Source organism: Mustela nivalis (assembly GCF_964662115.1).
Source record: "Mustela nivalis genome assembly, chromosome: X".
Lineage (NCBI taxonomy): Eukaryota > Metazoa > Chordata > Mammalia > Carnivora > Mustelidae > Mustela > Mustela nivalis.
Window position 1 is genome coordinate 56,340,633 of NC_139040.1, and position 65,183 is coordinate 56,405,815.

General features: G+C 35.7%; 1 protein-coding gene across 4 annotated transcripts; it reads right to left on the reverse strand.

Annotated features, from left to right (window-relative positions):
- Positions 1-4,552: 4,552 nt before the first annotated feature.
- Positions 4,553-35,341, reverse strand: LOC309855578 (uncharacterized protein). 4 transcript variants are annotated; one of them, XM_082715980.1, is made up of 5 exons: positions 34,211-35,341; positions 23,429-23,518; positions 10,965-13,482; positions 8,060-8,157; positions 4,553-5,161 (listed from the first exon to the last, which is right to left on the reverse strand). In XM_082715980.1, exons 1-4 carry the CDS (start codon positions 35,331-35,333, stop codon positions 8,085-8,087), a joined length of 3,804 nt encoding a protein of 1,267 aa, XP_082572106.1. In that variant the 5' UTR covers positions 35,334-35,341; the 3' UTR covers positions 4,553-5,161; positions 8,060-8,084. The 4 variants fall into 4 exon arrangements, with proteins under 4 accessions (XP_082572106.1, XP_082572107.1, XP_082572108.1 ...); XM_082715981.1 differs by having other exon boundaries at positions 4,553-8,157; positions 10,965-13,479; XM_082715982.1 differs by lacking the exon at positions 8,060-8,157.
- Between the last annotated feature and the right edge of the window lie 29,842 nt (positions 35,342-65,183).

Sequence of the window (65,183 nt, forward strand, 5' to 3'; positions counted from 1 at the left end):
TGTCCAAGTGAGATTTATTCATGGAATTCAAGGATATCACAGCATATGAAAATTGATCAGTAAATTATATCACATTAACAGAATGATGAGGAAAATCACATGATCATCTCATTTAATGTAGAAAAAAAGACAAAATTCAACATTCTTTTATGATAAAAACACATAATACACTAGGGATAGCAGGAAACTACCTTAATAGAAGTTATGCATGAGCAACCCACAGTGAATATCATACTCAGGGGTCAAAGAATTCTTTCAAGATCAGAAATAAAGAAAGGATGCCCTCTCTCATCACTTCTATTCAGGACAGTGGTGGAAGTTATAGCCAGAGCAATTAAGAGAAAAAGAAATAAAATGCATCCAAATTGAAAGAGGTAAAATTACCTCTGTTTGCAGATAGGATCTTACATACAGAAAACTCTAATGATTACACTCTCTCTCTCTCTCTCACACACACACACACACACACACACACACACACAGAGTTGGAGATAATAAATGAATTCAACAGTGTAGCAGGATACAAAGTCAACACACAAAAATCAGTTGCATTTATAAGCATTAAGAATAAACAATTTAGAAAGAATCTCATACTTTTTTTACATTATTGTTTGAGGTGAATAAATATATATATATATACATATTTTTAGATTTTATTTATTTATTTAATAGAGTGAGATCACAAGTAGGCAGAGAGGCAGGGAGAGAGAGAGAAGAGGAAGCAGGCTCCCAGCTGAGCAGAGAGCCTGGTGCAGGGCTCAATCCCCGGACCCTGAGACCATGACCCAAGCCGAAGGCAGAGGCTTAACCCACTGAGCCACCCAGGCGCCCCATAAATATATTTTGAAATAAAAATAATAACAAAATGATTTAAAAAGTTCCATTTACAATACCTTGAAAAAGGCAATTAACTTGACCGAAGAAGTTAACACTTGTACAGTGAAAACTACAAAAATTACTAAAAAAAAAAAAAAAAGACATAAATAAATGGAAATGCATCTCATGTTTAACACTATTAAGATGTCAACACTACCCAGAGTGATATATAGATTCAATGAAATCTCTATCAAAATCCCATGATGTTACTTGCTGAAATAGAAAAACCATCCAAAATGTATTTGGAACCTCAAGGGACCCAAAATAGCTAAAATAGTCTTGAAAAAAGGACAAAGATGGAGGACTTGTGATTCATGATTTCAAAACTTATTGAAAAGATATAGGACTCAAAACCATGCAGTACTGGCATAAAGACGGACATATAGACCAATGAAAAAAATAGCCCAGCAATAAATTCTTACATGCATGGTTAAATCATTTTTGATAAGGCTCCCAATTCCATTCATTGATGATGTCTTTTCAAGAAATGGTGTTGGGAAAATTGGATATTTACATGCAAAAGAATGAAGTTGGACCTTTACCTAACACTATATTCAATACTTAATTTAAATGGATCAAAAAGCTAAATGTATGACCTAAAACTATAAAATTCTTAGAAGAAAACAAGGTGAAATCTTCATGACATTGGATATGGCAGTGATTTCTTCAGTATAAGCCTAGGCAAAAAAAGCATAGGCAGAAAGCACAGGCAAAAAAAGAAAAAAACAACAACAGACAAATGAGATTTCACGAAGTATTTTTAAAATGTTCATCAAAAGACAACATCAACACAGTAAAACGACAACCAACAGACTGGGAGAAAATATTTGCAAATCATGTATCTGGCAAGAGGTTAATATTCAGAATATATAGAGATCTTCTAACATTCCACAATAAAAAGAATTAAATAATAACTCAAAAATGGGCAAAAGAGTTATATAGACATTTATCCAAGGAGTATGTAAAAATGGCCAATAAGTCCATGAAAAGATGCTTGACATCACTCATCGTTAAGGGACTGCAAATCAAAACATCATTGAGATGCCATCTCATACTTATTAGGATGGGACCTATATAAAAACAAAACAAAACAAACCCCACAAAATAACAAAAAGGAAGATAACAAATACTGCCCAGGATGTGGGGAAATTGAAACTGTTGTGCAGTATTGGTGGGAATATAAAATAGTATAGCTGCTGTAGAATGCAATATAGCAGTTCCACCAAAAACAAAAAAAGAAGGGATTACCATATGATGAAGAAATTACACTACTGTGTATGCTCAAATGAATTGAAAGCAAAGTCTTGAAGAGACATTAGTGCACCCATGTTCATAAACAGCATTATTTTATTAAAGCTAAAACATGGAAGCAACACGAGTATCCATTGTTGGATGAAAGATAAGCAAAATGTGGTATAAATATTCAATGAAAAATTATTTAGCCTTAGAAAGGAAGAAAATTGTGACATATGGCTTGACATGGATGAACCTTGAGGACATTATGCTAAGTGAAAGAGACAGTCACAAAAAGACAAATACTGTATGATTCCACTATATGACATACTTAGAATAGTCAAAATCACAGATACAGAGAGTAGAATGGTGGTTTCCATGGGCTGGGGATTGGATTGTGAGTTCTTATTTAATGGATATAGAGTTTCAATTTTACAAGATAAAAAGAGTTATGGGGTAGATGGTGGCGATGTTTGGACAATATTATGAGTATATTTATTTATTTAATATTTTATTTATTTTAGAGAGAGAGTACACAAGTGGGGAGAGGGAGAGTGACAAGCAGACTCTGCGCTCAGTGTGGAGTCCAACACAGGGATCAATCCCAAGACACTGCAATCATGACCTGAGCTGAAATCAAGAGTCAGATGCTTAACTAAATCACCCAGGTGCCCCATAAATATATTTAATACCATTAAACTGTACACTGAAAATTAGCTAAGATGGGTAAATTTTATGTTAACTATATTTTACCAAATTAAAAAAAATAGGGGAAAAAGGAAATTTATTTTTTAGGTTATTTATAACTACAGAAAGCACAGAAATCTACAAAAATTAGTTATATTTATAGTAGTTGTTTTATGTAAACATGTAATTTGTTACTTTCTTCTTGAAGTATTTCATGTTTAATTTAACATAAAACAACACGATGTTGATTCTGGAAGTCAGAGAATTTGTTACAAGCATTTTTTTTCCTGAGCCACAGGTTACTTTGGAACCCATCACTGCCATTCAAGTTTTCCAATTCCAAGTTCTTTTAATTGTATCTGCAGCATTGAACAACATATTTTGTCTTTTTTTAGGCTTTGTTTCCTTATTTTTTATGTACAATAAAGCTACTATTGCATATGATGATGACTCTAAAGGGTAATATTAAGATCAAATATTCTGATAATGCTTTATACAACTGCTAACCTTACATATGAGTACAATATCGATAAACACTATGGTTTTTTTCTTCTACATCTAGGGTATGTTGAATGTCAGGGCTTATCTTAGATGAATTTTGGACAACAGCACCTAAATGTTACTCAAGAATCTCCATCTTCATTTGTCACAAACTGGTATCATTATCACCACCTCTTCTCCATTCTCCTCTATATGGCAACTTGGTTAATGGCACCACCATCTCTCCACATCAGAAAGCATGGAGTTAAACTGAACTTTTCCACTTTCTTTCCTCCTACATCAAATAATCCAGTAATTACAGTCATTTCTGTCTTAATAGCTCTCAATTGTGTTCTCGCCTCTCCATTCTTACTTCTTACTGCTTTATTTCAAGCTCTTTTGAATTGAGTCTGGACTACCACAACAGGAGTCCTTCTATTCTCTTTTCCTCTATGTCTTCTCCTTAAATCCAAAGGTTACCTGTTACCTCTGGGATGAGGTATAAACTTTCTAAAGGCAAACAAGGTCCCTGATTGCTTTTCCAATCTCACTTCTCATCAACCCCAGTCATACCATGTACCTATTATGCACATGCCAAACTATGGGTAGTTCCCCAAATGTACTATGATCTTTCTCAGCTAACTTTAAGAACAGAAACTTGAAAATGGAAGGAGCAATATTGTTTATTGAAGTCAGAGACTTCTTGAATGAGAAAAGTCTTAGTTAAGAGAAGATGCCAAAAAGAATATGGTGCCCATATATATAAGCAAGACAATGTAGGGAAAAGTAGGAAGACTAACCTAGGTGGGCAGAGGGCTGGATTTAAGTAATATAAATAAGCATACAGAGAGTGGTGACAAATAGTGGAAATCTTATAAAAAGGCTTGGTAGGTCATTGTGGTTTGATTGCCCATGTGTGTGTCCTATAGTCTACAAAGTGTATCTGGTAATTATTAGGCAAAAAGATGTTTTTTTTTTAAGTACACCTGGCAACCCAGTCCCTGTTTGTAACTGCAAAAGAAAGAAATACAATTTTTAAAAATTATTTCACTATTTTTTTCAGTTCTTTTGCCAGGAGCTATAAAAACTCTATGCCAGTTTTTGAGTTACTTTATGGCAGCTCCAAAGATAGCTTTATTGTTTCCAATTCATTCATCTCTAAAACTTCTTGGTAAATGACATATGCTATAAATTTTTCTAGGTTAGTAAGGTTGATCGGGATAAATAGCAAGTTAAGCAAACACTGCACAGTACTGATGAATCTTAACTACTTTAATCATGTGTACCACATTCATAAAACAATAACAATAATAAACAACATTAACAATAAAATAACAATTTATTATTGTTGATATTAAACCTAGAGTGGCTATCACAATTTTAAAAACATCTGTCAGATTTTTTAAGTGACTATTACAATATTAAAATCATGTCATAAAATTTCTTCAAAGTTAAGACAATCTTCTTCTGGAGACAGAGACTTACACAAAAGAAAGAGAGAACTTCTAGCTGGAAAATCTGACTGCACTTTTTAGTCATTAACAACGCAAAATATTTTTTTATGATGGCTAGAAAGGACCACAATGTGTCCTTTCCCTAACTTCAGAGTCTGCCAGAAGCAAATAAGATGAACGGGGCAGTTGTAACATGGCATTTTGAAACAACATTCTTGGTCTCATGGACAATAAAGACAAGGTCATGTAATGAGGAAGGAATAAGAGAATAAACATATAATAAACATTTCTCAGGGATCTCTGCAAGTTTTGAAGTTATTTGCTCATATCCTCAAAACCTTCTTGGTTGTGCCTTTGTCTTTTCCATCTCAAGGTATTCTTTTCACTAATCAAGGGTCAAGGTTTTGTCTGCTACCTGTCTGGAGGTTGAGCTGCAACAACAGGATAAAAAGAAACTTGGGAGTTAAAAGCTGTAATGTAAAGAAAATAATATTTTTCTCCATAGACTATTTTAAATAGATTATGTAATATAAAGCATAGATATCATTATCCTTCAAAGCTTCAAACCCATGTTCAAAAAACTACTGTGATCACCTTATAATCACAAGTATAATAATGTCTCTTAAAATACTAAGATGAAACTATAGTAGTGTTTATTTTGTAACCTAGGAGTCTGCTAACATTAGGTTAGCACAATATTTATTATACTTGACACCTTTAATTATATGTTATTTTCAATATATAAAATTGACTTAAAATTTTTCATTATAGGCTCTGAATTTTTTTCTCACTTGGTAGCTGTGTGATCACAAAAAGGTTACTTGACTATATAACATAGTCCTCACCTATAAAATAGGGTAACAGGGAAAATTATGTAACTTCATAGACTTGTTGAGAGGTTTAAATGAACTACTACACGTAAAACTCAAGAATGCATGTCAAATAGTAAGTGCTACTAAATCTTGGTTATGCAATGGCTGCCAGGATATTTACACTGAAGTTTATTTTTATGTGTTTTCTAATTCCAACATTGCTCTATTACTAATCTTTTGTTATGTCATATCATATTCCATTTGTAAACTATATTCAAGAGTAGTACAAAGCCATGAAAACAATCATACTGAGAACTGAATTTTCTGGACCTTTTGCTTAAAACTCTCACAGTTAGCAATCTTATTCTGATTTAGAGCCTTTTGCAACTATCTAGAAATTGTCTTTTCAGGGCCTAGAATAAAGTTTTGTTTGCCTCATTATCTATTACTGTGTAGTCAGGTAAGATGAACTATGCTCCTTGGCTGTGGTCACTGTCCATTTGTGGTATAATATTTATGTGATGAAATAAGGTAGTGCTGGTGCTTGTTTCTTCTATTATTTCTACTTCACTTACTACTTGATTGGTCATCTTTTTATTCAGGAAGTACCAAGACAGTAAGTATGAACAACCAGATTGTTCCTAACTTCTTATAAAACAATCAGTTATTTAAAAAAAACCCAAATCAGTTATTTGTAATAAAAACGATCTTATTATTAAAATTTCCATGAAAACTCAGATGGCTATGGTCCTCAAAGTAACCCCAAAGCATAAAAAGTTATCAACTGTGTGTGTGCATGTGTATGTGTCCACACACACGAGTGTTGGTATAGGTTCTCTGTGAAAGGGTAAAAATGAAGTGGTAGCAGATACATTAGCAGATAAACTTTTAAAAGTCAGCAATCAGGAAGCACACTTAGCTGGGCAGCTTGAAAGCTTGGTTACTTCCTAAATGGGGTTAATATGTTAGGGTGTTTGAATGACCTCAGAATGGGAAAATCAGAAGCTGGTGGTGAATAAGTGAAAATTTGTTAATATAGGGTGCTTATATTCTTGTTAGAAACTTTGAAGTCTGCAGTTGTGTGTGTATGTGTGTGTGTGTGTGTGTGTGTGTGTGTGAGATGAGATAAGGGTAGGTTAGGAAGTACAAAGGATGGCATAGAAGAAATATTTTTCTTTTACAAATGGACTTGGACAAGCCAGAACATATGGGGATTCAATGATATGCTGAAAGAGTAAAGATTACTGCAATCATATTTATTATTCCACAATATCCCTCCTTCTCCATATAACATTATTTCCTTTGTCTTCACCTCCAATATAATCATCTCTTGCTACTACCTTCTTATCCACATTCTTCATTTTATTGAGGGACTCTATTACACTGAATCAACAGTTTCTATCCCATAAACATTCTACTTAATGAATCCAAGTATCTATAGAAGTGGATTGGTTGACATGCCTCATGAGAGACAAAACCTGAAATTTCATACCTTGCTTATTTAATCATTTTGCATTTATTGTCTTTGATACTCAATACATCCAAACTGAGACTTAAATATTTTGGAAAATGTAGTTTAATAATTGTCCCTCAAGTAGAAGATGAAATAAATTCAGACACAGCTGCTTCAGTTTTTTTCAAGCCTGGATCACAGCAGACTGCACAGATCCTATAGCTGTTAAATGCACATCTACCCTGGTGTCATTGTAGCAAACATTTCTGAGATTTGAAAATCCATTGAAATCTCCTTTTTGAGAATAAAATGTCTCTTTAGTCAATTATTTAAGATTTATGATGTTGAGTGATAGTCTTAAAGTTCTCCTAAGTTAGTCTCTACCAATTTTTGGACTCAAGTTGATTTTGTCTGTTTTATTCTATCTGTCCAGATAAAATGCATCATTGATCCTTACATTTGAGGGGGCAGGGCCAAAGGCCCTTGAGGCATAAGGGAAAATACATAATTTTGAAATTCCTTCAGAAAGAAGGTCATTTGCACAGATTTTCTGCAGTAGGGGCAGTAATAAGGTGCAATTTACTTTGAGCTTGGAGTAACTGGTTTTCCTTTGGATTGCTCACCGAGGTCATTATAAGTTTGTGGTTGGCTCAGAAAACTATACATGGTGTCCATAAAGAAAGAAGGCTGAATTCAATCTGAGACTTTGATCTTGTAGCAAATCACCAATTGTTTTTTTCCCCAAACTATTCAAAGAACAATGGGCAGTTCACATGGTTAGCAGGAAGAACTTTTGTATTTACTCAATATTATTTATTTAGTTACATTGAGTTTGAGATCTTTTACTAATTAACTTCAAAGGAGGTTCCAACTCAGTTCACGGTATTTTAATTAAACACTTTCAGGACCCTATCTTATCTAACAACAAATCCAGCAATAGGATATCATGGAAGCAGCTCAGTATTAAAAAGAAATATGAACAAATTGATATATAAAGGAGTGACTTTATTGGAAAGGTTTGGTGCACAGATGACCTCAGTAAAGCAGTTGAATAATTAACAGACCTTGACCAAGTTGATAGGAGATGGTTTACTGTATCTTAGATTGAAAATCCCCAGAAAACATGTCTCCCACTGACAAAACACAGCATATCCCTAAAAAGCTAGAAAGAGAAAAACTGTTTATTTGTATGTAAACATATTTAATTAAGAAACTACAAGGCAGGACATTGCTTTGATTATCTGGATTATGTGAGTACTATATACCTAAATATGCCTAAAGGTTAGGTTTATCTAAGATTTATTTCAATGAATATTAAGAAGAGTTAAACCTGTTCATGTATTTTAATGGCTCTATGATCAGGATGAAAGTGATATATTGGGAGCCCCTGGGTGGCTCAGTGGGTTAAGCCTCTGCCTTCGGCCTAAGTCATGATTGCAGAGTCTTGGGATCGAGCCCCGCATTGGGCTATCTGCTCAGCAGGGAGCCTGCTTCTCTCTCTCTCTCTCTCTCTGCCTGCCTCTCTGCCTACTTGTCAAATAAATAAATAAATAAAATCTTTTTTTTTTTAAAGTGATACATTGGGTCAATCATTTTGAAATGAAAATATGAAAACTTCTGGCCACTCCAGTTAATCCACTCTGATGATATTATGCTACAAATTTAGCCTCTTCTGAACCAAGGATTATCTGTAGGCTTCCTCAAAGATACAAGAATTTATAAACAAAAGCATTTTTGTTGGTCAATTTAGGAGCAATTAACAAAGATACTAATTTAAGAGAACTTTGGTGCAAAAAGCATGACACATTTGATTGGTATGTTCAGACATCTGTCACACTAAGAAGACCTATATAATTCTATTTATAAAACTGGTTATAATAGACTATCCTATATGAAAATTTCCTTCAATATCACTACTGAATAATCTTTGTTTTTTAAAAAATTCTACCATAAATCACAAAATGACACCTTCTTTGAATGGCCTTAATGCAATTTTTCTTAAGTACACTGCAATCTGTCAAGTACTTGAACTAATTATATCCTTGAGTAAAATTTTTATCAATAAAAACAATTTTCAAAGTTTGAGAAAGATAAGGTATTACTTTTATCTGTTCTATATGGAATCATATTGTTTTTCAGAATTATAAATAACCTCTAGGTAACTTATTAAATGATACCAGGGTCTTAGTAATATAGTTCTAAAACCACAATCCATGGAAGTGAATGTTAACCTTCACAAAAAGGAAGATAATTTCAGGAGTTAAGATCTTGTTGGGTTATTTCTGAAAAGTGCAACACAGTGTAATAATTAATACACCCATATTTCCAACTACTCTAATACATTGGTGACCTGTGATCTGAACAACCAAAATGTTTTCTAACCTTTCTAGAAACTCAGTGAGATTCCATTTTATTTGTTTTCATATAGCTTCTATCCTCAAATAGGCATTTGTTTTCCTATTAAGTGGGCTAAAAGCACCTTAGAGGGCACTTTCTCATTTTGCACATTTTTGAAGACCTCTACACTGTTTAATTATTAAATGCCTATTGAAATAATGAATGAAGATGATACAAATGGCTTGACTAAATGTTCTGATGTTAATTAAGTTGGTTGTTGGGTTCATTTGTGGTTAGTAGAAAAATTTTAAAGGGAGCTTCTCTTCTTAAATTGTTTTAATGGGGAAAGTACCTGTGTTTCCCTATTGTAGTTGTTTATGATGGAAATATGGACAAGGATGTAATAAACCAGGAAAAATGTGGAAGCTCTGAAGGAAGGAAATCACCCATTCTTCTAGAAGAATGCTTTGTTTGTGTATCCTCCATTAAAAAAAAAAATGTTTTTTGGGGAAGGAGAGAAATGCCCTACTTTGCAGGTAGTTTTCATCTAAAATTAACATGATACGTTTTACATACCCAAACTTAGGAAATATAGTTGTTATATACTAGGATTCTAACAGCAAAATATTCCTTAACTAGTAAACTAAAACTTATGATAACCATATTTTCATTCATCCCAAAACACCAAATCCATAAAATAAACATATTTTTAAAGTTTTCATACTACTGCAAAAGTTCATTTTGTATAAAACAACTGGGAGAAATTTCTCTTTTTTCTAATGTTGTGGTTTGTATTTTAGCAATATTATTTTTATTACTTATAATGACATTACCTTAAAACTTACATAAGGTGGAGCTATAAAACTATACTAGGTATTTACAACTGTCTCCAGAGAGATGGTTCTTTTGGGAAAATCATGAAATTGTTCTTTATTAAAGTAAAAGCTTTGGAGAGATGCCTATTTTGTACTTTAATTTTGGCTATATATGACATATATATACATATATATATATGTATATATATGTACATATATATATATACACATTCAATTACACATTGAATATATATATATTCAATTACACATTCTGGTAGAAAACAAAGTAATTTTTTAAGTTGCACATTTATCCACACAAACACTAAAATCTAAATGTATTTGTTTACCATGTCTAATGAAGAATAACAAAAATAAAATTCAATGTGTACCAACTTGACTATGTCTCAATGACAGTATGGTGGTAAAATTTCATCAAAAAGAGTATTAGTTTCAAATGTCTTTATTTATGGTATTTAAAGTTCATTCAACTTTGCTCTCTCTGCAAATAGAGGGAAGAAACAAATGCTTGGCCATTGTACCCTTGATGGAGGTAGTGAATGAGCCAGCCACTGCACAATCAAGGCCATTTTTCTATTTACAAGCTGTATAGCAGATGGATCTTTCAAATAGAAAACTGTGCTGCTGGCTACCAGGGTCAATAAAGAAGTAATACCGGACATCTTATCTCCTCTCTTCCATGGATTGCATACTCAAATAAATTTTAAAAAGGAAGTTTTTTAGTCATGTTCAATTACCTAACACTTTGAATTATAATAAATGGAGAAGAAATGTAAAGTCTACATTTATATAAACTTACCTTAAAAAATGATTCACAGCACCTGATGATACAGCAAACTTCACAACATTTGGTGGTTCAGCTTCTACTATAATGTCAAAACCAAGGAATGGAATATGTGAATTGGAGTGAAAGTTTAAATTGGTAGGATCCTTGATAACAATGTAATTCTGGACCTTTGAGAAATCTTTTAAAAAGCCAGATTCCTTGGCATCAAGGACATCCTTGGACTCAGTAGTATACTTAAGGCTAACAGAATCCATGGAGCCAGTAGTGTCTTTGAGGCAGGCACCAAATTTGTGGTTATCAAAAATTGTATAATTTGTACTAAGCTTAGATGGATCAGAAAATTCAAAGGTGGTCAAATTTCCAGCTGTGGAAATATAGTTTGTGCTGGCAGCAAAAGTGAGGTAGTTAAAATTAACAATATTGGGAATGGAGAAACTGGCACTGATATCAAATTCAGGCTCAGAGAGATTATTAATATTGCTAGTATTGGTAAAATTATGAACATTATGGATATTTATGGCATCATCATTTGTGTTGGTGACAAGATTGGATCCAAAGACATGAGTTAATCTAAGGTCATGGTTAGTGCCTGAGGCACAGGTGGTGCCAGGAGTATAGCTAGGGTTAATAGCACCACTACAACTGGTTGTATTGCTAGTGTCAATGGCATTGACAGTGGTAGCTGTAGAGCTAGGTTTGGCAGCATAACTGTTTCTAGCAATACAGTTGACACTGGGTAGAAGGCTAGCATCTACTGCATGGATGAATCCTGAGACACAGTCAAGATCTGAGTCACAGTTTGGGACGGCTGTATAGTTGTGGTCAGTAGCAATGGTGGGTTTTGTATCATACCTGAAATTAGCATACTTGTTAGACCTAATTGCACTACTTTGACTTGTAGTATTACTAGGCCTGACATTAGAGTTAGAGCCAGGGTCTATTTTAAAGTCCGGGTCATTGTTATTGGGGCCAGGACAACTGATGTTGGGGCCAGAGTCATTGTTAATGGACTCAGGGCAGTTGGGGCCTGATCGGATATTTTGAGGGTCAGAGGCATTGTTTTGGGAGCCAGATCTATTGATTTTAGAGCCAGGTCTATTGTTGAGGCCAGCACCATTAATGGAATCAGAAGTGTAGTCCAGGCCAGTTCCATTTTGGAACCCAGAACTATAGTTTGTATTAAGACCATTGTTGCTATTAGCAGTACATTCTGGATCAACACCACTGTTTAGGCCAGAGGTACTGTCTGAATTATTGGTGTGTTTTTTCCCATCAGAATCAGTGCTATTGTTAGTGGAATTATCAAGGTTAGAGTCATGTTCACTGTTAGAATCAGTTCCATTGTTAGAATCACCATCACTGTTGGAATCAGCTCCACTTGTAGGGTCAACATCACCACTGGGATCAGATCCATTGTCTGTGTCTGCATCTTTTTCAGCATTGCTATCTTTGGGATCACTGTCATCAGGGTCAGACTTATCTTTGGGATCTTTCTTATCTTTGGTGTTGTCATCCTCAGAATCTACTTCATCTTCAGGATCTCTTTCATTTTCAGAGTCTGTCTCTTCTTCATGGTCTGTCTCATCTTTGAAAAGAGGCTTCTCTTTGGCATTGGCCTTATTGTTGAGATTTCCAGCACTCATTAATTTAATTTCATTGTCAGGATTGACCTCATTTTCAAGTTTAATGGTAAGGTTAAACTTGCCCTCATTTTCAAGGCCAGGAACATTGCTGGTGTCAGTAACACTGTCTGAGCCAGGGGTACTATGGTAGCCCAGGGTATTTTGAGGATTCATGGGAAAGGTACTGGTAACAGTAGAGCCTATGAGATTTTGAAGAGCTGAGCAACTTTCACAATGTAAATAAGAAGTTGAACCCAAGGAATATTTAGAATCCTCTCGATGTAAAGGACAGTGGATGCCCACAGGATGTTTAGGATCCAGGGATCGAGATAAAGGGCTATTCCGAGAAGTCTTACGATGTCTAATAGATTTGGGGCTCAGAGAATATTTAGAATCCAAGGGAATTTGGAGATGTAAAGTATAGTCACGATCTGAATCATCATCAGAATTTACAAGACATTTATGAAAAGAATTATTGATTTCCACGAAACATTTGGAACATATAGGAGCTCCAGTGTCCAAAGAATATGTGTTGTTTCTGTGAGTCTTGGGGCATACATCAGGCCAAGAACTCATGGACACAGGATGGCAGAGAGATGCTAAGTCTTCAGAGGTATAATCTTCAACATTTAAAGGAGGAATAGGATTCATTTGAGACTGGGAACTCTGAAAACTTTGTGGCAATCTGTAGTCCTTGCAATGAATTTTACATACTGAAGTTTTGTGCCTGACATTTCTGTGATGCTTGGTATCCATGACTATGTTTGGGATTGGAGAAAGGCTGTGTCTGTGCTTTTGCTTTAACTTTTTCTGTGATTTTTGGTTGTCACTGAACTTTGGAGATACCTCTTTAGATCTCACACTCTTGTCACCACTCAGATATTTTACAAGTTGAATTCTGGATACTGCTAGAAAGAGAAGAATAAAACATGAGCAAGAATAACAAAAAATATAATAAAGTTTTACTTTGGCATTCACAATAGAACACAAGTATGTGTTAAGGAAAAAAATACCATTTCTTTTGATAGATTATTACTATTTGATATTTTAGAGGGAGGCCATGATCTTAAATTTTCTTCTGTCCTCTAGAGCTTATTAAGACATAAAAAATGAAAGGTGGTCATTTATCTTATATTTCTATACCAGATTCATAAAGCTTATACTTTAGGAGATAAATCATTTAATAATAATTCATTGGCAGAATGAGGGGCAAGATGGTGGAGAAGTAGGAGACCCTATTTCAACTGGTGTCTACCAGAGCACTCTGAACACCCATGAAATCAGCCTGAGATGTAAGATTATACACTTCTGGATCTCTACAGGGGCAGAGGATCATCAGTGGAGAGGTACAGAGTAGCTGGGAGTGCACAGATTGATATTGGAGGATAAACAGAAGGGTGAGGGAGCCACCAGAAGCAACCCATTGGAAAGTAATAATCCAGTGCAAAAGTGCCTTGTGCTTGGGGACCAGCATTAGCTTGGAGACTGGTGGATGAGAAACAGGAAGGGATTAATAATAGCACTCAAACAGAAGAAAGAGATGTAAGGAACAATTGTTGGGATTGGACGACTCCAGGCATGAACTTAAGCCCACGGTCCCAGGATGGCCATAGTCAATACCCTCCTGCACCTGAGAGAGCCCAGCAGGGGCTGCTGTTAGCGGTCCCTGGGTCCGCGGCCACCACAGCTGTCTCAGTTGCCTCCACTGCCACTGGGGCTGAGTGCACTCAGTATGGACATGGGCTCCAGACAGCAGTGTCAGGAACAGCAGACACCAGGACCAGGCTTGCCCAGACCAGTATCTCTCACAATTTTGGTAGCATGGGGGTACAGAGACAAGTGCAGGCCTTGGGCAACCACTGAGACAGTGGCTGGGGGTGCACATCGCCTGTGGGAGATTGATGGCTCAGTGGAGTTCGCAGAGGGGAAATCTGTGTGTTCTAGACCATCCAGAGAGGAGCAGACTATGGCTTCTTTCTGAGGAGGAGGTCTGGGTGTGGACAGCTTACTTTGCTCTGACCCTCCAAAAAGGCACAAAAAAACATAAAAGGACAAAAACATCCAGAGAACAAAAGCCTGAAAAACCAGTTTCCACAGAGCCCAGCTCTGTGATAGGGGGTAGGGCAACTCAGCCCAAGCAAGACTGACTGAAAAACAAGGAGGCAGTCCCCTTCCCTAGAAGACAAGCCAAAAGAACAAGAGGAAAACAATCACAGGGTCCCCATAAAATTTTAAAACCCCAGCATCAGGGGAGAACACTACATTAAGCTCCCAGTATTGCCCCACAACCTGTATATTTCATAGTTACAAATTTTCTCTCTCTTTTTAAAAATTTGCTCTCATGATTCTCATTCTTTTATTTTTGTAACCTACTTAACATTTCAACTGGATGTTTAAAACAACATATTCCATAGCAACTTTTTAACTTGAACTCTTTTCATACAGAGACTTTTGTTTCTTTTTCTTTTTATATATATAGTTATAAGTTCAAGGTAGTCCTTTTCCCCTATTCAATACTACCTGTATCTATCTATCTATCTATCTATCTACACCAGTTTTAATCTCCCTGTATCTCTGGCAAGTTGAGTCCTCTAACAAAGATAACAAGGTGCACCCAAGAAAAACTGAAATAATCTACCTTGCCCACATCGAGGGTTTATAACCACTTTCCCGTCTTACTCTTTTGTCAGTGTTTCTGTGTGTTTGTTTTTGTTTTTGAACCTTATAAATCTTATTCTTGGGATTCATTTGGCTGGGCTTTTCCCTTTTCTTTTACTTTTGTTGGTCTTTTTGTTTGTTCTTCTTTTTTTTTTGTACTTTATAAATCTTATTGTTGGGGCTCATTTTGGCTTTTTTTCTCCCTTTTTCTCTCTCTTTTTTCTTTTTTCCCTCCTTTTGGTGGTGAATTCCAATTGCTCCAAAACTTTCCAGGGTGCATCTTGCCTGGATCGTGCTTGGTATTTTCAGCTACACGTCCTCTCAACCACCTCTCATCAGAATGACTAGGAGGAGGCACACTCAACAGAGGAAAGTTTCAGAGACTGTGACCTCTGCCGAGAACTGTTATATATGGATATAAATTATGGATATAAATAATATGTTGGAAACAAAAACCAGGGTTAACAGTTATCTAGACAATGGCTAGGTCGGAGAAAACCATTAGTGGCAACATAGAATCTCTAAGGGCGGAAGTGAGAGCCAATCTAGCAGAACTTAGAAATGTTATCAATAAAATCCAATCTAATCTAAATACTCTAACAGCTGGGGTAAATGAAGCAGAAGATTGAATTAGTGGTCTAGAAGACAAACTAATAGAAAAGAATGATTGAGAGAAGGCTGGAACAAACAGATTAGGAGTCATGAAAACAGCATTAGAGAAATAAAGGATGCCATGAAACCTTCCAGTGTCAGAATTATTGGGATACCTGATGGGTGGAGAGAGAGAAAGGACTAGAAGACAAAGTTGAGCAAATCTTAGATGAGAATTTTCTTAATCTGGGGAACAGAACAAATGTTCATATCCTAGAGGCAGAGAGGGCACCCCCCAAGATCAATGAGGGTAGAAAGACCTCCAGACATATAATTGTGAAATTCATGAATCATAAATTCAGAGAAAATGTCTTAAGGCAGCTAGGGGGAAGAGATTCCTTACATAGAGAGGGAGGAACATAAGAATAACATCAGACCTGTGTACAGAAACCTGGCAAGCCAGAAAGGGCTGGCAAGAGATATTCAGGGCACTAAATGAGAAGAACACACAGCCAAGAACAGATAGCCTTGCAGTTATCTGGCAAGGCTGACATTCAGAATGGACGGAGAGACATCCTTGTCGTGTTCCTGTCTCAAAGAGAAGGCTGTCAGTTTTTCCCCATTGAGGTTGATATTCACTGTGGATCTTCATAGACAGATTTCATGAAGTTGAGGAATGTTCCCTCTATCCCTACACTCTGAATCATTTTAATCAGGAATGGATGCTATATCCTGTCAAATGCTTTTTCTGCATCAATTGAAAGGACCATGTTCTTTCAAGGTTCTTCTCTCTTCTCTTATTGATTTGTTCTATCATACTGATTGATTTGTGAATGTTGAACCACCCTTGCATCCCATGGATAAATCCTATCTGGTCATGGTGATAAAGAACTTCTAAGGCTGGAAAAGACTAAAAAATTATGTGACTACCCAGCTGGCATTACAAGAAATATTAAAGGGGGGTTCTATAAAAGAAGAAAGAACCCAAGAGTGACATAGAACAGAAATTTACAGAGACAATCAATAGAAACAAGGACTTCACAGGCAACATGTCAATAAAAACTTATCTTTCAATAATCCCTCTCAATGTGAATGACTTAAATGCTCCCATAAAACAGCACAGGGTTGCAGACTGGATAAAAAGATAAAACCCATCCATATGCTGTTTACAAGAAACACATTTTGAACCTAAATATACTATCCAAAGCAATCTATACATTTAATGTAATCCTTATCAAAATACCAACAATATTTTCCACAGAGCAAGAACAAACAATCCTAAAGTTTATATGAAACCAAAGAAGATGCCAAATAGTCAAAGCAATCTTGAAAAAGAAAAGCAAAGCTGGAGGCATCACAATTCCGGACTTTAAGTTATTTTACAAAGCTGTAGTGATCAGAACAGTAAGGTATTGGCACAAAAACTGGCACATAGTTCAATGGAAAAGAAGAGAAAACCCAGAAATGAACCCACATTTATATGGCCAATTAATATTCAAGAAAACAGGAAAGAATATCCAATGGAAAAAAGACAGTCTCTTCAAGAGATGGTGTTGAGAAAACTGGACAGCAACATGCAAAAGATTGAAACCGGAAAACATTTTTACACTATACAAAAAACAAAATCAAAACGGATAAATAAAATACCTAAATGTGAGACAGGAAACTATGAAAATTCTAGAGTGGAACACAGGCAGTAACTTCTTTGACATTACCTGTAGGAACTTTTTTTTCTAGCTATGTCTCCAGAGGCAAGGGAAATAAAAGCAAAAATAAACTATTGGGACATCATCAAAATAAAGAACTCTTGTACAGGAAGGAAACAATCAACTCAATTAAAAGGCAACCTACTGAATAGGAGAAAATATTTACAAATGATAAACTCAATAAAGTGTTAATATCCAAAATATATAAAGAATTTATAAAACTCAACAAACAAAAAAATCAAATAATCCAGTTAATAAATGGGCAGAAGACATGAAGAGATATTTCTCCAAAGATGACATATAGATGGTTAAAAGACACATGAAAAATGCTCAATATCACTCATTATGAGGGAAATACAAGCCAAACCTATAATGAGATATCACTTTACACCTGTCATGATGGCTAAAATTAACAACACAGGAAGCAACAGGTGTTGGAGACAATGTGGATAAAGGGGAACCTTCTTACATTGTGGTAATGCAAACTGGTACAGCCATTCTGGAAAACAGTATGGAGTTTCCTCAAAAAGTTAAACGTAGCACTACCCTATGATCTAGCAATTACACTACTAGAAATTTAACCAAAGGATATGAAAATACTAATTCGAAGGGGCACATTCTCCCTGAGATTTATAGCAGCATTATTGTTATAGCAGCATTATTATAGCAATAGCCAAATTATGGAAATAGCCCAAATGTCCAATGATTGACGAATGAATACAGAAGATGTGGTGTGTGTGTGTGTGTGTGTGTGTGTATGAATATTATTCAGCCATAAAAGAGAATGATATCTTGCCATTTTCAACAATATGGATGGAACTAGAGAGTATAATGTTAACTAAGTCAGTTGAAGAAAGACAAATGCCATATGATTTTACTCACGTATGGAATTTAAGAAACAAAACAGAGGAACTTACTGAAAAAAACAGCAAGCCAGAAGACACTTATACCTAAGGAGAACAAACTAAGCATTACTGGAGAGGAGGCAGATGAGGAGAAGATTAAATGTTTGAGGGGTATTAAGAAAGGCACTTGTGATGAACACTGGGTGTTGTATGTAAGTGATGAGTCACTAAATTTTATATTTGAAAGTAATATTGCACTGTATGTTAACTAACTGGAATTTAAATAAAAAACTTGAAAAAAATCAATTTTATTTCTATATACTTGCAATGAAGAATATTTGAATAAAATTAAAAATTCCATTTATAATAGCATTAAAAATTTCCAACAAATTTAATAAAATATGTTCAAAAACCATACTTTAAAAAGTATAAAACATTATTGAAAGACATTTTTAAAGGATCTAAATTAATGGGAAACATTTCGTGTTTGTGGATCAGAAGACTTAATATTGTTGAATGGTAATACTTTACAAATTAATCTACAGATCAACACAATCTCTATCAGAGTCTCACTTGACTGTGATTGTAATGGACCTAACATAGCCAAAACAGTCCTAAAAAAGAACAAAGTAGGAGTATATATACTTCCAGGTTTCAAAACACATTATAAAGCAAAGGTAAGAATGTGGTAATGGCACAAAGACAGGCCTACAGATCAAGGGACTAAAACTGAGATCCAGAAATAAAACCATGGATTTTTGACAAGGAGCCAGTACAATTCCATGGAGAAAAATAGTCTCTTCAATAAGTGGTATTGAGTCAAATGGACAATCACATGCAAAAGAATTAATTGTTCCCTCACATCACACCATAGAGAAAAACTAACTCAAAATGCATGAAATAACTAAACATAAGAACTAAAATCATAAAATTATTAGAAATTAATATAGCTATAAATCTTCACAATCTTGGATTGGGCAAATGATTCTTAGATATGACACTCAAATTATGAGCAGGAAAAGGAAAACAATAATTTGGTCTACATTAAAGTTTAAAAGTTTTGTATTGCAAAGGACACCATCAAAAACTAAAAAGAAAATCCAAAGAATGGTATAACATATTTGCAAATTATATATATGATAAAAAACATGTATTTAGCATATATAAAGAATTCCTATAACTCAAAAACAAAAAATAATAAAATATAAGATTACAAAGGAGAAACTGAATACACATTTATCCAAGGAAGATGTACACTGGTCAAAAAGCACATAAAAATATGATCAACATTATTAGTCATTAGAAAAATATAAATCAATATAATCAATGAAATAACATTTCATACCAACTGGAATGGCTAAAATTTAAGAAGTCAATATGGCACCTGGGTGGCTCAGTTGGTTAAGTGTCTTATTTCAGTGTGATTTCAGCTTAGGTCATGATTTGAGGGTCATGAGAGCAAGCCCCATATCCGCCTCTGTGCCCAGCACAGAGTCTACTTGAGATGCTCTCTCTGCTTCTTCCTCTGCCTCCCCCCATTCATGTATGTTATAACTAAATAAATATTTTTTTAAAAGTCAGATAGTGAAAAGTGTTTACAAGGATGTGGAGAAATAGGAATCCTCATAAAATGATGGTGGAAGTATAAATTTATATTGTAATTTTGGAAAACAGCTTAGCAATTCTTCAAGCAATTAAACATGTAGTAACCATGTAATTCAGCAATTCCTCTCCTATGCATATATTTAAGAGAAATGAAAACATGCTACTTTATAGATTAACCTTGAAACCATTATACTAATTGATTGAATGCAGTTTCAAAGGGTCATGTTTCATATTACTCCACTCATATAAAAGGTCCAGGATAAGGAAATCTATAGAGACAGAAAGCACATTAGTGGTTCCTTAGGGCTAGGGGGAATGGGAAGGGTAGGCAGATGAGAACTAGAGGGTACAGGGTTATCTTTTATGGTGATAAATTTTTTCCAAAGGGACTGTTGTGATGATTGCACATATCTGTGAGTATACTTAAAAACCACTGAATTAGAGCTACAGTTTTGGGGCGCCTGGGTGGCTCAGTGGGTTAAAGCCTCTGCCTTCGGCTCAGATCATGATCCCAGGGTCCTGGGATCAAGCCACATTGGGATCTCTGCTTAGCAGGGAGCCTGCTTCCCTCTCTTTCTCTGCCTACTTGTGATCTCTGTGTGTCAAATAAATAAATAAAATCTTTTTAAAAATTTAAAAAATTTTAAAAAAGCACTGAATTACATAGTTGAATGGATGAATTATCTCAGGAAAAGATATTTTCCCAAAAAAAAAAAAAAATCCCTGCTCTGGATACTGACAAACTAATGAGTTTCCCTAGCACACATCATCTCATATGTGTTGTTATAACTTGGTGGATAAATTAAATGAATCTTGCATGACTCCACTGGGAAAAGACTCTTGGAACCTTGTACCTAGTTTCTGTTAATTTTCACTCTATGTGCCTTTTCTCATTAATGATTTTATTTTATTGTATGATTTTTTTTAATTTATTTTTTTATTTTCAGCATAACAGTATTCATTATTTTTGAACCACACACAGTGCTCCATGCAATCCGTGCCCTCTATAATACCCACCACCTGGTACCCCGACCTCCCACCCCCCGCCCCTTCAAAACCCTCGGATTGTTTTTCACTGTCCATAGTCTCTCATGGTTCACCTCCCCTTCCAATTTCCCCCAACTCCCTTCCCCTCTCTAACTCCCCATGTCCTCCATGCTACTTTTTATGCTCCACAAATAAGTGAAACCATATGATAATTGACTCTCTCTGCTTGACTGATTTCACTCAGCATAATCTCCTCCAGTTCCGTCCATGTTGCTACAAAAGTTGGGTATTCATCCTTTCTGATGGAGGCATAATACTCCATAGTGTATATGGACCACATCTTCCTTATCCATTCGTCTGTTGAAGGGCATCTTGGTTCTTTCCATAGTTCGGCGACCGTGGCCATTGCTGCTATAAACATTGGGGTACAGATGGCCCTTCTTTTCACTACATCTGTATCTTTGGGGTAAATACCCAGTAGTGCAATGGCAGGGTCACAGGGAAGTTCTATTTTTAATTTCTTGAGGAATCTCCACATTGTCCTCCAAAGAGGCTGAACCAACCTGCATTCCCACCAACAGTGTAAGAGGGTTCCCCTTTCTCCACATCCCCTCCAACACATGTTGTTTCCTGTCTTGTTAATTTTGGCCATTCTAACTGGTGTAAGGTGATATCTCAAAGTGGTTTTAATTTGAATCTCCCTGAGGGCTAGTGATGAACATTTTTTTCATGTGTCTGATAGCCATTTGTATGTCTTCATTGGAGAAGCCTCTGTTCATATCTTCTGCCCATTTTTTTCTATGATTGCCTGTTTTGTGTGTGTTGAGTTTGAGGAGTTCATTATAGATCCTGGATATTAACCTTTTTTAAAATTTTTTCAATTTATTTATTTTCAGAAAAACAGTATTCATTATTTTTTCACCACACCCAGTGCTCCATGCAATCCGTGCCCTCTATAATACCCACCACCTGGTACCCCAACCTCCCACCCCCTGCCACTTCAAACCCCTCAGATTGTTTTTCAGAGTCCATAGTCTCTCGTGATTCACCTCCCTTTCCAATTTACCCCAACTCCCTTCTCCTCTCTAGCACCCCTTGTCCTCCATGATATTTGTTATGCTCCACAAATGAGTGAAACCATATGATAATTGACTCTCTTGGCTTGACTGAATTCACTCAGCATAATCTCTTCCAGTCCCGTCCATGTTGCTACAAAAGTTGGGTATTCATCCTTTCTGATGGAGGCATAATACTCCATAGTGTATATGGACCACATCTTCCTTATCCATTCGTCCATTGAAGATCACCTTGGTTCTTTCCATAGTTTGGCGACCGTGGCCATTGCTGCTATAAACATTGGGGTACAGATGGCCCTTCTTTTCACAACATCTGTATCCTTGGGGTAAATACCCAGTAGCTCAATTGCAGGGTCATAGGGAAGTTCTATTTTTAATTTCTTGAGGATTCTCCACACTGTTCTCCAAAGAGGCTGCACCAACTTGCATTCCCACCAACAGTGGAAGAGGGTTCCCCTTTGTCCACATCCTCTCCAACACATGTTGTTTCCTGTTTTGTTAATTTTGGCCATTCTAACTTTGTAAGGTGATATCTCAATGTGGTTTTAATTTGAATCTCCCTGAGGGCTAATGATGATGAACATTTTTTCATGTGTCTGATAGCCATTTGTATGTCTTGATTGGAGAAGTGTCTGTTCATATCTTCTGCCCCTTTTTTGATATGTTTGCCTGTTTCGTGTGTGTTGAGTTTGAGGAGTTCATTATAGATCCTGGATATCAACCTTTTGTCTGTACTGTCATTTGCAAATATCTTCTCCCATTCCGTGGGTTGCCTCTTTGTTTTTTTGACTGTTTCCTTTGCTGTGCAGAATATACAGTGGAAAAAAGTCAGTCTCTTCAATAAATGGTGCTGGGAAAACTGGACAGCTATATGTAGAAGAGTGAACTCGACCATTCTCTTACACCATACACAAAGATAAACTCAAAATGGATAAAAGACCTCAACGTGAGACAGGAATCCATCAGAATTCTAGAGGAGAACATAGGCAGTAATCTCTTCGATATCCGCCACAGAAACTTCTTTCAAGATATGTCTCCCAAGGCAAAGGAAACAAAAGAGAAAATGAACTTTTGGGACTTCATCAAATTCAAAAGCTTCTGCACAGCAAAGGAAACAGTCAAAAAAACAAAGAGGCAACCCACGGAATGGGGAAGATATTTGCAAATGACAGTACAGACAAAAGGTTGATATTGTATGATCTTTTGCTGTAGAAAATTTTAACCTTGAGTACTACGATATTCCGAGTCCAGTGAATCCTCCTAAAGAATGATTGTGTCTGGATATTTCCTTGGGGATCCCTGATACAATAAATCCTGACTTAAATTTTCCAAATATTGACAGAAAATATATAAAATCCTTAGGCAATTTCCATTGAATATACTCACCTTTGTTATCAATTTGTTGTACAGTATTTTGTTCTTCAGTTTCCTTTCTTTGGCTAAATGGAGGTGACAGGAAAACAGGCCTCCAAAAACCTGTTAACATATTAAAAAGACTCCATTATTTTCCAATTCCTAATAAAATAAGATTGTAGAAAGGAAAAGTTTGTATGATTCTGCAGTGAAAAAAAACATTTCTGATAATACTATTTTTCTTCAAATACTATATCTGTTAGTAATGGGGATCCTCTTCCCAATTTTCATGGAGTTTATTATAGTAATACTGAAAACTAAGTTAAATATATCCTGCCATAGGGGTGCCTAGGTGGCTCAGTGGGTTCAGCCCCTGACTTAATTTCTCCTCAGGTCATGATCCGTGTTGTGGAATCAAGCCCTGCACTGGGCTCTGTGCTCAGCATGGGGGTTTGCTTGAGATTATCTCTCTCCCTTTGTCTCTGCCCCTCCCCCCCCCACACACACTCTCTCTCTCTCTCTCTCTTTCACCCGCCTCACTCTCTCAAAATAAATAAAATCTTTTTAAAAATTCTACCATATACTGGTGATATATTTGCCTCATGTAAAAATTCAGCAGATTCTAAGTTCACCTCCTCTAAAAAGTCTGTAGGCAGTTCTTGTCCTAATAAATGAAATACTGGGTGTAAAATTGCCTAAGAAGCACCCATTAAGATCATTACTATCGAAAACACAAAAAATGAGTGTTTGTGGGGATGTGAAATGGTATAGGTATTGGAACTCTTGTGCACCGTTAGAGTGAATGTAAACAGTACAGCCATTACGAAAACAGAATGGCAAATCCTCCCAAAATAAAAAAATGTAATTATCATATGATTCAACAATTATTCTTTGATTATATATCCCCCAAATGAAAGCAGGATCTCAAAGAGATGTTTACACACTCATATTCATAGTGGTATTGTTCACAAAAGCCGAAAATGGCAGCTACACAACACCAACATCTATCCAGGGACAGATGAATGGATAAACAAATCTGGTATCTCCACATAATAGAATATTATTTATCCTTAAAAAGGAAGGAAATTCTGACATATGCAACAACATGGATGAATTCAAGGACATTATGCTGATTGAAAGAATGGAGGCAAAAATATTGTACATGAAATAAATACTTATATGAGAAGCTTAGTCAAAATCATAGAGAAAGGAAACAAACCAGCACAGGGGAAAAAAAGAGTGGCGAACCAAGAAACAGACTCTTAACTGCAGAGAACAAACTGATAACTATAAGCAGGAAGTGGCTAGGGGGATGGGTTAAATAGGTGATGGGGATTAATAAGTGCACTTGTGATGGGCCCCAGGTGTTGTATGAAGTGTTAAATCACTAAATTGTAATTTAGTGAAATTAATATTACACTGAAACTAATATTATACCATATGTTAGCCAACTGGATCTTAAATAAAAACTTAAAGAAATCATAGAGAAAGGAAGTAGAATGGTGGTTGCTAGGGACTGAGGAAAGAGGGAAATGGGAAGTTACTGTTTAATGGGTATAAAATTTGCTTCACAAGATGAAAAAAGTTCTGGAGACTGGTTGTACAACAATATGAATGTATATGCCATTGAACTGTACACTTTAAAAAAGGTCAAGATGGTAAGTTTTATGTTATGCATAGTTTACCACAATTTTTTTTTTAAAATGAAAAAAACAGCTGGGGCACCTGGGAGGCTCAGTGGGTTAAATCCTCTGCCTTTGGTTCAGGTCATAATCTCAGGGTCCTGAGATGGAGCCCCACATTGGGTTCCCTGCTCTGCAGAGAGCCTGCTCCCCTCCCTGCCCTGCCACCTGCCTCTCTGCCTACTTGTGATCTTTGTCTGTCAAATAAATAAATAAAAATATTTTTAAAAAATGACTAATAATAGGCTATGGCAGGGTGTGGGGGTGAGAAGATATGTAAATATGTTCATATCAAACAATGGAGACTTCAATTCAATAATGCAAAAACGATAGTACTTGGTATAAAAATTTAAAGTATACCAAAAATTCTAAATATAATTATAACATAAGCATAGAAATTGAATATATGTGTTATTATTAATAAGCTTTATACTGTTCTCAGGAAAGGCATTTTATAAAAAAAGATAAAATAAAAATGTGTTTTGTGGGATGCCCAGGTGGCTCAGTCATTTAAATGTCTGACTTTGGCTCAGGTCATGATTCCAGGGTTCTGGGATTTAGCCCCCACCTCTGGCTCCCTGCTCAGTGGGTAGCCTGATTCTCCCTCTCTCTCTGCCCCTCCTCTGCTCATACTCCCTCTCGCTCAAATAAATTAATAAAATCCTTAAAAAACACGTGTTTTTTAAATTAACATATAATGTATTATTTGCTTCAGGGCTACAGGTCTGTGACTCACCAGTCTTACACAATTCACAGCACTCACCATAGCATGTACCCTCCCCAGTGTCCATAACCCAGCCACCCTATCCCTCCCCCTCACCCCTCAGCAACAAGATAGGACCAGGGAGGGAGACAAATCATAAGAGACTCTTAATCTCAGAAAACACGTGCTTTGTAACCAACTATTCATTTAAAAAACCTATTGTCATTTAAAATCCATGGTCAGAGGAACAATGACAACAACAAAAAAACACCTTAATTTTCGACCTGGGACATTCAGTAAAGCCATTTTTCCTATCTCTTTACCATATGGCAGCTAGAGAAGGGACACAGTGCAAGTTAACTTTAAGAAGATTGTATTGGGGGCGCTTGGGTGGCTCTGTGGGTTAAAGCTTCTGCCTCCAGCTGAGAATCACTACAACAGGCCCCTCCCCCAGAAGATCAACAAGAAATCCAGCCGAGACCAAGTTCACCTACCAAGGAGTGCGGTTTCAATACCAAGGAGAGCAGCAGAATTCCAGAGGAGGAGAAAGCCAAGCACCGAACTCATGGCTTTTTTCCTGTGATTTTTTTTAGTCTTGCAGTTAATTTAATTTTTTCTTTTTCATTTTTTTTTTTTTCTTCTCGCCTTCGGGTAAATTTTTTTTTTTTAACTGTTACCTTTTTCTTTTTTAACGATTTTTTACTAGTTTATCTAATATATATATTTTTTCTTTTTTACATTTTTCTCAGGTGTTTTCTTTTTTAAATTTTTTTTTTTCTTTTCTTTGTTCTTTTTTTTTCTTTCTTCCTTTTTGAACCTTTTTTTATCCCCTTTCTCCCCACTCACGATTTTGGATCTCTTCTAATTTGGTTAAAGCATATTTTCCTGGGGTTGTTGCCACCCTTTTAGTATTTTACTTGCCCCTTCATTTACTCTTATCTGGCCAAAATGACAAGACGTAAAAATTCAACACAAAAAAAAGAACAAGAGGCAGTACCGAAGGCTAGGGACCTAATCAATACAGACATCGGTAATATGTCAGATCTAGAGTTCAGAATGACAATTCTCAAGGTTCTAGCCGGGCTCGAAAAAGGCATGGAAGATATTAGAGAAACCCTCTCGAGAGATATAAAAGCCCTTTCTGGAGAAATAAAAGAACTCAAATCTAACCAAGTTGAAATCAAAAAAGCTATTAATGAGGTGCAATCAAAAATGGAGGCTCTCACTGCTAGGATAAATGAGGCAGAAGAAAGAATTAGTGATATAGAAGACCAAATGACAGAGAATAAAGAAACTGAGCAAAAGAGGGACAAACAGCTACTGGACCACGAGGGGAGAATTCGAGAGATAAGTGACACCATAAGACGAAACAACATTAGAATAATTGGGATTCCAGAAGAAGAAGAAAAAGAGAGGGGAGCAGAAGGTATACTGGAGAGAATTATTGGGGAGAATTTCCCCAATATGGCAAAGGGAATGAGCATCAAAATTCAGGAGGTTCAGAGAACGCCCCTCAAAATCAATAAGAATAGGTCCACACCCCGTCACCTAATAGTAAAATTTACAAGTCTCAGTGACAAAGAGAAAATCCTGAAAGCAGCCCGGGAAAAGAAGTCTGTAACATACAATGGTAAAAATATTAGATTGGCAGCTGACTTATCCACAGAGACCTGGCAGGCCAGAAAGAGCTGGCATGATATTTTTAGAGCACTAAACGAGAAAAACATGCAGCCCAGAATACTATATCCAGCTAGGCTATCATTGAAAATAGAAGGAGAGATTAAAAGCTTCCAGGACAAACAACAACTGAAAGAATTTGCAAATACCAAACCAGCTCTACAGGAAATATTGAAAGGGGTCCTCTAAGCAAAGAGAGAGCCTACAAGTGGTAGATCAGAAAGGAACAGAGACCATATACAGTAACAGTCACCTTACAGGCAATACAATGGCACTAAATTCATGTCTCTCAATAGTTACCCTGAATGTTAATGGGCTAAATGCCCCTGTCAAAAGACACAGGGTATCAGAATGGATAAAAAAACAAAACCCATCTATATGTTGACTCCAAGAAACTCATTTTAAGCCCGAAGACACCTCCAGATTTAAAGTGAGGGGGTGGAAAAGAATTTACCATGCTAATGGACATCAGAAGAAAGCAGGAGTGGCAATCCTTATATCAGATCAATTAGATTTTAAGCCAAAGACTATAATAAGAGATGATGAAGGACACTATATAATACTCAAAGGGTCTGTCCAACAAGAAGATTTAACAATTTTAAATATCTATGCCCCCAACGTGGGAGCAGCCAACTATATAAACCAATTAATAACAAAATCAAAGAAACACATCAACAATAATACAATAATAGTAGGGGACTTTAACACTCCCCTCACTGAAATGGACAGATGATCCAAGCAAAAGATCAGCAAGGAAATAAAGGCCTTAAATGACACACTGGACCAGATGGACATCACAGATATATTCAGAACATTTCATCCCAAAGCAACAGAATACACATTCTTCTCTAGTGCACATGGAACATTCTCCAGAATAGATCACATCCTCGGTCCTAAATCAGGACTCAACCGGTATCAAAAGATTGGGATCATTCCCTGCATATTTTCAGACCACAATGCTCTAAAGCTAGAACTCAACCACAAAAGGAAGTTTGGAAAGAACCCAAATACATGGAGACTAAACAGTATCCTTCTAAAGAATGAATGGGTCAACCGGGAAATTAAAGAAGAATTGAAAAAAATCATGGAAACAAATGATAATGAAAATACAACGGTTCAAAATCTGTGGGACACAACAAAGGCAGTCCTGAGAGGAAAATATATAGCGGTACAAGCCTTTCTCAAGAAACAAGAAAGGTCTCAGGTACACAACCTAACCCTACACCTAAAGGAGCTGGAGAAAGAACAAGAAAGAAACCCTAAGCCCAGCAGGAGAAGACAAATCATAAAGATCAGAGCAGAAATCAATGAAATAGAAACCAAAAAAACAATAGAACAAATCAACGAAAGTAGGAGCTGGTTCTTTGAAAGAATTAATAAAATTGATAAACCCCTGGCCCGACTTATCAAAAAGAAAAGAGAAAGGACCCAAATAAATAAAATCATGAATGAAAGAGGAGAGATCACAACTAACACCAAAGAAATACAAACTATTATAAGAACATACTATGAGCAACTCTACGCCAATAAATTTGACAATCTGGAAGAAATGGATGCATTCCTAGAAACATATAAAGTACCACAACTGAACCAGGAAGAAATAGAAAGCCTGAACAGACCCATAACCAGTAAGGAGATTGAAACAGTCATTAAAAATCTCCAAACAAACAAAAGCCCAGGGCCAGACGGCTTCCCAGGGGAATTCTACCAAACATTTAAAGAAGAACTAATTCCTATTCTCCTGAAACTGTTCCAAAAAATAGAAATGGAAGGAAAACTTCCAAACTCATTTTATGAGGCCAGCATCACCTTGATCCCAAAACCAGACAAGGATCCCACCAAAAAAGAGAGCTATAGACCGATATCCTTGATGAACACAGATGCGAAAATACTCAACAAAATACTAGCCAATAGGATTCAACAGTACATTAAAAAGATTATTCACCACGACCAAGTGGGATTTATTCCAGGGCTGCAAGGTTGGTTCAACATCCGCAAATCAGTCAATGTGATAGAACACATCAATAAAAGAAAGAACAAGAACCATATGATACTCTCAATAGATGCTGAAAAAGCATTTGACAAAGTACAGCATCCCTTCCTGATCAAAACTCTTCAAAGTGTAGGGATAGAGGGCACATACCTCAATATCATCAAAGCCATCTATGAAAAACCCACCGCAAATATCATTCTCAATGGAGAAAAACTGAAAGCTTTTCCACTAAGGTCAGGAACACGGCAGGGATGTCCATTATCACCACTGCTATTCAAATAGTACTAGAGGTCCTAGCCTCAGCAATCAGACAACAAAAGGAAATTAAAGGCATCCAAATCGGCAAAGAAGAAGTCAAATTATCACTCTTTGCAGATGATATGATACTATATGTGGAAAACCCAAAAGACTCCACTCCAAAACTGCTAGAACTTATACAGGAATTCAGTAAAGTGTCAGGATATAAAATCAATGCACAGAAATCAGTTGCATTTCTCTACACCAACAGCAAGACAGAAGAAAGAGATATTAAGGAGTCAATCCCATTTACAATTGCATCCAAAACCATAAGATACCTAGGAATAAACCTAACCAAAGAGACACAGAATCTATACTCAGAAAACTATAGAGTACTCATGAAAGAAATTGAGGAAGACACAAAGAAATGGAAAAATGTTCCATGCTCCTGGATTGGAAGAATAAATATTGTGAAAATGTCTATGCTAACTAAAGCAATCTACACATTTAATGCAATTCCTATCAAAGTACCATCCATCTTTTTCAAAGAAATGGAACAAATAATGCTAAAATTTATATGGAACCAGAAAAGACCTCGAATAGCCAAAGGGATATTGAGAAAGAAAGCCAACGTTGGTGGCATCACACTTCCCGACTTCAAGCTCTATTACAAAGCTGTCATCATCAAGACAGCATGGTACTGGCACAAAAACAGACACATAGATCAATGGAACAGAATAGAGAGCCCAGAAATAGACCCTCAACTCTATGGTCAACTCATCTTCGACAAAGCAGGAAAGAATGTCCAATGGAAAAAAGACAGCCTTTTCAATAAATGGTGCTGGGAAAACTGGACAGCCACATGTAGAAAAATGAAATTGTACCATTTCCTTACACCACACACAAAAATAGACTCAAAATGGATGAAGGACCTCAATGTGCGAAAGGAATCCATCAAAATCCTTGAGGAGAACACAGGCAGCAACCTCTTCGACCTCTGCCGCAGCAACATCTTCCTAGGAACAACGCCAAAGGCAAGGGAAGCAAGGGAAAAAATGAACTATTGGGATTTCATCAAGATCAAAAGCTTTTGCACAGCAAAGGAAACAGTTAACAAAATCAAAAGACAACTGACAGAATGGGAGAAGATATTTGCAAACGACATATCAGATAAAGGACTAGTGTCCAGAATCTATAAAGAACTTAGCAAATTCAACACCCAAAGAACAAATAATCCAATCAAGAAATGGGCAGAGGACATGAACAGACATTTCTGCAAAGAAGACATCCAGATGGCCAACAGACACATGAAAAAGTGCTCCATATCACTGGGCATCAGGGAAATACAAATCAAAACCACAATGAGATATCACCTCACACCAGTCAGAATGGCTAAAATCAACAAGTCAGGAAATGACAGATGCTGGCGAGGATGTGGAGAAAGGGGAACCCTCCTACATTGTTGGTGGGAATGCAAGCTGGTGCAGCCACTCTGGAAAACAGCATGGAGGTTCCTCAGAATGTTGAAAATAGAACTGCCCTATGACCCAGCAATTGCACTATTGGGTATTTACCCTAAAGATACAAATGTAGTGATCCAAAGGGGCACATGCACCCGAATGTTTATAGCAGCAATGTCCACAATAGCCAAACTATGGAAAGAACCTAGATGTCCATCAACAGATGAATGGATTAAGAAGATGTGGTATATATACACAATGGAATACTATGCAGCCATCAAAAGAAATGAAATCTTGCCATTTGCGACAACATGGATGGAACTAGAGTGAATCATGCTTAGCGAAATAAGTCAAGCAGAGAAAGACAACTATCATATGATCTCCCTGATATGAGGAAGTGGTGATGCAACATGGAGGCTTAAGTGGGTAGGAGAAGGATAAATGAAACAAGATGGGATTGGGAGGGAGAGAAACCATAAGTGACTCTTAATCTCACAAAACAAACTGAGGGTTGCTGTGGGGAGGGGGTTTGGGAGAAGAGGGTGGGATTATGGACATTGGGGAGGGTATGTGCTTTGGTGAGTGCTGTGAAGTGTGTAAACCTGGTGATTCACAGACCTGTACCCCTGGGGATAAAAATATATGTTTATAAAAAATAAAAATTTATAAAAAAAAAAAAAAGAAGATTGTATTGGGGGCGCTTGGGTGGCTCTGTGGGTTAAAGCTTCTGCCTCCAGCTGAGGTCATGATCTTAGGGTCCTGGGATCGAGTCCTGCATCAGGATCTCTGCTCAGCAGGGAGTCTGCTCCCCCCCACCTCGCCTCTCTGCCTGCTTGTGATCTCTCTCTGTCAAATAAATTTTTTAAAAAAATTAAAAATTAAAAAAAAAAGAAGAGTGTATTGTTCATTTCGGAGTAAGCACAAGTAGCACAAAGAGTAATTTTTCTATACCCATGGGCTTCAACTTTATTTCTAGGATTGAAAAAATCACATTTAACCTATCAGTTTATATTTTCAACATATAACAGCTGAAGATAGGTGAATGCAGCTAGAAAAATTTTGGTTTTATATATGAAAGGTGTCACCTATGGATGGACCATATCCCAATGCATGTTTTGTCCACAAATTAGATACAGTCTAACTGCAAATATTTAAAATGTTTCAAAGCCTTTTATATAAAAAAAATTGGGCTCAGCTAAAGTGTAATTAATTGACCGGTTTCATGTGGAGTAATATTTTCTCAGTTAGATTATAAACTTCATGAAGTCACCGATGTAGATGAGATAACATTAGACTAGGAGTTTCTATGCTCTAGCTTAACCACTAATTACTTATGTGACATTTAGGGAAGTAGTCTGTTTGAGCCTCAGTTTCCTCACTTTTGAAGCAGGTATAATAATGCTGTACTGTAGTAGCTCTTTCTAAACTAGAAGAACATAAAGTTAAACAAGAGTAGAGATATAAGTAACATACTTAAACTTAAGAACTCAGGCTCTGGAATCAGATAAACCGTTTTGAAGTCCAGAAAAACTCATTTGAATATTTTTGTTTTACTGTTGTCCACTGTAAAATTGGGATTATACTTTCTTCTTAGCTGAAAGATAGTATACCTTCATGTTTAACAACATAGATTTTGAAGCATGGGTTCATGACCTGTAATTTATTGTGTTACTTAGGTTAATTATATAACTTCTTTGTGCCTCAGTTTTTCATTGGTAAACTAGAAATTATAATAGTGCCGACCTCCTAGGGTTGCTGTAAGGTTTTAAAGAATTCACATGTGTAAATGAATTCACATTTAATGAGTTCACATGTGTTACTCTACTTTAAAAATATATGATATGGAGAAGTCAGTATTATATAGGATAATTTCAAAGAATTATGTGTAAATAGCATATTAAAATAGGAAACACTGATCATACATTAAATATATATTATTTCAAATACTCTATTTTTTGAAAAGTCACTGGAGTCTATTGAAGCACAAAACTTCTTGTTATATTTTCAGAGGGAAGTTTTCTTATGAATGTTTTGGGGTCAAGTTCTTAGTTTTCTTTCCATGCCTTGAATTGTAAGACTCTGTAGAAAATGTTTAATATGAAGAAAAACATTTTCTGAAATGATAATAGTTCCTTTGTCTTAAGCATACCTTAATACAATGGCTTATGAAATGGAGAATTATAATTTAATGTGATAAAGTAAATGTGACTAACAAGGTAAAAGCCAACTATTTATTGAAAATTATGAAGCTGTTATAATATTTTTTATTTTATAAATATTTGTAATCATCATATAAAATTATTTTATAATTTTTATAATAATTGAGAATAATTTTGAGAAAAGCAACTTAAGCTGGTTGTTTATATAGTTAGACTTGGATACTTCTTTTCACAGCAACTAATAGTGGGGAAAAGTTTATGGCAATTTCTATTCACCCATTCCAGAATAATGGGAACCAAATTCAACATGTTGTTTTCTAGGCCACAATAACTGTCCTTGCTAATAATTCTCTAATTTTTCTTCTTGTAAGAAGCAGATAACTGAAGAGAGATGATTTGCCTCATTTTTTATAAAGATTTTATTTTAAGTAATTTCTACACCCAACATGGAGATTGAGCTTACAACCAACCCCAGGATCAAGAGTCACATGCTTTACTGACTGAGCCAGCCAGGTTTCCCTATTTTTTATTTTTTATTTTATTATTTATTTGTCAGAGAGAGAGAGAGAGAAAGAGAAAGAAAGAGCGAGCACTGGCAGACAGAACGTATTTGCCTATTTTTTAAAAAAGCATGGGGTGTTATATGCAACTGATGAATTATTGAACACTACATCTGAACCTAATATGTACTATATGTTGTCTTATTGAATTTAAATTAAGAAATGAAAAAAGTAAAAATAAACTGAATGGAAATCTAGGATTAAAATGCCTTTTCTCTGAGTTTCTTATGAAATGCTCTCAGGCCCAAAGCTGTTAACGCTACTGACATATTGAAAGTGACATCCTATTATTAATTACACTTGTAAACAAGCTACTTTCAAAAGCCACATGCATTTAAGCTTACCCTGAGGACGATTACCCTTCTTGCGAGCACCTAGCCTTTGTGCTTCATTTTCTGAGTCAATGTGGTGTCTTTCATTGTCAGATACAATCTTGTGCTCTTGTTCACTGTCAGACCACATGAGTGATCTTTTCTTCCCTTCATCCATCTGAAGTCTCTTATTTTCAAATATCAAACACTGTTCCTTCTCCATCTCCATCATGTGTGTTTCACTTTCAAACTCATTTTTTTGAAGATCATCTCTATATTTTTCAGAGCTATGCTGAAGTCTTTCAGACCTAAATTGAGATTTTCTAGAGCTATCCTGACAGCTATCAAAGTCCAATTTTTGTCTTTCAGAATCAGCCAAGCCTCTTTTAGATTCAAACCTGAAGCCCATCCATAATCCTTCCAAGTCAGAGGCCTTTTGGCAATCTTCAGCCTTCATCATGTGTTTTGTAGAATCAGAGACTATCCCCAGGCTTTTAGAATCTAAGTCCATTGTATGCTTTTCAGACCAAGAATCCATCCAGTGCCCCTCAATGTCAGTGCCGGCATCCAGGACATGTTCCATAGCTGATGAGGCTAGCCCATATCTTTCTGAGCCTGAGTCCATCTCACATGGTTCAGAATCAGAGTCTGTCATATATCTCTTAGATCTAATCTTTTCCTGGTGTTTTTCTTCCCCCATCAGATGCACCTCATATGCAGAAGCTGAGTCCATTCCGTACCTATCCATGTCTGAGTCCATTACATCCCTCTTAGAATCAGAGAGCATCCAACTTTGTTTGGTCTTCATCAGTCTTTTTTCAGATTCCATCAGGCGTTTTACAGAATCTAAAGCGATTTGGCATTTTTCTGCCTTCAGCAGGTGTTTCAAAGATGCAGAAGCAATTGGACATTTTTCTGTGTCTGAATCCATTTCTGATCTTTCATTGTCAGAGTTCAACACATATTTTTCAGAGTCAGAGTCTGCCAAGTATTTTTCTGAATCCGAGTCCATCCAGTATTTCAAAGAGTCAAAGTCCATCTGAGATTGCTCAATTCCCTCTAGTTGTTGTTCTGACTCTATCAGATCTTTCAAAGGTCCTGAAGCCATCTGGCATTTTTCTGCTTCTAGCAGGTATTTCATTGAGTTTGAGGCCATGGGGCATTTTTCTGAGTCTGAGTCCATTCCCCATATTACTGACTCAGAGTCTTTTAAGTGTTCTTCTAAGTCAGATTCCAAACCAATGCCTCTATCAGAGTCAGAATCAATCACACATCTTTCAGAGCCAGAGTCCAGTGGCGGGGTGTCATTTTCAATTATTGTTAGGTCCTGGAGACTTTTATAGTCCAAAGAACTGTCTGAAGTTTCAGAAATTTTTGTGTCTGAAGCTTCTGTTTCAGACTTGCTTCCTTCATCATGTGACACCATAACTGCTCTTTCATTACTTGAAGAAAAGACAAACATGAATGCCTTAAAAATATTCATCAAATGTTAAATGTCAAACGTTTTCTTTGTTGAAAACCTCTCTGTAGGAAAATATTATAGAGTATATATTTCTATTAGACTGTAGAAAGCAAGAAACACCACCAACATTCTTGTGAACAAATTGGAAGAATATCAGTGTAAGCAGGTTTTACACTTACTTGAATTTACCCTCGCATTAACTGTTCTCCATTACAACTGACAGCTTGCCTAGGATACTTCCTTGCAATGTATTATTTTCTTGTCCCTGTCTAATTAATGCATCATTATTTTGGGAATTGAATATCATGTTAAAAATTTAGTGGGAGATAAACTATTTTTATATTCTACTTCAAGTTAATATTGTATGTTTGTAGATCTGGTTATTAATGAGGCTTACCTTAGAGCATTGAGCCTTTTTAGGGAAAAATATTCAAATTTGTCAGGTGCTATTTCTATTGGAAGGGACACATGTTGAAGTGTAAATACAGGTTCACTTGATGAACTAATTGTAGTTATTGGCTGCAAAGCAAAAACAAAATAAATCATAAACCAAGTTATACTTTCTCAGGTGGATTTACCATGAAACACAGAACACTGAGGAATTTTGATTGAGGGGAGGATACCACTTAATTAGCAGTACTTGTGCTTAAGGGTAAGTCATGGTGAGAACCTCTCCAAAAAAGTAAAACTTCACAACTAATATTTAAGTATAAGCATGAACATGATAGATACATTATGAGGTAGCTTCCTAGCCTCTACTTTTCCAAGAACTAATGGTCATTTCCAATGCCGCATTGGTACTCTGTTACCCAGTCCCTTGGTTGTATGAAGCTGGAATTTGACCCAAATAGGGGTAGATTCTCTTTCCTGGGGATTTAGAGTTAGAATTCAGAAGTTATTTGTTTGTTTGTTATTCTTGTTGTTATTCTGCTGGTTGTCTGAAATGGGGATAGGCAATCTCAGGCACCACCACCACCACCACCACCACAACAACAACAACAACAAAGCAAACAAACAAACAATGTTTGTCATATGCCTACAGAAGTAGAAAAAAGCCAATTGTGTAGACAATGTGAAGAAAAAACAGCCATAAATAAAGGAGGTTGAAACAAGAGAACATATGCCTCTAGAGAAACAGAAGAAAACATTTTTCTTGATTCCAGTGCCTCCTAAGTGTTTACTTTCTGCCCTTGAGTTCTCCATGGTAATCATGATCCCTGGCTTGAGTTCTTATCAGACCATTTCTGTTTTGCTCAAGCTAGTATGAATAGGATTTTGTTCTTTTCAACCAAAAGGACTCTCACAGGCATCATAATTACTGTTAATATTCCACTGTTAGCTTCAAAGTAGAACACACCTAATAAGTATGTCTTTTATGTAAAGAAAGAGTCCAAGCACAGAAGAGAACATTGAAGAATGATCAAAATGAATTTTATCTATGCAAAAAGCTTTATTCCATTTTCAATGAAAACTGAGCAAAAAATTATAGACTTACAACATTAATTTAGATATGATATAAGAAAAAATATTCCATGAGATTTAATATACTCTCCAATCGATTATAATAAAAGGTTTGGAATCTCCTGTCTCAGCAGATAATTATGAAGCTCACATGAGATAATGATTAAGAGAAAACACTCACTATGAAAACAGGTAAAGACATAAAATGTAAAAGATTAACAAAAGAAATAGAAAGGTAATGGTGATGTACATGGCAAACAAACATGAAAAATATTGACATTTGCACAGCCTAGGGAAAACAGATAACAAACTGCAGGTGCTTCTAAACATTGATCTAAAACATGTCAGTATGTAGAATTTCTTTGACTCCTATTCTCAAATCATACTAATAGCTTTTCCATTATTATTGCAATTCATTAATTTTCATCAGCTTGAAAGTCAAGATAAAAATTAAAGGGTGAAGAAAACTATAAGCAGATTTTATTCAAGGGGTGCCTGGGTAGCTCAGTTAAACACTGCCTTCTGCTCGGGTTGGGATACTGGAGTCCCAGCATCAGGCTCCCTGCTCAGGAGAGAGTCTGCTTCTCCCTCTGCCCCACTGTGCTCATTCTCTCTCTCTTTCTCTTAAATAAATAATTAAAATCTTTTTTAAAATATTAAAATATTTTATTCAACTATACATAATATATGCTTAATAAAATAATATTTGCCTTTATAAATTGGTAACTAATATATTTTCATGTATTATATTTATCAGGCTACCAGGCCACCTGAGGAATTATACAGATAATGTTTCTGCTCTTTCAAAAAGAACCTAGGGCAGCTACATATTCTACTACATTGATAAAAAACTCTAACAGAAAATACAGTAAATATGGAATTCACAGTGTTTATTTAGGATTGGCATACTGCCTGAAGTTTTGGGTACTATGACTGCCTTTTGGAATACTAAACCAAATATGTTCCTTAGCAGGAATACTTTCAAAGATGGTACAGAGTATTAGAAAGTTTAAGTGTTCTTCCCAGTAATACCACTTTCTAGAGATGACACTTTTGAAATATATTTTTGCTAGTTAATTAAACTTCAACTTTGAAATATATTTTTGCTAGTTAATTTAAACTTCAACTAGCATCAAAAGAGGGGGAAGGATATTTACAAATTCATTAATTAGAACCCTGTAAAAGCTAACCTACCTTTATCTCCAAGACTGTCCTTTCCTGAGAACTGTAATTCTGTGCAGTACTGAGACATTTTAATTGAGAGAAAAAAATTGTTGTGAAAACTAAATTCAAATAGATTGTTAAATAAATGTGTCCAACTAATGAATCTATATAAAGTTGCCCCCTCTCTCTAGACAATTGCTTCTTTCCTCTACAGAATATTAATTCTACAGGTTTTTTTTATTATGTTCAGTTAGTCAACACGTAGAACATCATTAGTTTTTGATGTAGTGATTTATTAGTTGCATATAAAATCCAGTGCTCATCACAACACATGCACTCTTTAACACCCATCACCTGCTTACCCCATCTCCCCAATCCCCCTCCCTTCTGTAACCCTCAGTTTGTTTCCCAGAGTCCAAAGTCTCTCACAATTTGTCTCCCTCTCTGATTTCTTCCCATTCAGTTTTCCCTCCATTCCCCTATGGTCTTCCACACTATTCCTAATGTTCCACATATGAGTAAAACCACATAATAATTGTCTTTCTCTGCTTGACTTATTTTACTCTACTGTTTTATACTGTACACTAAACCAATTTTCAGTTAAGCCTGTAAAGCTCTGTGTAAAGGTGTATATCCTTGTTTTTCCTTTATCTATATCTGCTATTTTACTGCATCTTATATAGAACTAAGTTGTAATTTCATTATATAATTTTGAAAAATTAGTTTAGTTATTAAGATGAAGAGATTTATTAGACCATTTCTTTATATGATGACATCAGTGCCATGGCCACACACCTGTAATATACAGTTGTATCCTAATTAGCCATTGTTCTAAATGAAATGGACTCATGGGTTATGTAGGCCTCAGAGTGTAAAATATGACTCCCAGGTGAACCCCCAAGTGCATGGGGAATGGGAAAATAATGAAGGGGTTTCATTAACAAGCTATATTATATAGGAAGCTATTTCTCCATAATCTGTGCTTTTCTAGTAAAAAGTATCATTGTGTAACTAATGTTAATCCTTAATGAAATTACTTAAAAAGGAAGTCAAGGCATGTGAATTGTAAAATTTTGAGGATTTTAAGGTAAATAGGGAGTTTAAGGGGAGCAGGGATAGTTCACGGCAAGGAGCCCCTTCAGTTTCTAAAAGAAGTAGGGCCTGTAGTCATGAAACTTAATTCTTAAGTGGTCCTCCTTTTGGTAAGCTATCCCCACCACTGTACATTGTACATTTCCCTAGTGGTTTACTTTGGGAAAGTACTATTAGTAAGAATGCCCATTCACAATTTGATGTCAAGGAAAGAAGCCAGAATATCCAAGTATTTTCAACAACCACCCTAAGTAAGTATAGCCTAGTTTAAGAGAAAAAAATGAGTTAGATGAAATATTGAAATATTGAAATATTAGCCCTGTGAGCTAAATCCAGCCTACTTTCTGTTTCTGTATGCCCCAAGAGCAAAGGAAGACTTTCATGCTTTAAAATTGTAAAAAAGTGAAGTGCAAAAAGTCTATTGGCCCATCATGGGGAACAGTTCCTTCAACAGTTGAGGAGATAGTGTTTTGGCCTGAAAAGCCCCAAATATTTAAGAACTAGTCCTTTACAGAAGAAGTATGCCATCATCTGAACTACATGATTTCCAATGACTTTTCTGACTCAGAGTCCATGAGCTTGTTTGTAAGCAGGATTAATAGCCTTTTTAAAGTACTCTAAGATGGTTTCCCATGTAGAGAAATGACCAATTTGCTTAAATTTCTGAGATTCAGGGGCTTCTTCTTCTTCTTTTTTGTTTCCTTAGACATTTTTTTTAAGATTTTATTTATTTATTTGACAGGCAGAGATCACAAGTAGGCAGAGAGGCAGGCAAAGAGAAAGGAGGAAGCAGGCTCCCTGCCGAGCAGAGAGCCCGATGTGGGGCTCGATCCCAGAACCCTGGGATCATGACCTGAGCCGAAGGCAGAGGCTTTAACCCACTGAGCCAACCAGGTGCCCCATCCTTAGACATTTTTTAAATTAATTAATTTTTTTCAGCATAACAGTATTCATTGTTTTCGCACCACACCCAGTGCTCCATGCAATCCATGCCCTCTCTAATACCCACCACCTGTTTCCCCCAACCTCCCACACTCTGCCCCTTCAAAACCCTCAGATTGTTTTTCAGAGTCCATAGTCTCTCATGGTTCAACTCCCCTTCTAATTTCCCTCAACTCCCTTCTCAGGGGCTTCTTTTTGCATCTTTAATGGTACTGAAGTCATAGAGTAGTTTTCCCCTAGAGAAATTTGTGATTTATGCATCTAAAAATATGATTTGTGAGTTGCTTAAGAGGGATTTTCTGGATTGAGGAAAAAAAGTTATCCAATTAATTCACAAACACTATACATGGAGAAGCCTTTTTACATTAAAAGACTTCATAGAGGGGTGCCTGGGTGGCTCAGTTGGTTAAGCATCTGCCTTCAGCTCAGGTCATGATCTCAGTGGTCCTGGAATCAAGCCCTGGGTTGAGCTCTCTGCTCAGCAGGAAGTCTGCTTCTCCCTCTGCCACTATACCCTGCAGCTCTTACTTGCTTTCTCATGCTCTCTCTTGCTCTTTATATCTCAAACAAAAAAATTAAATCTTAAAAGAAACTTTATGGAATTATAAAGTGTTGAACCACCCAAGATTTTTTTTTTTTTGGTCCTACACCTAAAAGCTGATTCTAAGAGATGCCAAGAGAGTAAGGGGGTTGATTCTTAATAATAGACTCTGTTTCCAGAAGAATGGAAATAGGGATCCTCATCCAATGGGATGTGTCTACAAAGACAGTATATAACAAATAACACTCCTCCTTCCTACAAAATGAAAGCTTTCCATTTTTATTTTACAAGCCTCACAGTGCAATCTTCATCCTGTGAGTGAGATAACTGGATATAATATAATCTAGTCACTTCTTCATTTGACAATACTGTCATCTCTCCCTACTAAAATCTCTTTTAGTCATACATATTTTGTTAAACTACTCCATAATGCTGGGGTCGATTCCATGTTAAAACATGTTAACCCCCCCAGGGCCTGCCTGGGCCTACTTAGCCATAGTGACTCCATGTCGCCTAGGTAGACATTTTGTTGTCTAGAAAAGTTATTGCTCTCGGTTCCAGGTAACTGTTACTAAAACACAACACCTAAAACAAGGTAACTGTTACTAAAACACACACCTAAAACAAGGCCAATTCCAGGTAACTATTACTAAAACACATACCTAAAACAAGGCCATTGGTAACCATTACTAAAACACACAGGTAGGAGACATCCAATCAGCCAAAGCCTCATATGCAGATGTCTGCGATTGTGCCCTATAAAAACTAGCCTGTAAGACCAAGGGGTGTCGCTCTCTTCGGAGGTGGCCCTGGCCGGTCAGTCTGACTTCTAATGCTTGGCATAGAATAAAGCTTTACATAACTTTCACTTTGTCTCAGCCTCATTTCCCTGGCCTGTCAGCCTAACTTCTAATGCTTGGCATAGAATAAGGCTTTGCGTAACTCTGTCTCAGTCTCGTTCCTTTGATAACGGACCCAACAATAACATATGAAAGATTAGTACGGCCTAAAATGATCCCAGACCTGGGGCACCTGGGTGGCTCAGTGGGTTAAGCCTCTGCCTTCGGCTCAGGTCATGATCTCAGGGTACTGGGATCGAGCCCTGCATCAGGCTCTCTGCTCAGCAGGAAGCCTGCTTCCTCCCTCTTTCTCTGCCTGCCTCTCTGTCTGCTTGTGCTCACTGTCAAATAAATAAACAAAATCGTTAAAAAAAATAAAAAATAAATAAAATGATCACAGACCTAAAAATATAAGGGAGTATTTCAAGTTACATGCCAAAAAACAATAAACATTATTATGAAATGATTACTTTCTATTGGTCTGATTTTTTCTTTTTCCATATAGATATATTTAATTGTTTCCTAAATCTTTTCTAGTTATCTATTACTTCAGTAATATGCTTGAATTACAAGTTCTATGTAACACGAATATGATTTTATTATGCAAATATAAACCTTTAAAAGCTAGCAACTTTCAGGTTGCCAACAGTAATACAGTATTTCAACCTTTTACAGTTACTGAGTCATGTTGCACTCTTAAAAAATATATTGGAAAAGACACTCCAGAGAAAAACAAATTTATAGTAGGTGCTAAGTAATCTGTAAGCAAGATATTTATTTATTTTTAAAAAGAATTTATCCAAGTAGAGAAAGAAAGAGAGAGAGAGAGTGCAAGTGAGTGCACGAGCTAGGGGAGGGACAGAGGGACAGGGAGAGAGATGAATTGTAAGTCAACTCCACACTGAACATGCAGCCCAGTGTGGCTCTTGATCCCAGGACCCTGAGATCATGACGTGAGCTAAAATCACGAGTCAGATGCTTAACTGACTGAGCCACTCAGGCAACTCAAACAAAATATTTATTTATAATATTTTTCTTATTATTTGTGATTGTGAAAGTATAGGATTATAAATTAAAAGAGATCTATATCTTATATAAAACATTTATTCCCTATAAAATTTAAAGATCCTGATACCCTGATAAAGATCCTGATAAATTTATACATCCTGATAGAAATATTTAAATGTGGGAAATATATTAGATTATATTAGAAATATATATTAGATTATATTAGATTACATTAGATTTCTAATATATATATTAGAAATAGATTAAAGTAATTTTGATAAAAATGTTCCCATCAGTTTTGCCTTAGATTGTCTCCCAGTTCTTTCCTAGTACATTTACTGTATTATAGGAATCACCCACAGGGATATGATTAACAGTATGAGCTATGGAATTAGACTGAGCTGGGTTCAAGTTTGGGCTTTGCTATTTATTTTTGTGTGAACTTAGGGAAGTCATTTAACCTCTCTGTGGCTTTGTTTCCTTTTCAATAAAGTGAGGATGAAAGAGTTGATGTCGCTTTTCAACAGCAACAGAAACAATCAACAGAACTGAAAGACAACTTACTAAATGGGAGAAGGTATTTGCAAATGACATCTGACAAATGGTTAGTATCCAAAATACATAAAGAACTTACACAACTCAATGCAAAAAATATAATAATCCAATTAAAAATGGGCAGACATGAACATTTCTCCAAAAAAGACATACAGATGACTATCAGATGTGTAGACAGATGACTACACATGAAAAGATGCTCAACGTCACTCATCATCAGGGAAGTGCAAAATTACAATGAGGTATCACCTCACACCTGTCAGAATGGCTAAAATCAATAGCACCAGAAACAATAAGCATTGGTAAGAGTATGGTGAAGATAGAACCCTCTTGTACTGTTGGCATGAATGCAAACTGGTTCAGCCAATGTGGGAGACAGTATAGAGATTCTTCAGAAAAATTAAAAATAGAACTACCCTATGATCCAGGAACTTTCCTATTGGGTATTTACACAAAGAATACAAAAACACTAATTTGAAGGGATACATGTACCTCTATATTTTTTGCAGAATTATTTACAATAGCCAAATTGTGGAAGCAGCCCAAGTGTCCATAGATAGATGAATGGATAAAGAAGATATGATACACACACACACACACACACACACACACACACACACACACGAATATTAATTAGTCATATAAAGAATGAAATCTTGCCATTTGCAACAAAATGGATTGAGTTAGAGAGTATAATGCTAAATGAAATTAGTCAGTCAGAAAAAGACAAATACCATATGATTTCACTCATATGTGGAATTTAAGAAACAAAAAAAAATGAATAAAGAGAAAAAGACAAAAAAACAGACTCTTAACTATAGAGAACAAACTGGTAGTTGCCAGAGGGGAGGAGGGTGAGGGGAATGGGTGAATTAAGTGATGGGGATTAAAGAGTACACTTATCATGATGAACATTGTGAAATGTCTACAATCATTGAATCACCTGAAACTACTGTATTATACACTTGAAACTACTATAACACTGTATATTAACTCTATTGAAATTAAAATAAAAAAACAAAAAAAGTTGATGTGAAGATTTTAAGAGATATAATTGGATTATAGGGTTATAATTGTTGAACACAATGGTAATAGAGTGCTTTATATGTACTTATTGTTATCATTACTAATCATTCAGTTCCAAATTATCTTTTTTTTTTAAGATTTTATTTATTCATTTGAAAAAGAGAGAGAGAAAGCACAAGCTGGCAGAGAGGCAGGCAGAGAGAGTGGAAAGCAGCTCTCCACCAAGCAGAGAGCCCAAAGTGGGGCTCGATCCCAGGACCCTGAGACCACAACCTGAGACGAAGGCAGAGGCCCAACCCACTGAGCCACCCAGGCGCCCCCAAATTATCTGTTAAGCTATAAAGTAGCTAAGAAAATTCTGTTTTATGGTAATTTGACTGAGTATTGGTTAGTGTTTTACTGAGTTAAATAATTAGTATATTATAGTGTAGAAGAAATTTAAAATATTTAGTGACCAAGAACATTCAGTTTTTGTGGCTATATGCCTGCTTAGGGAGATAATGGGCTCTGTGACTCATGCTTTGTCTGCTATTACTCAGAACATTTTCCCTTTCCAGTTAATTTAATTTACATTTGTCTTTTTGGGTTTCTATAATAATTATAGAAGTAATTTTCATCCACAAAATTAGAGATTACATTCTGGTTGCTTCCTAGAACAGCTTTATATTTTGATACAGTCAATGAATAACAAATAGCGGATATGATATACTTTAATACATTTTTTAAGGCTGAGAGGACTAAATTTTTTTTTAAAGATTTTATTTATTCGACAGACAGAGATCACAAAGAGGCAGAGATGCAGACAGAGAGAGAGGGAAGCAGGCTCCCCGCTGAGCAGCGAGCCCAATGTGGGGCTCGATCCCAGGACCCTGGGACCATGACCTGAGCTGAAAGCAGAGGCCTTAACCCACTGAGCCACCCAGGTGCCCCGTGGACTAAATTTAAAAAAAAAATAAATCCTCCTTTTCCATGCAAATCAGACAGTTCCAAATGAGAAGTAAGATGCAGTACTTAGACTTCATTGATTAGTGATTTGATGTTATGATGATGATGATCTGATGTCAATATGCTTGTGAAGGTGTCCAATTGAATCACTCTACAGAAGTTCATGCTTTCTGAAACATAATTATAGGGTCCCATTTTTCTTAAATGTATTTAAGAGTATAAGACTGATGTAGAAGTAAGTTCTCCAACTGACAATTTATGGTATATTTGTCATTACATGAAAATGGTAGAATATATGAGTAGCTAAAGACAAAAGATGTCTCATATTCACAAATACAAAAACACAATTACGAGAGTTATGTACTACAGTTATGTTGATCTCACTGTTCAAAATTATGAGTTAGCCTAAATATTTCCTTATGACTTTACAAGTATCAACATATGTATTGATTGAATTTGACTCCCTAAAATAAAATGTAATATTTGTGAGCATCTAATAATCTATTTAATTTGGCCATTAATGACCTCAACTAAGCATTTAAAGGAAATAGTTTTTCTGGTGAAGAAAAGCTAAGCAGTGTAGTTGCTGAATTTTCTTTATTTTCTCCATGTATTATAGTTTCTATAATATTTTGGATACAGTTCTTTGTGAATTATATTCTAAATTAAGTTTACAAAACTTAAATTAAAAACTTAAAACTTAAATTTATTCCACTAGTTTTTATAAAATCAGGCCCAACTTTGTAATACAATACAGTTTTTATACTTTTTATTTTCACTGCTTTTTCTTGTTTCTTCTGTATTATTAGCTAGTAGCAAGAAAGGCTACACAGGAAAGACAATGAATTGAATGCTAGGCCAAGGAATTAAGAGTTGGTATCATGTACAAAATATAGACGTTAGGGAACCACTAATCCTGCTTCTTGTAGCACATCATACTTGAGCTCTAAATATAAAAGGACTATGCTAGAGGCTGCAAAGGAACACCAAGATAAATCAAGCATGGATCTTCCAAAAAATTGCTGCTACACACGTTTATGCGAAGAACTAATATATTACTAGAAATAACAAATATCATAAAGAAGATAGAGATAAGTATAGTAGGGGAAGCAAGGGAACATGGTATCTTGCTAGGTGCATCTTGTATATACTTAGTGGAACAGGTGATATTCAAGCTTGAATTTAAAGATAGGTGGTGGAATCTGGGTATGCTAAAATGAGGGAGAAAGAGCATAACAAGCAACAAGCATGAGGAAAGGCACAGGAGTAACAAAGCACAAAGCATATAGTGTCAAATTGACATGATCAAAGGGTGAGCAGAGACCAATGTGGGAAATATGTTTGGTAAGGTAGAATTAACAATAGATTAAGGAAGACCTTAAAAGCCACTCCAAAGAATTTTGGCTGTGTTCTGTTGACAATTAAGGAAATATTGAAGGTTAAGAAGTACTGACATGATTACTTTTATGATTTGAGTGGATAAACACAGCAGCAGAGTATAAAATACACTGCTAAGGCATAAAACAAGGGAGAAAACCCAGACAAATACTTTTAAAAGACTGCTGAAAACTTTTTTAAAAAGAAAAAAAAATCTCTACATTTTCTCTGTCAGGCCCATTACCTTCCCTTTCCAAAGGTGTACATATCCCAATTACATTTTGTTACTGTATTTTATTTTTTATGCTCTTTAACAGAGTTATGTAATAGTCTGTGTCTTGTCCAATTAAAAAAGTTGTCAAAACAAATTACAGTGGTATGAAGAATATGACAATCTCTTTCTGCAAAATAAAAGTATATAAATAGGCAAAATTAAGGAAGATGGTGGCAGAGTAGGAGGATCCTAAGCTCATCCCATCCCATGAATAAAACTAGATAACTATCAAATCATTGTAAATACCCCAGAAATCAACCTGAGGGACTGACAGAACAAACTTCACAACTAAAGGGAGAGAAGAGGCCACATCGAAGAAGGTAGGGCTTGTGGAAACATGCTGTGTTTTATGATAAGGGAATAAACCAGTGTGTCCTACCTTCCTTCCTATCTTCCTCCCTAGCTCCCTTCCTTATCTTAAAAGAAGTCCGTGAATCTCAAAAAATCCTAAATTGCATCAATAGTACCCAAAGGTTTACTATGCCTTTTTCTTACATATCAAATGAACAAGAAGCTTCTTTTTTTTTTTTAAAGATTTTATTTATTTATTTGACAGAGTAAGAGATCACAAGTAAGCAGAGTAGCAGGCAGAGAGAGAGGGAGAAGCAGGCTCCCTACTGAGCAGAGAGCCTGATGCGGGGCTTGATCCCAGAACTCTGGGATCATGATCTGACCCAGAGGCAGAGGCTTAAGCCACTGAGCCACCCAGGTGCCCCATCAAGAAGCTTCTTATGACCAAGGCTTTGTTAACAAATGTTGAATGGCTTTAAAAATTATTTATTTTTTCATGACATTCACTTTCTATCAAACTTGGAGAATCAATTTACATCATAAAATGCTAAATCATTAGCATTATAAGCTGCAACTTAAAACAACTTTTAGGCTGCTCACAGAAACCCTTTATCAACCCTGAGAAATGTGATTTAGGGGAGAAACAGAACATTAACATGGGTGCTGCAGAAGGGAGGGAACAGTGATCACAGAGAAGGGTGAGAGAGAATAGAGCGCACAGGGGAATGTATGAGGAGAATATTTCCCCAAAGCTATTGCCTTAGAAAATGAGAAGCACTGAATTTCATGAGTTCTTGCAATGAGTGAGTTTTAAAGCCTGGAGTAACAAAGATCAGCAGGTATGGCTAGGATATAGCTCTGAGGACACTGCCCCTGGCTCAGGGAAAGAGGCAGGCAAGCAAACTGGGGGCAGACAGCATGGAAATGGCACACAGTAAGGAAATTATTTAATTCTTGGAGACTTTCTCTGAAAGCCAACATTCACTGATACCCCTCTCTGGGGTCAAAGAAGCTGGCTGGAGCCATTTACCTCACCCAACCGCTCAGTACAAACAGAATCATCTATGGGAAGCAGCAATGCACCACTGGCTGCCTAATCTGTTTACACCAAGGTTTATACCCCTGTGCTCTAGTGGGACTGACCTTCTCAGCCAAATTTGCCTTAGTCCAAGCAAGGTGGGCACCTCCCCCAGAAGATAAGCACAAGTCCCTGCCCACACATATCTAAACCTGGAGTTTTAAACGTCAGCAGGTTTGGCTGGGATAGAGCCCAGAGAGTATTGTTCTGTTCCTGGAGAAAAGGCAGGCAAAAAACTCAGAGGCAGATAACATGGAAACAGCTATCTGAACAACACCTGGAGTATGCAGGGGGAGATTATTCTCTCTTCTCAGAGTGCTTCCTTCAGGGTGGTATACACAGAGAGACCTCTCCAGGGGCAAAGGAACTGGTTTACAGCATTTCCTTCCCCTACCCCTCAGCATAAACAAAAAGTTAGCTGTGGTAAGCAGCATAGCCCCAAAGCTGGCTGCAAACATGCTTACAATAAACCCCAAACCCTGTGCTCTGGCTGCACTGCCCTGGTCAGTCAAGCTTGCCTCAGTCCCAGTGTGGTTGGCTCTTCTCCCAGAAGACCAGCAAAAAACCCTTGCTCATAAGAAGTCTCCTGACCATAGAGTTCTACAGGGACTCAGTTCTAATGGAAGTAGTATGAAGTTTCATTTCACAAGCAGACCAGAGCATACCTAGTTAAAAATCTACACATTCTGGCCAGGTACTAACCAGTGTCCACAAGAAACAAGGAAAGACTACAGATGACTGACATGAAAGATAGAGCAGCAAAAACACAATAGCAGAGTGCACGCAGCACACAACAGACACATTCCCCAAAGTGCCAGCCCCTCGACACCACATACACTTCTTCATAACACCACTATATTCAGAAACAGGAAATATAACTGACTTTTCTGACACAGAGCAGAAGGCAGAGAAATAGACAAAATGCCAAGATGGAGGAATTCATCTCAAAAGAAAGAACAAGATAAGGGCATGGCCAGAGACTTAAGTGAAACAGATATAAGTAATATGCCTGATGAAGAATTTAAAGTGACAATCATGCATCTGGGCTTGAGAGAATAGAAGACATCAGGAAGACATTTTACCGTGGATATAAAAGAGTTAAAAAATAGTCAGAAATGAAGAATGAAATAAACGAGATTGGAAACAGACTTGATACAACAAATGGCAAGTTGGGAGAACCAAAGGAAGGAATTAGTGATACAGAAGACAAAATAATGGAAAATAGTGAAGCTGAATAAAAGAAAGGAGAATTATGCAACATGAGAATAGGCTGAGTAACTGAGTAACTCCATCAAATGAAACAACATTTATACAATAAGAGAAAAGGAGAGAGAGAAAAGAGGGCAGAAAATTTATTTGAGCAAATAATACCTGAAAACCTCCCTAATCTGTTGAAGGACACAGACATCTAAATCCAGAAGGCTCATAGAACTCCCACAACAACAAAAACAACAAGGTGGGCTAACACCAAGACATACTGCATTAAATTTGCAAAATATACTGTTAAAGAAAAAATCTTAAAAGCAGTAAGACAAAAGAAGTCCTTAATTTGCAATGGAAGACCCATAAAGCTAGCTAGAGATTTCTCAACAGAAACTTGGCAAACCAGAATGGAGGGATAGGATATATTCAAAGTGCTGAATGGGAAACATCTGCAGCCAGCAACACTCTACCTAGCAAGGCTATCATTCAAAATGTAAGTAGAGATAAAGAGTTTCCCAGACAAATAAAAACTAAAGGAGATCATGACCAGTAACCCAGTCCTGCAAGAAATATTAAACAGGAATTTTTGAGCAGAAAAGAAAGACCAAAATAACAAAGATAAGAAAAGATCAGAAAAAATCTCTGGGGGGTGCCTGGGTGGCCCAGTAGGTTAAGCATCTACCTTCAGCTCAGGTCATGATCCCAACGACTGGGATCTAGACCCATGTTCTGCTCTCTGCTCAGCAGGAGCCTGCTTCTCCTTCTCCATCTACCTGCCACTCCCTCTGCTTGTATTCTCTCTCTCTGTGTCAAGCAAATAAATAACATCTTTAAAAAAAAAGTATTCTGAACATAAATGGACTAAATGCTCCAATCAAAATACACACAGTGTCAGGGTGGGTACAAAGAAAAAAACAACCTTCCCCCCAAAAAACAAGACTCATTTATATGCTGCCTATTAGAGACTCATTTCAGACATAAAGACACCTGCAGATTGAAAATGAGAGGGTGGAGAAATATTTATCATGCAAATGAATGTCAAAAGAAAGCTATAGTAGCCATACTTATGTCAGACAAACTAGACTTGAAAACAAAGACTGTAAAAAGAGGTGAAGAAGGGTACTATACCATAATAAATGGGAGTTGCAACTTGAAGATTTAACAATTATACATATTTATGCACCCAACATGGGAGGACCCAAATACATAAAGCAATTAATAAGAAACATAGAGAACATAATTGATAATGGTACAATAGTAATAGGTTAATTTAACACATCACTTATATCAATGGACAGACTTAACAGATTAAGCAGAAAATCAACAAAGAAAAAATGGCTTTGAATAACACACCAGACCAGATGCACCTATCAGATATATTCAGAACACTTTACCCTAAAAGAGCAGAACACACATTCTTTTCAAGTATACATGGAACATTTTGCAGAATAGATAATATATTAGGTCATAAATCAGGTCTTAACAAATACTAAAAGACTGAGTTCATAGCATTCATACTCTTTAACCACAATGCTATGAAACTTGAAGTAAACCACAAGAAAAAAATGGAAAGACCATAAATACATGGAGGTTAAACAACATCCTACTAAACAATGAATGGGTCAACCAAGGAACATAAGAAGAAATTTAAAAATACATGAAAACAATGAAAATGAAAACACAACAGCCTAAAACCTTTGGGAAGCAGCAAAAGTGGTCCTAAGAGGAATGTATATAGCAATACAGGTCTACTTTCAAGAAGCAAGGAAAATTTCTAATAAATGACCTACCCTTACACGTAAAGCTTACAGTCAGCAGAAGGAAGGAATTAAAGATTAGAGTGGAAATAAATGATATAGAAACAAAGAGCAAACACACAGAAGAACAGATCAATTAAACCAGGAGTTGGTTCTTTGAAAAAATTAATAAAATTGATAAACATCTAGCTAGACTTATCAAAAAGAAAGAAAATGATCCAAATAAGTAATATCACAAATGAGAGAGGGAAATAACAACCAATACCACAGAAATACAAGTATAAGAGGATATGGGGCGCCTGGGTGGCTCAGTGGGTTAAGCCGCTGCCTTCGGCTCAGGTCATGATCTCAGGGTCCTGGGATCGAGTCCCACATTGGGCTCTCTGCTCAGCAGGGAGCCTGCTTCCTTCTCTCTCTCTCTGCCTGCCTCTCAGTGTACTTGTAATTTCTCTCTGTCAAATAAATAAATAAAATCTTAAAAAAAAAGAGGATATTATGAAAAAGTATATGACAACCAATCACACAACTTGGAAGAAATGGATAAATTCCTAGAAACATATAAATTACCAAAACTGAAACAGGAAGAAATAGAAAACTTGAATGGACTAATAGTCACAAAGAAATTGAATCAGTCATCAAAACTGCCCCAACAAAGTAAAGTCCAGGGCCAGACGGGTTTCCAGGGGAATTCTACAAAATATTTAAAGAAGAGTCAATACATTCTCAAACTAGTCCAAAAAATAGAAAAGGAAGGAAAACTTCCAAACCCATTCTATCTGACCACCACTACATTGATACAAAACCGGACAGACTGCACTAAAAAAGAGAATTACAGATCAATATTTCTGATGAACATGGATGCAAACCTTCTAAAAAATGCTAGCAAAACAAAACCAACAATACATTAAAAAATAATTCACCATTATCAAGTGTGATTTAGTCCTGGGTTGCCAGGGTGGTTCAATTTCACAAATCAATCAATGTGATACACCATATTAATAAAAGAAAGGATAAGAGCCATATAATCATTTCAATAGATGCAGAAAAGCATTTGACAAAGTACAATATCCATTCATGATAAAAAAAAAACCCTCAACAAAGTAGGGATAGAGGTAACATACCTCAACATAATAAATGCCATATATAATATTTGTAATTCATTAGGTGGCACAAAGATTAAACAAATCATCACTTATAAGTGATTATCATAGTGTCCAGTACATATAAACACTCTATAGATGAAAGCTAGTATTATGAGGGTTAGGGTTAGGGTTAGGGTTAAATTTAGGTTAGACTTAAATTTCATTGAGTGTTTCTTTGACAACAGATTACAGTCCATGTAACTACTCTCAAAAAGTATGTGGAGCAGGGGTGCCTAGACGGCTCTGTCACTTAAGCCTCTGCCTTTGGCTCAGGATGTGATCCCAGGGTTCTGGGATTGAGCCCTGCATTGGGCTGCCTGCTCAGTGGGGACTCTGGTTCTCCCTATCCCTCGGGCCCTCTCCACTGCTCATGTTCTCTTCCTTGCTCTCTCTCTCTCACTCAAATAAATGAATAAAATTTAAAGAAAGTATGTAGAACAAAGATTTTAGTAAATTAAAACTAGATTAAAAACCTAAATGTGAGACTTGAAACCATAAAAATCCTAGAGGAGAAAGGTAGTACCCTGTTTGACATTTGGCCACAGCAACTTCTTTCTAGATATGTCTCCATGGGCAAGGGAAACAAAAGCCAAAATAAACTATTGGGACTTCCTCAATAAACAAAACAAACGAATAATAAACTTCTGCACAGTGAGGGAAATATTCAATGAAACTAAATGAAAACCTTTAGAATGGGAAAAGATATTTGCAAATGACATACTGATAATGAGTTAGTATCCAAGTTATATAAAGAACTTATAAAACTCAACTTCCACTATATGTTATACCTGAAACTAATATTACACTGTATGCTAACTAAAGGAATTTAAATAAAAACAAAAAAATAATAAAACAAAATATCTTCATTTGAGACTTCATACCAAATTCTCTCAATGAAATTATTTTTTCATGACCTGAGCTGAAGGCAGATGCTTAACTGACTGAACCACCCAGCCGCCCTGAAAATCATAAACATTTTTATAAAAATATCTCAATAATAAAATTTATGTTTATTTCATTATGATATTATTAATGCATATAAATACTTATTCAAGAAAAATACACTATGAATAGATGGTTACACTGGTCTTACCTTAAACTCTTTAAATGTTAGTTTTCAAATTTGGCCAGCTCTATTTAAGCCCCTTGCAAATTCAATTATTTAATGGAAACTTTTCTTGAGAGCAACTGGATACAATTTTGGGGGGCAGAGTAAAAGTTGTTTTTGAATATTATAGATAGCAACAAGTGTTTGCCTTTAGCTTGCACTGAGAATACTAGTTTTGTAAATTACCAAGAAGAGTTTAAAAGGAAGAGTCAGAGATTAAAGGAAGGGACAAGATGAATAGACTTCCTCTTGCCTATAAAATCCTACCTCATTCTCTCCATTCTCTCCAAGGAAATCTTCTAAATACAAATGAAATCTTAATCCATGAAAAAATTTTTGGATTAGCAGTTTTATTTCTTTTGAATTTCTATAATGCTTTTTTTTGTAGTTTTGGACAATCATCAATGGTCTAATATTAGTAGCTGGTGAGTCTAACCTGTTTCTAAAACTTGTTATGCCTGGCTGGCACAATCTTTTAAAACACACTTAAATTTGAATCCAGCTACTCAAGTCCATGCTTCCTGGTCCACATATTTCCAAATCACTTCCAATTTCTATATATCTAGCCTGCTTCAATTATTTAAGATACTTTCCTGAACCCAAAAGTTATCTGATTATATAACCCATGAATTCAGGTTTTGATTTCTATCTATAATGTAAATTACTAGGAAGGAAAAACTCATAATTTTTACTCTCATTTTTTTAAATCAATGATTTCAAATAATACTCAAAACTAAGGAGAAGGCTCATTTACACAGATATTGGGTGAATGAGTAGATGAATAATAGATTAAAACAAAGTTAAGGGAAAATAACAGAAGAATTATATCTCTATTATTTTTGTTCTTTCTAGTTATCAATCTGCTGACAAATCCCCAAGCCATAGCTATAATATCTCTGAATGATATTTGAAAATATATTCTATCAATCAATCAGTCTATATCAACATTAGGTTATTAGTTCATAAAACTTACCATGTAACTTTCCCCTGTAGCCTTGGTGGCTATTGATTACATACTAAGTTGATGAGCTGCAAATTATTATTCTTTGTTAATGGAAACATTGGTAATTAAAAAGATCATATTGATTTATGCCAACTCTCAAACTCTGGAAGAAGTATTAAAAGAATACATATGACTTATCAATGTAGCACAATCCTATCTAATAGGTCAGTTATTCATTTTTCTGTTTTCTTATTGGTCATGATTAAACTTCTAGTTACAGTGTTCAAAACGTATTTGTAAAAAATAGATAAAAACATATACATTTCTGTTTAAGAATAAGAAAAACTATCAAAAATAATTAAGCACATAGGAATACATTTAACCAAGTAGGGGAAAGATCTGTACACTGAAAATTATAAAGAACTGATGAAAAAATTAAGGAAGACACAAATAAATGGGAAAATATCCCATGTTCATGGAATGGAGTGAATAATATTAATTAAAAATGTCTATACTACCCAAATTTATCTACAGACACAATGAGATTCTTGTCAAAATTCCAATGACATTTTTCATGGAAATAACAACCCTAGAATTTATGTGGAGACACAAAAGACCCTCTATTGCCAAAGCATTCTTGAGCAAGAAGAACAAGCACCACACTTCTTAATTCCAAACTATACTACAAAACTATAGTAGTCAAAACAGTATGTTATAGACATTAAAACAGATACCCAGACCAATGGAACAAAATATAGAACTCAGAAATAAGCCCATGCATATATAGTCAACTATTGTTTTAAGATTTTATTTGTCAGAGAGAGAGAGCACACACAAGTGGGGGCGTGGCAGGCAGAAGAAGAAGCACACTCCCAGCTCAGTAAGAATCCCAAAGCAGGACTTGATCCCAGGACCCTGGGATCACGACCTGAACCTAAGGCAAGTGTTCAACCAACTAAGCCACCCAGGTGTCCCTACAGCCAACTATTTTTAACAAGGGCACCAAGAATAAAGAATGGGGGGAAATACAGTCTTTTCAATAAATGGTATTGGGAAAACTCAATATCCTCATATAAAATATCTTGCACTATACACAAACATCAGTTCAAAATGGCTTAAGTATTTGAATAGAAGATCTGAAGCTGTAAAAACCTAGAAGAAACATTGGGAAAAAAACTTTGTAACTTTGGCCTTAGAATGATATTTTGTGTATGACACAAAAACCCACAAACAATAAAAGTTTTTGAAAACAATTGGGATTACATCAAACTGAAAATTTCTGCAAAGGAAACAATCAACAAAACACAAAAAGCAACATATAAAATAGGAAAAGATATTTGCAAACCGTATATCTAATACAGGTTTAATATCCAAAAAATACAAGTAACTCCTACAACACAATGGCAACGCCCCCCCCCTCCAATAACCCAATTTAAAAGTGGGGAAAGGACCTGAATAGACACTTCTTCAAAGAAAACATATAAATGGACAACAGTTATAAACAATGGTTTGGTTGACAAACAATTCTTGGCTGACAAGAATCTATGAGACTAGTGAATAAATTGGCAAATATTTATGTTGTAAGCTCTAGATTTTTATCTTAGGTTGGTGAAGGATAGACCAAGTCCATTCTCTGATGGAGGTTAAGTCTGGTTAACAAAGCAGTATCTCTACATAAAATAGAAATAGCAATATGAAGTAGTATATGAGGACAAAGTTTTATGATATTTTATAGGAGGTGGAATGACCAGTAAAGACCTCATGGAGAAGAGAGAGATTTATTTGGGAGAGAGAGAGTATTCAGACAATCAGAGTGAATAGAGTTTGACTTTTCCAGAAAGATGAAATGGTTTGAGCAAAAGCAAACAGGAAGGAGTGTATATGGGGAATTCTAAGTTGATTAAGAAGCTCATTAAGGCAGGAGCACAAAACAAAAGAAACACACACAACAAAAAATCACTAATAGGATACTGACAGATCAGCGTTGTCATTTTAGTACATGGTTTTGATTTACAACAAAAGGCATCTGAAATTAATTTGCAAGTGATGGAGAGCCATGAAATGGTTTGAGTAGGATAAAGACACTCTATCATAAAGTAGTGTTTATAGAAAGAATAATTTCTTTTTTAAGAATAATCTCTTTGTAGTGCACATAATGGATTATCAATTTGGAAGTTAGATGGACTTGAAAATTACCAGCAATCAATAAAAAATACAACAATCTGTGGACAATGGCTGTGGAATTTATATTTACAACCCACTACATGGCTTTATCAAGGTATCTATATTCCCCAATAACATACCATGTTTTGTGCAATACAGCAGCAGCAACACCACCAACAACAACAATGAAATTTGGTTTGCTAAGAAAGGACGATTCACACTCAAGGGAAAGTATACTTTGAAGACTCAAGCCACAACAGATTATGCAAACCTGTCTTGAGAGGGTAAAGGACACATATAATAAAAGTATATAAGCATACAATCAACATAGGGGATGAAAAAAATCTGTCAAAATGTGGTTGATGTTGTATATTTTTTTAAGATTTTTTCTTTATTTATCTGACAGAGATCACAAGTAAGCAGAGAGGCAGGCAGAGAGAGAGGAGGAAGCAGGCTCCCTGCAGAGCAGAAAGCCCAATGTGGGGCTCGATCCCAGGACCCTGGGATCATGACCTGAGCCGAAGGCAGAGGCTTAACCCACTGAGCCACCCAGGTGCCCCGATGTTGTATTTTTTTAAAAAGATTTATTCATTTATTTATTAGAAAGAGAGAGTGGGCGGGGGGGATGGGGTGGGGAGGTGGAAGGTCAAAGGGAGAGAATCTTCAAGCAGACTCCCCACTGAGCACAGAGCTTGATACAGAGCTTGATCCCGTGACCCAAGAGATAATGACATCAGCTGAAACCAAGAGTCAGATGCCCAACCCCAACTGACTGAGTCACCCAAGAGCCCCATATGGTTGATGTTTTAAATAAGAAAAAAATCCATTTGAGAATGCTCTGGATGTCTTCTGACATCTCACAAGATGTTTTTCATCAATAGTAATGTGTTGCTGGTCCTCATTTTTCTATTTAATTAAAAAGTAATGTACATTATAAGGCAAAACCAGGTAGTAACAGCTTTTTCCATTAGCACTATAGGAACCAATAATAATGTGACACAATGAAAAATGATGAGAATTCTGTTTTCATAGAATCACAAAGTGTAATAGGATTTTAAGAGTGGTTATTTTTCAGTGAAGGGACTGTACTGGCACTGAACTTTGGCCATTCAGAAAATTAGCTAACTTTAATATTATCAATAATCCCACAGACTTGCCTTGATTTAAGATGGGTCAATCCCTATACGCTTTTCCGGTGAAAGAGTGGGGAAACCAAATGGAACTTTGTTTTGGAGTGAGCTGATAATAGCACTTCCATAGGCAAATGCTAGGCAATACAAAAATAATATAGCATATTGAATAAAAGCATGAGCTCTGCAGTCAGATTGCCTGTCATTTAATAGCTACGTAATTTGGGACATGTTATTTAAATTCTATGTGGTTCAGTTTCTTCATCAGTAAAATGGAGAAATAATAATTGAATAAAAGTGATATATGGTAATAGATGGTAGCTACACTTGTGAGCATAGCATAACATATAGAGAAGCTGAATTACTATGTTGTATAACTTAAACTAATATAATACTGTGTACCAACTATACATATATATATATATATATATATATATATATATAATTCATTAGGTTAGTATACAGAATAAACAAATCATCCCTTATAAAGTGATTATCAGAGTGTCCCATACATAGTAAACACTCCATAAATGATTGCTATTATTATTACTCAGACCTACATTTCATTAAGTACTTCTTTGGCAACAGATGACAGTCTATGTAACTACACTCAAAAGTATGTGGAACAGATTTTAAGTGTTTCAGAAGAGTAAAAATGTCCTTCATTGTTCTAGGGACAAATTTAGTGCTTAGATCAATTATTTCCCTTTTTTAAAATTTTTATTTTATTTTATTTTATTTATTTGACAGAGGTCACAAGTAGGCAGAGAGGCAGGCAGAGAGAGAGGAGGAAGCAGGCTCCCCACTGAGCAGAGAGCCCGACGCGGGGCTGGATCCCAGGACACTGCTGGATCCCAGGACACTGAGATCATGACCTCAGCCGAAGGCAGAGGCTTAACCCACTGAGCCACCCAGGTGCCCGTATTTCTCTTTATATACCCTTAGGTTTACATCTCCTGTGAAGAGAATATAAAGACAAATAATTGTGGCATCATCATTACATGTGCATGGGGTTTTCCTTTCATAGTCATTTACACACATACAGTCAGCAGCTTGCAAGTAAAAAGCACCTCTAAAGTGTGAAACACACAGGACTTGTGAATAAACAAAAATGACTGACGATAAAACTTTTCAAATTAGATGTTAATTAGCACCACTTTTGGTCTTGATCATGTAGGGTTTAAAGATTAATAACCCAATGAGAAATGCCTTATCCATATTTTCCCTTTAGAGTTGGCTACTTGGTACTGCATAACCCCCATTTCCAAAGAAGAACATAGGATTTATTTCTGCCTTTCAAATGTTTCATTATAACACTGATAATATGTGGTTTCTATGTAACTATAATCAACTGTATGTCTTGTTATCTTAGAAATAAATGTTGCAAATCATATGATGAGAAAATTGCCAATGTATGTTTATGTGATCCTTAATTGAAGACTGAGCTGTTTAGACAGAATGATTTAATTATTTCCTAATATATTATATTTCAGTTCATATTTTGTGGGAAGGTAAGTGAGGAATTTCTGGATATTATCTGTGAAGTTGCTTCTATTAAAGTAGCTAAACAATTTTATTTTTCTTGTACTTACATGTTATTTAATAAACATGTTTCCAAATTGATTAAATAACAAGGTTCAGGTAAGTAAATAAGTATGTCAATGTGAGAAACTCACTTTGTGACTGTGAAGTAGAGGCTGGAAGAATCTAATTACTTTTTTTTTTTCTTGTCAGAAGGACCAGGAACCTTCTAAGATGTATTCTGTACATTTGTGTCCTGGAAGAGTAAATAACCCCATCTCATTAGGATTAGATTCTGAGGTCTCCTTTCCTTGGGGAGAGGGATGGATGTGGCTGAATAAAAGTACCAGAACCCACTGTGTTTATCAGGATATTTTTAGACTTATGTTTTCATATTCTCTGAGCCTAGAGGATGAAATAGTATCTTTGGTTTACACACTCTTGTTTATGATTTTCTGGCCTGGCCTTACTCTGGGTCCTTGTCCATTCATCCATCCATACTTACATACATTTAATCACATACTCACTTACTCAACAAGCAATAAAATCCTTCTGTGTTTAAGGTACAGTGGTGTTTGCTATAATTACAAAAAACAATAAGAAAGCATGACACAGACTGACTAGAACACAGTGTGATGGGTTTTCTGACAGTATTATTTACAAATTGCCCCATGATCACACATAAAAATAATCTAATTCTACCTAGTGTGTCAGGTAAAATATCACAAGAGAAGTGAAATTTGAACTGGATGTTGAAGAATGAGTAATAATTGCTCAGGCAGAGAAGGAAGGGGCAGGAAATCTGAGCACTGAAAAAATATGAACAAAAGGCATAAAGAGTGACAGCACATGAAGTATTTGCTGATGCAGGAGTGGTTCAGTATGGCTAGGAGACAAGGATGCAGAGTTGCAGGAGATAAGGCTGGAAATTTGTTTGGGATTATATTTTTAAGGGCTATGTGTATCATGCCAAGAATAGGAGCTAGTAAAAACAACAGAGAATCAGAGAAGGTAAAAAAAATAATTCCAGGGGCGCCCGGGTGGCTCAGTGGGCTAAAGCCTCTGCCTTCGGCTTGGGTCATGATTTCAGCGTCCTGTGATTGAGCCCCACATAGGGCTCTCTGCTCAATGGGGAGCCTGCTTCCTCCTCTCTCTCTGCCTGCCTCTCTGCCTGCTTGTGATCTCTCTGTCAAATAAATAAATAAAATCTTTTAAAAAAATAATTCCAGAAAAAAATTGTTACATTAAGTTTCAAGGAAGAGTCAACAGAGTCAAATGACAAATATTAGCCTACATTTACTTAGAAAGGAAATAAAGAACTCAGATAGTCATAAATAGCAGTTTGGCCATCTGTTCAATAAATTATTGAATGAATGAATGAATCTTGAATTGTTTTTGTAAGATTACTGAAAGGGAATCTTAACTAGAGCCCATGGTGGAATGATTTTGAGTCCAAATATTGTAATAAAACAAATTCTATCTAGGTTCCTGAATTCAAGCTACATGTAGAATATTGCTTAAATGATAAAGTTTACATATTTATTTCTCCAACAGTTAGCTTCTAAATGTTCTCTAATGGAGAATTCAACCCACTCACCATTGATAGATGTTGAGTTGGAGGCACACAGTCAGGTCCATGTTCTACTGGGAAACTCATTGCTTCAGGTTCAGTGGCAATTGGCTAAAAACCAAGTAAAAAGCCCAAGTTGAGCCTAATGTGCTATAAAAAGGAAACCATAGTTGTTTAAAAATGCCTCAGGCATCTAAATTAACTTTTTAATATTTTTATAAAAATACATCAGATTATAAGCTGTGCACATGTATAATCATGAGTATATAAATAGTCAACAGTCACTGAGTGTTTTTTTTAATACATCTGGCATTGTTCTATGTTAACTTCTTTAATCCTCACAACCACCTTATAAATTAGGTACTATTCCCCTGCATATTTAACAGATGAGGAAACCAAGACTGAGATAAGTTAACTTGGCCAAAGTCTCAAAGCTTGTGATTTGAACTCAAGTAGTCTGGTGCTGGAGCTCACACCTTTAATTACTAAACCAACCTAATAAATTTCTGTCTAAATTTATATTACAAAGATATGAATGGATTTATTTAACAATTCTTATGCAGTGCTTACTATATGCCAGGCTGCTTTTAGTGTTTTATAAATATTAACTCACTTTGTTATGGCTTAGTGCCATATTAACATTGCAGCACTTAATGTGAACATTTGGAGAAACACACTATGTAGAAATATATAGGATCATTTTAAATTCCTTTCTATTGCTGGAAAAAATTCAAGATTAGTAAACTTCAAAATGTTTCCTTAAATGGAAAGAAGATTTGTCAAAAATGGGACATTTTCTATGTGAAAAATAAACTAGAGGAAAAAAAATAAACTAGAGGGTATAGAGTTAGATTATTTTATTAACACTTTAAAGTTGAGTTGAAGATATTAGCATCTCAGATTATATGAAAAGCATTATCCTTACACAGTCTGAGTAAATTAGTTCATATCAGAAAATAATAGCTCTAAAGCTAGTCAATGATGACATTATAAAATAGATGTTTGTCTCAGTTGTCTTCTGATTACTTTATCTATTTATTTTCTCTAATATTAACTTCCAATTTCCCTTAGCCTTTGTTGATGCTAATTCTACCACAACTGTGACTTCTTTCATGTCACAAAATGTGATCTGATACATTTATCATAGTGCTATGTTCTAAGAACACTTCAAAAGAAGGATTTAATGTAGGCAGAGTGTACTATTATGTAAACGAATACATGCTTAATTGTAGACAAAACACTTTGGTTGGAAAATCACTTGAAAATAAGGTCAAACTTAGAGAGCAATAGTTGCTCAGCATTACATTATGTGGTCAACTAATTTTATTATCCAAGTGACAATTATGTAGAAGAGTTAACAGCACAGCATTTGGAATGAGTGGTCTTGAATTCTGGCTCTGACATTCATAACCTGTGTACCTTTGGGCGAATTAAACTCTTTAAGCTTTGGTTTCCTCATTTTTAAACTAGAAATACGATTAATACCTTCCTCACATGGCTGTTGTGTAGATTAAAAGAGATAATGTGAATAGAGTATTTGTACACAAACTAACACCAGAATTTGTCCTCGGCATATAAAATATATTACATAATAAATAAATCTACAAAGTAATTGTGAAGGATATTCATTCTTTAGGAAAAGCCTCAGTGATTGTGACAAACTAGACCATAAAAATTATTGGTGGACAATTGGAGAAATGTACTATGTATTACATACATTGAGGAAAACAATACTTTTCAATGTTAGAGTGGGCTACATTTTATCTTATTTTAGCTCAGTACAAAAGGGTCATTCTCTTTTATCCATTTTCTAATTTACTCCTTATAGAAATAAATAATATGGATTGAAATTAAATGTCGGGTCTGTGTATGAATTGGAAAAAGGTCAGAAAGGATATGTATTAAATGGTTAATACTGACTACCTCTGGGGGAAAGCCTTTCACTTTACTTCATATAATTTTTAAAAGTGGTGGTAAACATGATCAATCAATAAATCATTTGAAAATAAACTATGAAGTCTAATTTTAGTTGAGAAAGAAATAAAATAATATTTAGGCTAGAAATAAAGCATTTTAAATCCTGTTTAGTTAGCATATATAAATATACACACACACAATACATAACACATATATAATATTTACTGTATAGTGTATATTATATGTAATATATAATATATACAACATAAAACATTGCATATCATATAGTTTTTATTATATATTAATTGTACATTAATAAATTTTATAATATAACTGCATATTATATTAGCTATTATATATTCATACCATATATTATATAACATATACGATAGATTTAAAAGATTTTATTTATTTATTTATTTTGACAGAGAGAGAGATCACAAGTAGGCAGAGAGGCAGGCAGAGAGAGAGGAGGAAGAAGGCTCCCTGCTGAGCAGAGAGCCCACTGCGGGGCTCGATCCCAGGACCCTGGGATCATGACCTGAGCCGAAGGCAGAGGCTTTAACCCGCTGAGCCACTCAGGTGCCCCCATATACAATAGATTTAAAATCACAAAAATAGACATTTTTCCCCTTGTATTAGCAGCACAGATTCAAGATACAACTTAGTACTTGAAAGATGTATGGTCATTAGGGAGGGCACATGTTGTGATATAGACTGGGTGTTATATACAACTAATGAATCATTGAAAACTACATCAAAAACTAATGATGTACTATATGCTGGCTAACTGAACATAATGAAAAATGTGTGTTTTTCATTTGGTTAGCCGATAGTTTTCTTTTTTAAAAATGTATAAGCATTTTAAAGAAAGAGGACTTTTCTTCTTTCCTTTAAATCTATTATGTTATAATTAATAAATATATTACATTCACAAAACAGTTAACAGAATAAAGTATTTTTTTTCTTAGTAGCTTGTTACAAGGCTAGTTTCTGAATCTTAATAGACATGTGTAATCAGTTACCAAAACCTTATCTATTTTTAGAGAGTATGAGAGGGAGAAGGAAAGAGAATCTCAAGCAGAATCCCCGCTAAATGTGGAGACTGATGTGGGGCTCAGTTCCATGGCCCTGAGATTATGACCTGAGCCAAAATCAAGAGTTGGATGCTTAACCAACTGAGACACCCAGGCATCCCTATCAAAAAAGTATTTAAAAGAGACACTTTGAAAATTAGTTTGTATTCAATAGTATTTATCATAAATGAAAAGACAGAAAACATTTCAAAAGAACAACCATTTTTTAAGACTAGGCAATAGCTAAGTTTTCACATATCAACCACTAATTGGATTGCCAGCATCTCAAGGGCAGAAGCCATATTGTATTTATTTTTGTTCTTTCTTCCTAGCACGTAGTAAGTGCTTCATAAACATTTGTTGAACTAAACTAAATAATAAAGACAAAGAACTAAAAATATACTAATATGAAAGAGATACATCATAAAATTCAGGAATATTATAAGATCTTTTAATAATAGAAACTGAAAAAAAATCTTCCAATGAAATTTGGAAGAGGACACTGTCCCATAGGCCCGCAGAAAGTGTCAAATTTGTTATGTGTGGATATCAGATCCATAGAAAATGTAAGAGCTGAGAGATCTTGGAATGACAACCTGTTCTTTCATTTTGCAGTTAAGAACATTAAGACACAGAAAGAATAAGCAAATCATTAAAACGTAGTACATGGTGTGACAGGGAATAAATACTACACAAAAATACAGAATATGGTAAGTATTAAAAAAGTTAATAATGTTGTGTTACAGAAATCAAAGCAAGAGCAAGTTCTTTTCAGAGAAGCGATACAGTGTAGTAGTTAAGAATAAAGAACCCAGAGGCTCTCGTGGTTTGTCTTCATTTCTGACTCTCTGGACTTTGGGAACAAACTGAAGGTTACAGAAGGGAGAGGGGTGGGGAATGGGGTAGTTACCCCTTCACTGGGTGGTGGGTATTAAGGAGAGCATGTGTGGTGATGAGCATTGGTGTCAAGTGCAACTAATAAAACGTTGAGCACCACATCAAAAACTAATGATGTAGTATATGCTGGCTAATTGAACATAACAATAAAAATAATAAAATAAAATAAAATTGAATTAAATTAAATAAAGAATAAGGAATCCAAAACCATACCACTGATAGCTAAATCCCACTCAGCTACTTTTTGTTGTATAACCTTGAGCAAGTTATTCAATGTCTGTATTTCCAGTTTCTCATCTATAAAATAGGGAAAATAACAGCACATATTAATGTAAATTAACATTGACATCTTAGTAATGTCTTAATAACACATCTTGTGAATTATATTCTCTGAATATTAAAATGAAAATGTGGAAATGCAATGTACTCAACATTAAGTACTGTTATAAGTGTTGCTACCTTTGAAAAGAAAAATCTTAATGTTATTCATAAGTAACTAGAGAATTAATTTCATGAGTTTAGAC

Bases quoted from the DNA above. Each gene is read 5' to 3' on its own strand.
- LOC309855578 (XM_082715980.1), bottom strand. From the start codon at position 35,333: ATGGCCTCAAACTCAATGAAATACCTGCTAGAAGCAGAAAAATGCCAG. The intron at 23,519-34,210 runs GTAAGCTTAAAT...ATATGTTAACAG, and splicing joins GAAGGGTAATCGTCCTCAGG to GTTTTTGGAGGCCTGTTTTC. The intron at 8,158-10,964 runs GTAAGTTTATAT...TTCTCTTTCTAG, and splicing joins GCTGTGAATCATTTTTTAAG to CTTTTTAGGGATATGCTGTG.